The 64,038-nt window shown below is 43.1% G+C and overlaps 1 protein-coding gene across 1 annotated transcript; it reads left to right on the forward strand.

The window, feature by feature from the left end:
* Window positions 1–13,901: 13,901 nt before the first annotated feature.
* Window positions 13,902–46,826, forward strand: LOC311116118 (ETS domain-containing transcription factor ERF-like). Its single transcript, XM_084157380.1, has 5 exons — window positions 13,902–14,473; window positions 37,990–38,224; window positions 40,288–40,400; window positions 41,470–42,371; window positions 42,477–46,826. The coding sequence occupies exons 1-5, from the start codon at window positions 14,452–14,454 to the stop codon at window positions 43,047–43,049; spliced, it is 1,845 nt and encodes a 614-aa protein (XP_084013506.1). The 5' UTR covers window positions 13,902–14,451; the 3' UTR covers window positions 43,050–46,826.
* Window positions 46,827–64,038: the final 17,212 nt, after the last annotated feature.

A 64,038-nucleotide genomic window follows, 5' to 3' on the forward strand; every position in this document is an offset into this window, starting at 1 on the left:
AACTGGACAAGAACCTGACACTCTCAGCACACAGGGGGACAAACACCTACCTAGAGGTGACAGCATTCCCTCCCAAATATGCCCCCCTAGACACAACTATGACAAAACAACCAACAAAAATGGGTCACAACTCCTGCAGCTCTGTCGCACGCTGGGTCTGTACATAGTCAATGGTAGGCTTTGAGGGGACTCTTACGGTAGGTACTGTACACCTACAGCTCATCCCTTGGCAGTAGTACTGTAGATTACTTTATCAATGAGTCTCTCAGAGCGTTCATAGACAGCGCACTGACACCCCTATCAGATCACAGCAAAATCACTGTCTACTTGAAAAGAGCAATACTCAATCATGAGGCATCAAAGCCAAAGGAACTGCATAATATTAAGAAATGCTATAGATGGAAGGAAAGTAGTGTAGAAACCTACCAAAAAACTATTAGGCAACAACAAATTCAACAAATGTAATGCATGGGGAGGGGTCACACTTGGACAATCAGAGAGGGGGCAAATTATTGTGGCCCTGGTGGCACAAAATAATCAAAAGGTCTGACTGCACAGAGATGCTTGGGAAAATGGTCACAACGGGGGACCAGGGTGTGTGTGTTTCAGGGTAGGGGGGTGTATCTGAGCACCATCAGCTAGGACTTGACACTGGTTAATCAAATCTCCTCATTCTTGCTAACTTTTGCATGCCTTCTCAAACAGCTACAACTGTATATGCATTCGCACATCAAGTCTTCTCTTGAGTTGGGCTCGGGGATAGAAAAACTGTTGAACATCTGAGCTTGTGGTTGTTTGTGGGGGAAGGGTGGGGAGCGTGTGTGTGTGTGTGTGTGTGTGTATGTATCCCACATCAGTTGCTATGGGGTAATGATGTTAGGGACAATACAGGATGAATCACAAATTGTTTGCCAAAATAATAATTGCTTGCAAAAAAATTACTTTTTGTAATACCCATTCTGGTTATAGGTAACAATCCTTCGTATGACCTGCCAACATTATTATGCATATGATTTGTTAATTGTGGAAGTAAATTAAGATATGTATGATTTTTGTAAACAATACAATCGTGGTGAGTGCATTGGAAATGCTTTTGGCAGTTAATCTGCTTCAGTTCTGTGGGTGGCACTGTGTGCTTTTTTAAAGGATGGGTCCCAATCTCGCAAAGGCCCTAGGACACAGGTGGACATGGGTGGTCTGCCAGTCACTGGGACGACAAACCCAACTTGGGATGGGGGAGGTTTTAGCGGGTGGAATAGTGGAGAACAATTGGAGGTATACTCAGCAGCAGTGCAAATACCATGATACAGCTATGTGGACACTCAATCATTATGGTACTTTTTAATGGTAAGTTTACAAACATACAGTGCATTTGGAAAGTATTCAGACCCCTTTACTTTATCCACATTTTGTTACGTTACAGCCTTATTCTAAAATGGATTAAATGAAAATGTTCCTAATTAATCTATACACAATAACCCATAATTAAAAGCGAAAACAGATTTTTATAAATCTTTGCAAATGTATAAAAAATAAAAAACGGAAATATCTTATTTACATAAGTATTCAGACCCATTGCTATGAGACTCGAAATTGAGCTCAGTTGCATCCTGTTTCCATTGATCATCCTTGAGATGTTTGTACTGTGGTGTATTAACATTATGACTGTTTTGGAGGAACAATGAATGTTGTTTATGTTAGTATCAAAAGGGAATGTTTTAGGGTGACGCCCCAGGGGAGACTGGTGATTGGCCAGAAGAGGGAGCATCATTGTTATAAATAGGGGGGAAAATGAAGGAGAGGGCAGAACGAGCAGCCATTCTGAGGCGTCACTCTCCGGGTGTCATGTCACCTGTCACTCATGCTGAAGCTTGTGGTCTGAATAAACCTTATGATCAACGTTCAGTATGAGCAGACTCCTTTTGTTCATCAGCAATAATTGCCACCACTCACTCGATACGACAGTACAACATGATTGGAGTCCACCTGTGGTAAATTCAATTGATTGGACATGATTTGGAAAGGCACACACCTGTCTATATAAGGTCCAACAGTTGACAGTGCATGTCAGAGCAAAAACCAAGCCATGATGTTGAAGGAATTGTCCGTAGAGCTCAGAGACAGGATTGTGTCGAGGCACAGATCTGGGGAAGGGTACCAAAACATTTCTGCAGCATTGAAGGTCCCCAAGAACACAGTGGTCTCCATCATTCTTAAATGGAAGAAGTTTGGAACCACCAAGACTCTTCCTAGAGCTGGCCGCCCGGCCAAACTGAGCAATCGGGGGAGAAGGGCCTTTGTCAGGGAGGTGACCAAGAACCCGATGGTCACTCTGACAGAGCTCCAGAGTTCCTCTGTGGAGATGGGAGAACCTTCCAGAAGGACAACCGTCTCTGCAGCACTCCACCAATCAGGCCTTTATGGTGGAGTGGCCAGACGGAAGCCACTCCTCAGTTAAAGGCACATGATAACCTGCTTGGAGTTTGCCAAAAGGCACCTAAAGACTCTATGACCATGAGAAACAAGATTCTCTGGTCTGATGAAACCAAGATTGAACTCTTTGGCCTGAATGCCAAGCATCAAGTCTGGAGGAAACCTGGCACCACCCCTAAGGTGAATCATGGTGGTGGCAGCATCATGCTGTGGGGATGTTTTTCAGTGGCAGGGACTGGGAAAGATGAACGGAGCAAAGTACAGAGAGATCCTTGATGAAAACCTGCTCCAGAGTGCTCTAGACCTCAGACTGGGGGCGAAGGTTCACCTTCCAACAGGACAACAACCCTAAGCACACAGTCAAGACATTGCAGGAGTGGCTTCGGGAAGTCTCTGAATGTCCTTGAGTGGCCCAGCCAGAGCCAGTACTTGAACCCAATCGAACGTCTCCAGAGAGACCTGAAAATAGCTGTGCAGCGACGGTCCCCATCCAACCTGACAGTTTGAGAGGATCTGCAGAGAAGAATGGGAGAAACTCCCCAAATACAGGTGTGCCAAGCTTGTAGCATCATACCCAAGAAGACTCGAGGCTGTAATCGCTGCCAAAGGTGCTTCAACAAAGTACTGAGTAAAGGGTCTGAATACTTATGTAAATGTATATTTCAGTTTTTTATTTTTAATAAAATAGTTTTTGCTTTGTCATTATGGGGTATTGTGTATAGATTGATTTTAGAGTAAGGCTGTAACGTAATAAAATGTGGAAAAAGTCACACTACAAACTATCACCCTTATGCACTTAAGGAAATCACGAATATCATGGATATATTGGATCTAGTGGATATATGGAGGCATATCCTGACCTAGTGAGATATACACTACCGTTCAAAAGTTTGGGGTCACTTAGAAATGTCATTTTTTTCCATGAAAACATACATGAAAGGAGTTTGAATAGGAAATATAGCAAAATGAATAGGAAATGTAGTCAATGACAAGGTTATAAATAATTATTTTTAATTGAAATAATAATTGTGTCCTTCAAACTTTGCTTTCATCAAAAAATTCTCCATTTGCAGCAATTACAGCCTTGCAGACCTTTGGCATTCTAGTTGTCAATTTGTTGAGGTAATCTGAGAGATTTCACCCCATGCTTCCTGAAGCACCTCCCACAAGTTGGATTGGCTTGATGGGCACTTCTTACGTACCATACGGTCAAGCTGCTCCCACAACAGCTCAATAGGGTTGAGATCCGGTGACTGTGCTGGCCACTTCATTAAAGACAGAATACCAGCTGACTGCTTCTTCCCTAAATAGTTATTGCATAGTTTGGAGCTGTGCTTTGGGTCATTGTCCTGTTGTAGGAGGAAATTGGCTCCAATCAAGCACCATCCACAGGGTATGGCATGGCGTTGCAAAATGGAGTGATAGCCTTCCTTCTTCAAGATCCCTTTTACCCTGTACAAATCTCCCACTTTACCACCACCAAAGCACCCCAGACCATCACATTGCCTCCACCATGCTTGACAGATGGCATCAAGCACTCCTCCAGCATCTTTTCATTTGATCTGCGTCTCACAAATGTTCTTCTTTGTGATCCGAACACCTCAAACTTCAATTCGTCTGTCCATAACACTTTTTTCCAATCTTCCTCTGTCCAGTGTCTGTGTTCTTTTGTCCATTTTAATCTTTTATTTTTATTGGCCAGTCTGAGATATGGCTTTTTCTTTGCAACTCTGCCTAGAAGGTCAGCATCCTGGAGTCACCTCTTCACTGTGGACGTTGAGACTGGTGTTTTGCGGGCACTATTTAATGAAGCTGCCAGTTGAGGACCTGTGAGGCGTCTGTTTCTCAAACTAGACACTCTAATGAATTTGTCCTCTTGCTCAGTTGTGCACCGGGGCCCCCCACTCCTCTTTCTATTCTGGTTAGAGCCAGTTTGTGCTGTTCTGTGAAGGGAGTAGTACACAGCGTTGTACGAGATCTTCAGTTTCTTGGCAATTTCTCGCATGGAATAGCCTTCATTTCTCAGAACAAGAATAGACTGACGAGTTTCAGAAGAAAGTTATTTGTTTCTGGCCATTTTGAGCCTGTAATCAAACCCACAATTGCTGATGCTCCAGATACTCAACTAGTCTCAAGAAGGTCAGTTTTATTGCTTCTTCAATCAGCACAACAGTTTTCAGCTGTGCTAACATAATTGCAAAATAGTTTTCTAATGATCAATTAGCCTTTTAAAATGATAAACTTGGATTAGCAAATACAACGTGCCATTGGAACACAGGACTGATGGTTGCTGATAATGGGCCTCTGTACGCCTATGTAGATATTCCATTAAAAATCAGCCGTTTCCAGCTACAATAGCCATTTACAACATTAACAATGTCTACACTGTATTTCTGATCAATTTGATGTTATTTTAATAGACAAAAAAATTGAATTTCTTAAAAAAATAAGGACATTTCTAAGTGACCCCAAACTTTTGAACGGTAGTGTATATAGCGGAGGCTCAATCACGCAAGTCAACTTGACTACTTTCTTACGTCATTCTCGCTGGCACCAAAAGTTTAAAATGTGTTGATAGGGGACAGAATGTGGTCAGACCATCAAATAATTGGCATATACATTACTCTTACAGAATTTCCACGTAGGCGAGGATATTGGAAATTTAATCAAGGCCTATTGGATGACAACTTGTTGTTAACCAGGACAGAACATTTATAACTTACTTTTTCCAACATAATATAGGAACAGCAGATCCCCTTATTGTGTGGGACACTTTTAAATGTGCCTTTAAAGGCCATGCAATTCAATAATCATCTTTAAAACAAAAGCAATTTAAGTCAAAATAATTCATATTAAGAAAGGAAATAGAGGGACTAATAGTACAGATAGATAGCAATAAAACTAGTACAATAGAGGCACATAATACATTAGAGGACAAAGAAAATGAAATGGAGGAACTTATTCAAAAAATATAAAGTGTAAGATATTATATAAATAAATCGAACTGGACGGAATATGGGGAAAAATGCACCAAATTATTTTTTAATCTTCAACATAGAAATACTACTAAAAATAATTTACTGAAACTTGATACACATGATGGTCACCCATGATTCACCAAACACTATTTTGAAAAGAGGACGCAAAGTACTTTAAGCATATGTTCTTGTTTCAGTCTCCACTAACCTAAGTTTATTGTAAGGATTTTTTTCCTATTAATAACGTAAAATTAACAGCTGTACAGAAAGACTCATGTGAAGGCCAAATTACAGAGGAGGAACATCTTGATGCAATTAAAGCCTTTAAGTCCGGGAAAACTCCAGTGCTGGATGACATACCAGTTGAGGTATACCAAACCTTTTTTGATGTACTCAGAGGACCGTTATTAGCATGTTTTAACCACTCCTATAAAAATGGTAGATTATCAGATACTCAACAAGCAGGTCTGATTTCATTATTACTGAAACAGGACCCAAATGATAAATATAAAGATCCAGTCCATTAAAAAAATAGGAAGCCCCTTACACTTCAGTGTTGTGATGCAAAAATTCTAGCAAAATGCATAGCGCATAGAATTGAAAAGGTATTGTTGGATATTATTCATACTAATCAGACAGGTTTTTTACATGGACGATACATTGGAGATAAAATAAGACAAGTGCTGGAAACAATAGAACATTATGACAAATCTGGAAAACCAGGCCTGGTATTCATAGCTGACTTTGAAAAGGATTTTGATAAAGTACGACTGGAATTTATATATAAATGCCTGTAATATTTCAATTTGCGAGAATCTCTTATACAATGGGTTAAAGTTATGTATAGTAACCCTAGGTGTAAAATAGTAAATAATGGCTACTTCTCAGAAAGGATTAAACTGTCAAGAGGAGTAAAACAAGGTTGTCCACTATCGGCATATCTATTTATTATGGTCATTGAAATGTTAGCTATTAAAATCAGATCCAACAATAATATCAAGGGTCTAGAAATCCAGGCTTAAAATCAAAGGTGTCATTGTAAGCTGATGATTCATGCTTTCTTTTAAATCCACAATTTCGATCCCTCCACAGCCTCATAGAGGATCTAAATATTTTTCTAACCTCTCTGGATTACAACCAAATGATGATAAGTGTACTATATTATGTATTGGATCACAAAAAAATCCAACTTTTACATTACCGTGTAGTTTACCAATAAAATGGTCTGACGGTGAAGTGGACATACTCGGTATTCATATCCAAAATAAATAAATGATCTCACTACAATCCATTTTAATAGAAAGTTAGAATTTTTTTTATAAGATTTACATTTACATCAATTAGCAGACACTCTTATCCAGAGCGACTTACAAATTGGTGCATTCAACTTATGATAGCCAGTGGGACAACCACAAGATCTTGCTACCGTGGAAAGGAAAATACCTGTCTAGTTGTGGAAAAATCACCCTTATTTACTCTTGATTCATATCCCAGTTTACCTATTTGCATACGACCTTGCCTACACCTAGCAACTTGTTTTTGAAATTATATATATATTTTTTGGAACGGCAATCCAGACTAAATTAAACAGGCCTATTTATATAATTAATATGAATTTGTAGGGCAGAAATTATTAAATATTAAAGCGTTAGACCTCTCACTAAAGGCTTCAGACATACAAAAGTTATACTTAAATCCGAACTGGTTCTCTAGCAGATTAGTAATAATGGCCTTTTTCCTTTTATTCAGATTACAACCTCTCACTTTTGGTGATTTGAAAATGAAATGATCTCCAAAATATTGCTATTTCTAAAACAAGCCATAGAAAGTTGGTTGCAATTTCCGTTTAATCCACCAGAAAATAAATGTGTCTGTCAGCCCTGCATTAAAGACCAATATTGGCTAAAGAAAAGTGTGATTAATAAAAAAGTTTCATTTAAGGACCAAAAAATTGCCAGCTGTGCCGTATAGATTGCAAAATAGTTAGGAAGAGATTTTCGATGTACTGATTCCATGACACATGGTTTATGAACTGATACACAAAACAATGCTGGATTCAAATATTTGAGTTTTTCAATTTAAATTATTATACAAAATTCTTGCAACCAATAAAACGTAATATATATGGGGGATACAACCATCCCAGCTCTGCAGATTTTGCTGCGAAGAGACAGAATCATTAGATCATTTGTTTTAGTACTGTCCATATATAACTCGTTTTTGGTCACAGGTTCAGGAATGGCTGAAGAATTGCAACATTTACCTGGAGCTAACTCTGCAAATAGCACTGCTGGGTGATTTAAAAAGTCATAGTCAATTGATCAATAATATAATAATGATCTTAGCAAAAATGTTTATCTTTAATTTACAATATGTAGAATCTATGAGAATAGAAAGGTTCAGAACTTTTGTGAAACATCACAACACAGTTAAAAAATATGTGGCAAATAGATTCTACATACTTTAAGAAAAGAAGGTCAGTCAATATGGAACATTTCAAGAACTTTGAAAGTTTCTTCAAGTGCAGTTGTAAAAACCATCAAGCGCTATGATGAAACTGGCTCTCATGAGGACCGCCAGAGGAAAGGAAGACCCAGAGTTACAGTGGGGAGAACAAGTATTTGATACACTGCCGATTTTGCAGGTTTTCCTACTTACAAAGCATGTAGAGGTCTGTAATTTGTATCATAGGTACACTTCAACTGTGAGAGACGGAATCTAAAACAGAAATCCAGAAAATCACATTGTATGATTTTAAGTAATTCATTTGCATTTTATTGCACCACATAAGTATTTGATACATCAGAAAAGCAGAACTTAATATTTGGTACAGAAACCTTTGTTTGCAATTACAGAGATCATACGTTTCCTGTAGGTCTTGACCAGGTTTGCACACACTGCAGCAGGGATTTTGGCCCACTCCTCCATACAGACCCTTCAGGTTTCGGGGCTGTCGCTGGGCAATACAGACTTTCAGCTCCCTCCAAAGATTTTCTATTGGGTTCAGGTCTGGAGACTGGCTAGGCCACTCCAGGACCTTGAGATGCTTCTTATGGAGCCACTCCTTAGTTGCCCTGGCTGTGTGTTTCGGGTCATTGTCATGCTGGAAGACCCAGCCACGACCCATCTTCAATGCTCTTACTGAGGGAAGGAGGTTGTTGGCCAAGATCTCGCGATACATGGCCCCATCCATCCTCCCCTCAATACGGTGCAGTCGTCCTGTCCTCTTTGCAGAAAAGCATCCCCAAAGAATGATGTTTCCACCTCCATGCTTCACGGTTGGGATGGTGTTCTTGGGGTTGTACTCATCCTTCTTCTTCCTCCAAACACGGCGAGTGGAGTTTAGACCAAAAAGCAAAAAGCTCTATTTCTGTCTCATCAGACCACATGACCTTCTCCCATTCCTCCTCTGGATCATCCAGATGGTCATTGGCAAACTTCAGACGGGCCTGGACATGCGCTGGCTTGAGCAGGGGGACCTTGCGTGCACTGCAGGATTTTAATCCATGACGGCGTAGTGTGTTACTAATGGTTTTCTTTGAGACTGTGGTCCCAGCTCTCTTCAGGTCATTGACCAGATCCTGCCGTGTAGTTCTGGGCTGATCCCTCACCTTCCTCATGAACATTGATGCCCCACGAGGTGAGATCTTGCATGGAGCCCCAGACCAAGGGTGATTGACCGTCATCTTGAACTTCTTCCATTTTCTAATAATTGCGCCAACAGTTGTTGTCTTCTCACCAAGCTGCTTGCCTATTGTCCTGTAGCCGATCCCAGCCTTGTGCAGGTCTACAATTTTATCCCTGATGTCCCTACACAGCTCTCTGGTCTTGGCCATTGTGGAGAGGTCGGAGTCTGTTTGATTGAGTGTGTGGACAGGTATCTTTTATACAGGTAACGAGTTCAAACAGGTGCAGTTAATACAGGTAATGAGTGGAGAACAGGAGGGCTTCTTAAAGAAAAACTAACAGGTCTGTGAGAGCCGGAATTCTTACTGGTTGGTAGGTGATCAAATACTTATGTCATGCAATAAAATGCAAATTAATTACTTAAAAATCATACAATGTGATTTTCTGGATTTTTGTTTTATATTCCGTCTCTCACAGTTGAAGTGTACATATGATAAAAATTACAGACCTCTACACGCTTTGTAAGTAGGAAAACCTGCAAAATCGGCAGTGTATCAAATACTTGTTCTCCCCACTGTACCTCTTCTGCAGAGGATAAGTTCATTAGAGTTATGAAAATGTATGCACTCACTAACTGTAAGTCGCTCTGGATAAGAGCGTCTGCTAAATGACTAAAATTTAAATGTAACTGCACCTCAGATTGCAGACCAAATAAATGCTTCACAGAGTTCAAGTAACAGACACATCTCAACATCAACTGTTCAGAGGAGACTGCATGAATCAGGCCTTCATGGTCAAATTGCTGCAAAGAAACCACTACTAATAATAAGAAGAGACTTGCGTGGGCCAAGAAACAAGAGCAATGGACATTAGACCGGTGGAAATCTGTCCTTTGGTCTGATGAGTACAAATGTGAGATTTTTGGTTCCAACCGCCGTGTCTTTGTGAGACGCAGAGTAGGTGAACGGATGATCTCCGCATGGGTGGTTCCCACCGTGAAGCATGGAGGAGGAGGTGTGATAGTGTGGGGGTGCTTTGCTGGTGTCACCAAGGACTGATCCCCCCAATCCACAAAAGTGGAGACAAATTTGACCCCAATAACTACCGTGGGATATGCATCAACAGCAACCTTGGGGAAATCCTCTGCATTATCATTAACAGCAGACTCATACATTTCCTCAGTGAAAAAATGGTACTGAGCAAATGTCAAATCGTCTTTTTACCAAATTACCGTACGACAGACCACCTATTCACCCTGCACACCCTAATTGACAAACAAACAAAACAAAACAAAGGCAAAGTCTTCTCATGCTTTGTTGATTTCAAAAAAGCTTTTGACTAAATTTGGCTTGAGGTTCTAGATTCCTAGATCTTCTGACAGATTCTGTCAGACCTGGGCCCTGACAATAAATCTCAGTAAGACAAAAATAATGGTGTTCCAAAAAAGGTCCAGTTGCCAGGACCACAAATACAAATTCCAACATTCACCTTCTGCTACAGTTGCCCTAGAGCATACAAAAAACTATACATACCTCGGCCTAAACATCAGCGCCACAGGTAACTTCCACAAAGCTGTGAATTATCTGAGAGACAAGGCAAGAAGGGCCTTCTGCGCCATGAAAAGGAACATAAAATTCGACATACCAATTAGGATATGGCAAAAAATACTTGAATCAGTTATAGAACCCATTGCCCTTTATGGTTGTAAGGTCTGGGGTCCGCTCACCAACCAAGAATTCATAAAATTGGACAAACACCAAATTGAGACTCTACATGCAGAATTCTGCAAACATATCCTCCATGTACAATGTAAAACACAAAATAATGCATGCAGAGCATAATTATGCGGATACCCGCTAATGATCAAAATCCAGAAAAGAGACGTTACATTTTACAACCACCTAAAAGGAAGCGATTCCCAAACCTTCCATAACAAAGCCATCACATACAGAGAGATGAACTTGGAGAAGAGTCCCCTAAGCAAGCTGGTCCTGGGGCTATGTTCACAAACAGACCCCACAGAGCCTCAGGACAGCAACACAATTAGACCCAACCAAATCATGAGAAAACAAAAAGATAATTACTTGACACAATGGAAATAATTAACAAAAAAACAGAGCAAACTAGAATGCTATTTGGCTCTAAACAGAGAGTACACAGTGGCAGAATACCTTACCACTGTGACCGACCCAAAATTAAGGAAAGCTTTGACTATGTACAGACTTTGTGAGCATAGCCTTGGTATTGACAGAGGCCACCAGAGGCAGACCTGGCTCTCAAGAGAAGACAGGCTATGTGCACACTGCCCACAAAATAAGGTGGAAACAGAGCTGCACTTCCTAACCTCCTGCCAAATGTATGACCAATTAGAGACACATATTTCCCTCAGATTACACAGACCCACAAAGAATTCGAAAAGAAATCAAATTTTTATAAACTCCCATATCTATTGGGTTAATTAACACAGTGTGCCATTACAGCAGCAATATTTGTGACATGTTGCCACAAGAAAAGGGCAACCAGTGAAGAACAAAACCTATTGTAAATACAACCCATATTTCTGTTGATTTATTTTCCCTTTTGTACTTTAACTATTTGCATATTGTTACAACACTGTATATAGCCATATGATATTTGAAATGTCTCTATTCCTTTGGAACTTTTGTGAGTGTAATGTTTACTGTTTATTTTAGATTGTTTATTTCACTTTTGTTTATTATCTATTTCACTTGCTTTGGCAATGTTAACATATGTTTCCCATGCCAATAAAGCCCTTCGAATTGAATTGAATTGAGTGAGTGAGTGGGGAGGGGGAGGGCCTGAGGGGGGTGTGTGTGTATGTTGAGACAGAGCGCTACAGCTGGCAGCTGAGCCTCGTGAGTGACGCCTTGATCACACCGATAGTTTTGCGCAAAATAGTACGCAGCATCATCTGGATGTGTGCAACACAAGTTCAACATTCACCTTCTGCTACCATTTCTATCAAACCGTCTACACATACAGTTTGACGCATACGTTCGATAAATCCAACGTATGCACCACACAGAACGCACTGCAACTGCCTATGCAACGCAATGTTGAAAGGCAAACGCAGCGTTCCATTGGAAATTAATGTACTTCTGGTGTCCGAAAATGTATTGCCCTGTCGGTGTAATCGAGGCGTGAGAGGAGACACCAGCACGCGCGCACATTGTGACAACATTTTACCAGTTGTTGGTAGGCTATTTAGATTGTCATTATGGAGACACCTATTTCCAACCCTTTTCCCATACAACATATTAACGCGCCAGAACTGATGGGCATCAACAAATAACGGCGACAAAGCACAGGAAAATGACTAGGCGCTCTTAGAGCGCATTAGAAAAATTCGCTCGGAGGTGGTTTAAACTGCATTCTAATGTCGACTTTGCTTATGGAAAACCATAGCAGTTCTTGGGTCTCGAGCGCTGCACGAGTGGACATTTTAAATGGAAGTTATGGAACTCCCTCTCGCTTCAGTTATATGGAAAAGTCCAAAATGAAACTGACATTAAATGTGGAGAATGATACATTTGCATCTGTTGGCCATCAATTAGCCTATTAATTTCTATACCTATGTAGGCTACTGTAGCCTACCATTTTATACAATAAATCTGTTGAAATGACGATTTCACTGGAGTCATTGCAAATCAATTTGTGCCACTTGTGTAGGCTATCTGGAGCTGGCAAACTGATTTAATAAATAGCCTATAGTTTCAGTTTATTGTTGTAGCCTTGTGTTATTATGCAATTATTAATGGCCATGTTTAGTTAATGAAATTGGAAGTTAGCTATTGTGATCATGGTCACAGTTCTATCGCAATTGCTGATCAACTGTTGTTAGAATGCATTAGATTGAAGGTAACAGTCAGTCAGATTAGGCTACAGGCAAAAAAAAAAAAAACATTGGCAAGCATAGGCCTATTCAATTCATATCCATATTTTAATATTTGATTCAGTGATTGAAATCACGACCACATCCTCAGTAGCCTATTCCAGCAGGCTGTTGGGCAACGGAAGCACTTCTTACCTCGAAATCGCCTCGCTGTTCATGTTGAATAAATTAGTCTGTCAATCATTTTACATCTTGCCTAGGCTACATTAGGCCTATCAGGGGCTATAGGCTACCTGCATCTAGTTAACCAAACCATGGCAAAGTTTACTAACAATCATAAACCTAGATTTGAGTCAGTAGGCCTAGCCTATTGAAATGACAAGTCAATCTCGCAAATAGGCCATTTATAACGGTTTGTATTCTTAACATCTGGCACATAATAATGACACAATTGCCAGAAAATATCCTAACCTTCGTTTATTTATTTATTTATAAGGGCGAATTATCTTTTCTCTTGCGACATATTCAAATTCCTTTATTAATTAGCTCGCAATAATTATTATTTCAATGGAAAACCGAATTTTGCTTCTTAGTTCGTTAGAAGTTAAATCGAGATTCCTTCATAATTCGCTCGATAACGTTATGGAAAAAGGGTTTATTGGCTAAATGTGCAGCTCCTCTCTTTTTGCGAAACATTTTGACTAGTTTTCATGGCTTGTGGGCGGATTTTGAGTGGTAACTACCCATTTTAGCTAAACCTGGCAACCCTGCAGTAGGCTAAGTGGGAAGACTATCAAATAATCACTGATTATGATTAGATGCGGTTACATATTTGCGGCAAAACAGGATACAGCAACATTACAGGCGGCGGCGGGTCTCCACAACAACGTCGTGTGGTGTAGTGACGCCAATCGGGCGAATGGCAAGTAGGCGTAATCTCCTTCCCTCCCTCCCAGGTCCGCGTGGGCGGCCCCGTGTGGTAGGGAGAGCGAAACACGACACCCCTAGAGAAGAAGGGGGGCTGGGGGTTGAGAATACGGAGTGAGTGGAAAAATAAAAGTCTGTAGAAAGAGAAAAAAAACGTGGTTCCATACTCAGATTGAGAGTTTTTCTTGCAATGTTTTGACTGCTGGAATGATGATGTGGAAGATTCGACCATGCAACATTGTAACGCGGCTAAACTGATTAGCTAAATAATTAGAACCGAGTGTTACAAGGCATTCCCCCACTATCGGCACGACGGACTCAAAGTTCAACGCCATTCAGAGCTGACGAGTGGGTTTATACAAAGCTAGAGCAACATTCGTCTCAACGGTTTGTGAAAAAGAAAAGAACAAATAAAGTTAGGAGCTCAAAAGTAACTAGGGAACAGTAGGGGGCCTGGGGGTTAGAGCGCGTGAGAACCGAGGGGTTTAGGCTAAGCTTAGAAACGGACAAGTTTTCAAGCCAGCGAGGAATTTTGTGATTTTAATTTGTCAAGAAGAACAACGAAGGCTGGGTGTCCAATACCAAGCTAACTAACAATCCAACGGGGAACTTTCTCAATTGACCAGAGTCACCATGAAAACCCCGGGGGACACGGGTAAGTTACGATAATGCTCGCGGACCAACTATTGTCCGAATGGAACTCTGTGTTCCTGTTGTTGTCCACTGGAAGTGCTTGATACTTTATGGCGCTCGACTGGCACTTGTTATTGTTTCACATAACACAATCACAACTGGATACATTAGTAATGGCAAAATGATCAACTTGTAATGATGTGCCTTTGTGTGATAACAATGACCAATGGTTATCGTAAATAACTACTACCTTAAGAACTCTGTGTACTGAAAACCCAAACAAACTAGTGCGCTAGGCTAGCTAGTTAGCTAATTGCCGCAATTTCCTACGCGAGTCCAAGCAGAGTTAGCTAGCTAACTCGTCGTGGAAAGTTGGTAAAATAACCACGGAAAACCCTTTGCTCACACCACTGTCTATTGGTTAACAAACAGCTTACTATATCGGTGTCTGATAGTTATGTTTACTTGGCTATTAGTCCAACTAGTTAGCTAACCAACCTTCAAACTTCCACACTTGACTAGCTAGCTAACCAATTCGCCCAAAATGGACATTCCTGGCGAGTAACATTTAGCGTTAGCTAACGTTACCTTGCTTACGCTATCAAACGGGCACAGACCTGTTTGTTTATTTGCTTCGTTTTTTTCTCCATTAACCAGCTAGTTACTAGGGTTGCTAGTTGTGCAGGCCAGGACACTCATTCGACATTTAACCACCGCTTTTCAACGTCATTTAATTATTTACAGTACAAAACCAGTGTCTACATATGTGAAAACGGCACATTTCTACGTTTTGTATAAACAAATATTAAGGAAAAAAAAGTTAGAGCCGATGACATCATCAGAAGTTAAACATTTCAAACACAGATTCGCGATGACTTGGGGAGCAAGAAAATACCCGCCCTCTGACTAGAAACTTGTTGCAGGTTTTGAAAATCACTGTTTTTCTTAACTTTTAATCCTACAGTGTGATGTCACAGAGAAGCATTGTTTTTAAAAACCCACAGATCATATAAACACGCAATTTTCACATATGTAGTAGACACTGGCACAACTTTTTATAGGGGGGGGGGCACTATCTACTGGTGTCCTAGCTAGCTAGTTACCGGTGTCCTTAATAAAGTTAGTACTAACTAGCCCCTGCCTGCCGAGCACCTGCCCTCGCTGTAATGTTAACAGAACTGTGGGAAAGCATTGCTTGGCAGGCGGGGGCGAAGGACACTGTCTACCGGTGTCCTAGCTACTGGTGTCGCCCCCGCCTGTGTCGTCTCTTCTTCTGTGGAGTTTATCGACGGTTGGCATCCGACATTATGGTGCATTACCGCCACCTACTGTACTGGTGTCACCACCTGTTTTCTGGAGTCCTAGCTTACAAATGGACCAATAGAAGTATAAACTCCTACAACTTATCCAGAACGCTGCAGCCCGTCTGGTGTTCAACCTTCCCAAGTTCTCTCATGTCACCCCGCTCCTCCGCACACTCCACTGGCTTCCAGTTGAGGCATGCATCTACTACAAAACCATGGTGCTTGCCTACGGAGCTGTGAGGGGAACGGCACCTCCTTACCTTCAGGCTCTGATCAGACCCTACACCCAAACAAGGGCACTACGTTCATCCACCTCTGGCCTGCTAGCCCCCCTACCTCTACGGAAGCATAGTTCCCGCTCAGCCCAGGCAAAGCTATTCACTGCTCTGGCACCCCAATGGTGGAACAAGCTTCCCCACGATGCCAGGACAGTGGAGTCACTGACCACCTTCCGGAGACACTTGAAACCCTACCTCTTTAAGGAATACCTGGAATAGTATAACAGTAATCCTTCTACACCCCCCCACCCCCACCCCACAAAAAAAAAAGGGTAGTTGTCCCATTGGCTATCCTATGTTGAATGCACCAATTTGTAAGTCGCTCTGGATAAGAGCGTCTGCTAAATGACTTAAATGTAAATGTAAATAAAGAACGGCCCGAATTGCGGGCCGCAATCACACCCTGAGTAGGTGTAGTTGGCAAGATCGATTCCCTCTGGTTTAATAAAAATAAGTGCATCGCTAGTGAAATCATGTTCACATGCATTAAACCATTAGCTGATTATTCCACCCTCCCCCCCAGTCTCGGGTACACCCACACATGAAATAACTTATTAAGAATATGGGAATGTTTTCCTTACGAGTTGGCTGGCTAGAAATATGTGCTCTAGCTATGTAGGTGTACTTTTTCCCCCACCTCACTTGAGCTACACCTCTCACTTGGGACATGGCTTACACTCACAAAAACCAGCTATGCTTGATCACACACTATTTTCCCATAAATAGAACACCTTTCTGAGTTGTCCCGTAATGTCTAATGAACCTGAACATGGTGGGATTTAAATTAGGCCTATTTGGAATTCTAGGAGATATTGCTTTATGTTTGCCACAACACAAACATGCATCCTGTCACACTGAAAATATAACACTATATTTTGAGGATTATGGAAACAGGGTGCGAGGTAGTCTACATACGGGATGTGGGAACTGGGAAGCTGAATGGTCAATGTAAAATGAGGATTTTGTTTTCATACACCAAATGGTATTGTGGCCTTGGGCCTTCAGTTAGCACCCCACCCAGGTTCCTCTAACATGCAGGAATCCAGGTATCTCTTACTCCTCTGAAAAGAGAGATTGTGGGAGTAGCAGTTGTACATCCCCAGGGCAGACTTTGTGTTCCTAAGTAGTTTCATGGTGTGCACTCATCTGCACTCCACTCATTGGTTCAATTTGTTCCTGAATGCTTCACATCTCTGGAATCCATATTGTAGGCTAAGCCGCTGTCCTCCCGCGTCTTTGTGTCCCAACTCCGCTGTCTAATAACTGGATCATTATGCTGTACGGGAGTTACTTTATGCTACTCTTCATTAATATTGTAATGAAGACTGATGCTGACAGTCCAGGAAAATATCGTTAGCATGATTTTTTTCTCTCTCAATAGGCCATGGTATTCAGGCACATTTATGTTGTAGATTATAGAATGTCATGTAGGCCTACATAGTTCTCAAATCCACATTATAGAGACTGAAGTCCAATGTATAGGCCTATAGTACATCTGTCTGTTCCATTCTGAACATTGCACACTCCCAGCTGACTCTAGCCCAGGTGAAACAGCTCAAAGGTGCCTTTGCATCTGTCAACTGCACTGGGAGTCCAGTTATATGGGTCACACTCCACTCGCATCCTACCAGGATGTGAGCAGTCTGGGCTGCTAGCTAATTTTCCACTTGTTACTCATTATATCAACAACCCACCACATGTGAGATGTCACAGCTGTAGCCGGGCACTTTTTGTTGTCTTCTCCAGTGTACGAAGTGAAAGGACCCATACATGAGCAATTAGCCTGCACAGGCCACTGCTGGGGGTGCTCATGTTTATTAGTGGGAATATTCAACATTGTTCCTGTCTGCATTTAAACAACATGACTGTCAGATAAGCAAATTAGTAAGCATAGTGGATTGAATTTGGCCTAGGCTATAAAAGAGAGGCTTCTTAACAGCATATCCCCAACATGTTGGCTAGGCCTAGCTGACCAAGTAATGGATGATTGTTGTGGAAAACCCTTAATATGCAGGTTATGATGGTGTCGTCAGATTGGCAACCTGCACCATCGCAAGTGAACTCCGTACTCTGACCCATGATGACGGGAAGAGATTTTTTCCTGGAAATGTGCTTTGGTTATTACCCCTACCATGAGGAAAATAAACACACCAGGCTAGGTAATGCTTGTAAAACAAAGGCACGCGCCATAGTTCATTACCCACTGAATACAGTAGACTATTTGTACTACTACAGTAGGTTTGCTCCCCCACCCAGTTCCATGGTTGAAAAGCTCCTGCAGTGTAGATGAAACGCCAGGGTAGATCAAGTGGAACCAAAAAATTGTCAGGCGGCTGAGCAGATATGTCAGGGCCTCGATCTGTGAACACCTGACAGGATACAGAGGTTCTGCCTTCTACACAAATTCACAAACTCAGGGAAAGAGCTTGATGTGACCAACCAATTTAAGTCAACTTAGGTCCATTTTACTTTCAGAGATAAGCATATCTTTCTAGAATGACATGAATACTTATGCTTACATGGTGCGCATTTCTCCCCCATTTGAAATCGGTTGAGCAGACAGTTTGTTTTTTGCTTTCAAATCTAGTCATTTGGTCTTCAACTGACATTCTGAAGGTTTAAGTCTAGCCTAAATGAAACTGGCCTTATCAGAGAAAGATCAACTTTGTCAAGTACTATGCCACAAGGTTTAAGGACAGGTTATGTATAAGGTTTTTAAAACCAAAACCCTAATCTAAAATACAGAATTGAATATTTAGCATAGATATGCTAACTTTTCTCTTATGAGCTGAAATGTTCCCATCAATGCCCCTGGGCTTCACTTAATCAGATGGTACATTTGTGTTAATCACTGTGTCAAAGGGACCAAAATGTCTGACAAATATCAGTTACAAAGTATATAATATTTGGTGTTTAACTGTGTAGACAGTTTTTCGAGTAAAATATTTGTTTTTAATGCAAAAGTACTGCATTTGGACACAAAATTAACACATCACGTCATTCACCCATGGCAATCTTTGTCCCAGTGTTTAGCCAAGCTGTCAAAAGTGCAGGTTGCTCTGTCCTGTGGCTTGTGGAAGGAGGGGAGCAGCCTGGGTGTTTTGTCTTCTCCAGCCCTGGGTTTGGTGGGAACCCTGAGGTTTTGTCTCGCCTGTATCTGTCAGAACTCGCTCTGGATCCCTGCGGCTTTGGCTTTTCACATGAGTGTGTGTGGTGGTGTGTTTTACTTCAAACTAATGTTTGTGTTAGTGGTGTACTCAGTGAGATTCTAAAGCGCATCTCCTTGAACATGAGCCTGTGTGAAGGCTGAACTGGTGAGAATGCGGTGGTGTGGACCCCTCCTTTCTCACGCTACTTCACACAAACGTGACAACTTGCATCCAATTCTTCACCAGAGCCAGATCAAACAGGTAAGGTGTGAAGAATGAGAAAGCAGAAGGGGAGTCCGTTCACTGGCCGTGACCGAACAGAAGGGAATCTCAGCCTTGTTCCTGTTAGTCATCAAATTGTTCCATCTTATCAGGGGAGGTTTAAAACTCCTTCAGTATGTCTGTTTTTTCTCCCTCAGTCTCCTCTCCAGTTGGTAAGCTTTACAGCCAGAGACCACAGCTCAGAGTTAAGTAAGCAGCACATTTGTTATTTTCCCTGACTCGACTGAGAACCCCCAGAACGTCACCAAGGCAAAACAAATTTTAAAATATATATTATATAACTTCTATCAGACCGAGTGTACTTACAAGATCTAGACTCAAGGTAATGAAGATTTACTCTGCATTTATGTGTTCTATGCTGAACACATACACACACACACACACACACACACTCTCTCTCACTCACAAAACAGTTTATTACGGGGGCCGGACCCCCCACATGCCAGTTAAATGGCTGATGTCTGTGTTGCATTACATACACAGACACACGCAACACAGACAAACGCAGCACACTCTTTCTCAATTCTCACGCTAGTGCTGATGCTGGTTGCCATCTTTGTGGTGACGCCACATTGACTCCCTCTTATATTTTTATGCACCCAATTTAGTCTGAGGAGGATCCAGTGTTAATGCAATAGGACTTTCATTTAACCGAATTAGGAAAAAGTGAACACTGAGATGGTTAAAATGGCCACCTCAGGCATATGCTGTATGCAAAAACACGATCATCAATCACAAACAAGTAGATGTGTTGTATGCCCCACTAAAATTAACAATGTAGCTTTCTTAAAGTTTATGATTCGCACATAGCCTGCATTTAGGGCTGGCACAATTACCATGTGGTTATAAATGAAGATGTCATTAAATTAAAATGTATTTTTTTGGTGGGGTGGAACAAACAGCTGACTGAAGACGGGATGCCTGGGCTTTCATGCCATTGAGTTGGTTTCTGCTGAAACATGGACTCTACAACGTGATGACATTACAGTTACCCCTATATGCAGGCTGCCTAAGACCGATTTGTGTAAACATAATTAATGACCCCGTGTAGCTCAGTTGGTAGAGCATGGCGTTTGCGTTTGCAACGCTAGGGTTGTGGGTTCGATTCCCAAGGGGGGCCAGTATAAAAAAAGTATGAAAAATGTATGCACTCATTAAATGTAAGTCACTCTGGATAAGAGCGTGCCCTGATATTGATCACGGCAAATAAATTACAGCAAAATGCCTCCATGTTGGGTATTAGTATCAAGTCAATTTGAAGCTAGTTCTAGATCATGACAGGTCTCAAGAGTAGAGGACTTTGAGTGGAAGCACATAGTAGAGTCATGGTGGCAGTACTCTATCACTAATGACTATGAAGACTTTTTGTCTATGGAAAGATGGAAAATGAAAGACGCATTAGCCGTCAGTGACGAGATCGGCAGCTTCAGCTCTGACTAATTCATCTTGTTCCCTTGGTTTGGTGGTTTATTCTGGGCTGTGGTGACAGCCGTCGGTTAGGGGAAGGAGCCCTGATGTCGACTGTGCGCTAATCTCACAGCTGGAGCCACCAAGTTGTTGTCAGCCGCTGTCTGTGTGTCTGTGGAGAGAAATGAAAGTAAAGACTGTCTGGAGACCTAACCACAACACAGAACTTTGTAAATGGGGCAATCTATCCGTTTCTCTGATTCTTCCTCCCATTTCCAGCCCCTTTTCCACTGCGTTAACCCACCCTGATCCACTTTTTTTTCATCCCTTGCATTTTCTTGATCTCCTGCTCTGTCTAGGCCTACGTCTTGATCTTTCTCTCACTGACTTTCTGAATGTCTCAGTGCCCATGTTAGCTCTCTGTCCTCTTTTCCATGTTGCCTTTCTCACTCCCCCTCACTTTCTCCTGCTCTGTTTGCTGTTACTTTTCCAGAATCTCTCCCATCATCCTGCAAGTCTTGGTGTTTTGCGAACTCACAAATCTGAGATTTCATACCTCGCTGAGTGAAGTTTGTAGAGTGTGCCGTCTGACGAATCGAAGAGACAGAATTGGCTTAGAAGAAGCCAGACACTGCTGCTGTCTACAAGGCCAAAGCCCTGTCTGCCTCCAACAGAGCACAGGCCAGACCTCTAATCTGTGCTGCCTGGATGCATAGCTGCGGGAAGATGTTTGGGGGTGGGGGTGCTGCAAATAAATTTATTTTCGCAGACTGAGGGGGGGGTGCAAGAAAAAAAACGTTGGCCGCGCTACAGACGGCTATATCGGTCCGCTCATACAGGACTAGGAAAGGCCCAGTGCACTACTTTTGTGAGAGAATTGTTTCTAAACAAAAACAACACTTTTTATTCCGATTTTTCAGGGGGTGCTGCGGCTATGCCTGGATGCCTCTGAGTTCAGAAGCAGACTTTAGTGCAACCCCCCCACCCCCCTTGCGTCTCCCTCCTTCGCAGAATGATACAGAAAAATATTCTGAAGACAGCCAGGAGATAAAACGTGTGCCTCAAATGATAGGACAAATAACAGAGGAGCAAGGGGGTAAGATATAACAGACTGAGATGGGTGAAGAGTTAGGACAGTGGAACTTACTTGCATTTCTCCCCATGGAGTGCTTGTGATCCCCAGTCTGCCACCAAATATCCTGCCCCAGAAGCCAGGCCCCTGTACCACCACCAGTAACTTGGGCCCAGATGACTGTCTCTGTCTGTCTGTCACCCACAGGGGTCTGAAAGGGCCAGCTGTGCGAACAGGCCAATCTGGGTCCACCCCACTGGGAGGCCGTCTGGACAGACCAGTCAGAACCCACTTTCAGACCACTGCCCTCTGGATAGACTCATTTCCAAGTCACAGCAAGGATGCTTGTCAATGAGAAACAGCCAATCAGAGCTGACTTCTTTCAACAGCATGTCCCACTCTCTGTGGGTAGAGTTACTCTCTGGAGTAGTGGGGATTTAGACAACACATGGTTGTCCTCTCACTTGGGTCTCACCTGATTTTGTCCAGGGGTCTTGCACATTACGCTCTTAGTACCAGCCCAGAGCATGGAGGGAAAATCCTGCGCTGAGCCTGGCTCACCCAGCCGACCCCTCCATGCCCCCTCTGATCACTTCTAGGTCTTCTCCAGGTCACTGGCTCTACTCTCTACTCAGTCACATGGTTCACAGCAGTCTTAACGGTCGATGGGATGATAAGGCTTAGATTAAGGATAGGCAAATACCTCAAGTGGATCTTTTGCTATTCTACCATCCTTTTAAGACTAGAACCGCTGGGCCTCGAGGGACCCCCCCCTTCAAACTAATGAGCAGTCATTCTGACAACATTCTAACAGTGTAATTAATACATTTCATACGGTTGACGTCGGGAGTTTACATACACTTAGGTTGGAGTCATTTAAAACTCGTTTTTCAACCACTCCACACATTTCTTGTGAACAAACTAATGTTTTGGCAAGTCGGTTAGGACATCTACTTTGTGCATGACAAGTAATTTTTCCAAAAATTGTTTACAGACAGATTATTTCACTTCTAATTCACTGTATCACAATTCCAGTGGGTCAGAAGTTTACATACACTAAGTTGACTGTGCCTTTAAACAGCTTGGAAAATTCCAGAAAATGATGTCATGGCTTTAGAAGCTTCTGATAGGCTAATTGACATCATTTGATTCAATTGGAGGTGTACCTGTGGATGTATTTCAAGGCCTACCTTCAAACTCAGTGCCTCTTTGCTTGACATCATGGGAAAATCAAAAGAAATCAGCAAAGACCAAATAATAAAAATGGTAGACCTCCACAAGTCTGATTCATCCTTGGGAGCACTTTCCAAACTCGTGAAGCTACCACATTCATCTGTACAAACAATAGTATGCAAGTATAAACACCATGGGACCACGCAGCCGTCATACCGCTCAGGAAGGAGACGCGTTCTGTCTCCTAGAGATGAACGTACTTTGGTGTGAAAAGTGCAAATCAATCCCAGAACAACAACAAATGACCTTGTGAAGATGCTGGAGGAAACAGGTACAAAAGTATCTATATCCACAGTAAAACGAGTCCTATATCGACATAACCTGAAAGGCTGCTCAGCAAGGAAGAAGCCACTGCTCCAAAACCGCCATTAAAAAAGCCAGACCACGGTTTGCAACTGCACATGGGGACAAAGATCGTACTTTTTGGAGAAATGTCCTCTGGTCTGATGAAACAAAAATAGAACTGTTTGGCTATAATGACCATCGTTATGTTTGGAGGAAAAAGGGGGTCGCTTGCAAGCCGAAGAACACCATCCCAACCGTGAAGCACTGGGGTGGCAGCATCATGCTGTGGGGGTGCTTTGCTGCAGGAGGGACTGGTGCACTTCACAAAATAGATGGCATCATGAGGAAGGAAAATTATGTGGATATATTGAAGCAACATCTCAAGACATCAGTCAGGAAGTTAAAGCTTGGTCGCAAATGGGTCTTCCAAATGGACAGGGACCCAAAGCATACTTCCAAAGTAGTGGCAAAATGGCTTAAGGACAACAAAGTCAAGGTATTGGAGTGGCCATCACAAAGCCCTCACCTCAATCCTATAGAACATTTGTTGGCAGAACTGAAAAAGCGTGTGCGAGCAAGGAGGCCTACAAACCTGACTCAGTTACACCAGCTCTGTCAGGAGGAATGGGCCAAAATTCACCCAACTTATTGTGGGAAGCTTGTGGAAGGCTACCCTAAACATTTGACCCAAGTTAAACGATTTAAAGGCAATGCTACCAAATACTAATTGAGTGTATGTAAACGTATGACCCACTGGGAATGTGATGAAAGAAATAAAAGCTGAAATAAATAATTCTCTCTACTATTATTCTGACATTTCACATTCTTAAAATAAAGTGGTGATCCTAACTGACCTAAGACAGGGAAGTTTTACTAGGATTAAATGTCAGGAATTGTGAAAAACAGAGTTTAAATGTATTTGGCTAAGTGGTATGTAAACCTCCGACTTCAACTGTATATGCTATCGCAAAAATAATAATTTGCTTGTTTATTAAGGTCTTTGGTAACATTGGAATAATTTTTTTTTTCTCTTCAAAAACACAATAGCATTTTCATTAGTATGTTACTGTACGCTGTATATGTGTGTGTGTGTGTATATATACAGTGGGGAGAACAAGTATTTGATACACTGCCGATTTTGCACGTTTTCCTACTTACAAAGCATGTAGAGGTCTGTAATTTTTATCATAGGTACACTTCAACTCTGAGAGACGGAATCTAAAACAAAAATCCAGAAAATCACATTGTATGATTTTTAAGTAATTAATTTGCATGTTATGGCATGACATAAGTATTTGATCACCTACCAACCAGTAAGAATTCCAGCTCTCACAGACCTGTTAGTTTTTCTTTAAGAAGCCCTCCTGTTCTCCACTCATTACCTGTATTAACTGCACCTGTTTGAAATTGTTACCTGTATAAAAGACACCTGTCCACACACTCAATCAAACAGACTCCAACCTCTCCACTATAGCCAAGACCAGAGAGCTGTGTAAGGACATCAGGGATAAAATTGTAGACCTGCACAAGGCTGGGATGGGCTACAGGACAATAGGCAAGCAGCTTGGTGAGAAGGCAACAACTGTTGGCGCAATTATTAGAAAATGGAAGAAGTTCAAGATGACGGTCAATCAACCTCGGTCTGGGGCTCCATGCAAGATCTCACCTCGTGGGGCATCAATGATCATGAGGAAGGTGAGGGATCAGCCCAGAACTACACGGCAGGACCTGGTCAATGACCTGAAGAGAGCTGGGACCACAGTCTCAAAGAAAACCATTAGTAACACACTACGCCGTCATGGATTAAAATCCTGCAGCGCACACAAGGTTCCCCTGCTCAAGCCAGCGCATGTCCAGGCCCATCTGAAGTTTGCCAATGACCATCTGGATGATCCAGAGGAGGAATGGGAGAAGGTCATGTGGTCTGATGAGACATAAATATAGCTTTTTGGTCTAAACTCCACTCGCCGTGTTTGGAGGAAGAAGAAGAATGAGTACAATCCCAAGAACACCATCCCAACCGTGAAGCATGGTGGTGGAAACATCATTCTTTGGGGATGCTTTTCTGCAAAGGGGACAGGACGACTGAACCGTATTGAGGGGAGGATGGATGGGGCTATGTATTGCGAGATCTTGGCCAACAACCTCCTTCCCTCAGTAAGAGCATTGAAGATGGGTCATGGCTGGGTCTTCCAGCATGACAACGACCCGAAACACACAGCCAGGGCAACTAAGGAGTGGCTCCGTAAGAAGCATCTCAAGGTCCTGGAGTGGCCTAGCCAGTCTCCAGACCTGAACCCAATAGAAAATCTTTGGAGGGAGCTGAAAGTCTGTATTGCCCAGCGACAGCCCCGAAACCTGAAGGATCTGGAGAAGGTCTGTATGGAGGAGTGGGCCAAAATCCCTGCTGCAGTGTGTGCAAACCTGGTCAAGACCTACAGGAAACATATGATCTCTGTAATTGCAAACAAAGGTTTCTGTACCAAATATTAAGTTCTGCTTTTCTGATGTATCAAATACTTATGTCATGCAATAAAATGCAAATTAATTACTTAAAAATCATACAATGTGATTTTCTGGATTTTTGTTTTAGATTCCGTCTCTCACAGTTGAAGTGTACCTATGATAAAAATTACAGACCTCTACATGCTTTGTAAGTAGGAAAACCTGCAAAATTGGCAGTGTATCAAATACTTGTTCTCCCCACTGTATATATATATATATATGTGTATATGTGTTTTTTGTGTATATATATTTTTTTGTATATATATATATATATACTAAAAACACAAATTAGTGTTCAACACATTTTACTCGTGGAGTGCCTTTGTTACAACTACGAAACAGAAAGCATATGGGTTGGAACGCGGTAAGAGCTTCTTGTTATAACGACAAAAAAAAGACCCCAACCACCAAGCTGTTCTATTTGACGTGCGGTCAAATGACAACCTCATAAGTGCCAAGTGTGCTTGATAAATACTGAAAATCAGCACAAAAGCAATAATGGCATTATAATGAATGTGTTGATTATGACAGCAGTCACAAAAAGTAAATTGTCAGCTTGTCAGCCAAGTAGGACATCTTCACGCAATAGCATCAGTTGGAGCGTGCCACATAAACAACGAATGCTGGTGGTAGCGGGGGAACCTGCTCAGCAGGCCTGGAATTTTGAGATTTTAGGGGCAAGGCCATTTGTCCTTCAAGAGGTGCCCAATCTGCCAGGGCACCAAGGCCATCTGCTAGGGCACCAAGGCCATCAACCAAAATAGCTGATTTTAAATATATTCGAAAACCGAAAAACACTAGCTATTCTGTTAAGAAAAAGTGTATGTAAATGTAGATAAATAATTTGCCTGTCAAAGTGTAGGTGATATATGCGTATTGGCTACAGCCTCCACACCGATGCTGACATGAGGGAGGCGCCAGAAAATGTTGCCAAAATACTTTTAATTATATATACTCTACCGTTCAAAAGTTTGGGGTCACTTAGAAATGTCCTTGTTTTCCATGAAAACATACATGAAATGAGTTTGAATAGGAAATATAGCAAATGAATAGGAAATGTAGTAATTGACAAGGTTAGAAATAATGATTTTTAATTGAAATAATAATTGTCCTTTCAAACTTTGCCTTCGTCAAATAATCCTCCATTTGCAGCAATTACAGCCTTGCAGACCTTTTGGCATTCTAGTTGTCAATTTGTTGAGGTAATCTGAAGAGATTTCACCCCATGCTTCCTGAAGCACCTCCCACAAGTTGAATTGGCTTGATGGGCACTTCTTATTTACCATACGGTCAAGCTGCTCCCACAACAGCTCAATAGGGTTGAGATCAGGTGACTGTGCAGGCCACTCCATTATAGACAGAATACCAGCTGACTGCTTCTTCCCTAAATAGTTATTGCATAGTTTGGAGCTGTGCTTTGGGTCATTGTTATGTTGTAGAAGGAAATTGGCTCCAATCAAGCGCCGTCCACAGGGTATGGCATGGCAAAATGGAGTGGTAGCCTTCCTTCTTCAAGATCCCTTTTACCCTGTACAAATCTCCCACTTTACCACCACCAAAGCACCCCCAGACCATCACAATGCCTCCACCATGCTTGACAGATGGCATCAAGCACGCCTCCAGCATCTTTTCATTTGATCTGCGTCTCACAAATGTTCTTCTTTGTGATCCGAACACCTCAAACTTAGATTCATCTGTCCATAAAAAAAATTCCAATCTTCCTCTGTCCAGTGTCTGTGTTATTTTGCCCATCTTAGTCTTTTCTTTTTATTGGCCAGTCTGAGATATGGCTTTTTCTTTGCAACTCTGCCTAGAAGGTCAGCATCCCGGAGTCGTCTCTTCACTGTTGACGTTGAGACTGGTGTTTTGCGGGTACTATTTAATGAAGCTGCCAGTTGAGGACCTGTGAGGCATCTGTTTCTCAAACTAGACACTCTAATGTATTTGTCCTCTTGCTCAGTTGTACACCGGGGCCTCCCACTCCTCTTTCTATTCTGGTTAGAGCCAGTTTGCGCTGTTCTGTAAAGGGAGTAGTACACAGCGTTGTACAAGATCTTCAGTTTCTTGGCAATTTCTCGCATGGAATAGCCTTCATTTCTCAGAACAAGAATAGACTGACGAGTTTCAGAAGAAAGTTATTTGTTTCTGGCCATTTTAAGCCTGTAATCGAACCCACAATTGCTGATGCTCCAGATACTCAACTAGTCTCAAGAAGGCCAGTTTTATTGCTTCTTTAATCAGCACAACAGTTTTCAGCTGTGCGAACATAATTGCAAAATAGTTTTCTAATGATCAATTAGCCTTTTTAAAATGATAAACTTGGATTAGCAAACACAATGTACCATTGGAACACAGGACTGATGGTTGCTGATAATGGGCCTCTGTACGCCTATGTAGATATTCCATAAAAAATCTGCCGTTTCCAGCTACAATAGCCATTTACAACATTAACAATGTCTACACTGTATTTCTGATCAATTTGATGTTATTTTAATGGACAAAATAATTGCTTTTCTTTCAAAAACAAGGACATTTCTAAGTGACCCCAAACTTTTGAACGGTAGTGTGTGTGTATGTGTGTATATATACAGTGAGGGGAAAAAAGTATTTGATCCCCTGCTGATTTTGTACGTTTGCCCACTGACAAAGAAATGATCAGTCTATCATTTTGATGGTAGGTTTATTTGAACAGTGAGAGACAGAATAACAACAAAAACATCCAGAAAAACGCATGTCAAAAATGTTTTAAATTGATTTGCATTTTAATGAGGGAAATAAGTATTTGACCCCCTCTCAATCAGAAACATTTCTGGCTCCCAGGTGTCTTTTATACAGGTAACGAGCTGAGATTAGGAGCACACTCTTAAAGAGAGTGCTCCTAATCTCAGCTTGTTACCTGTATAAAAGACACCTGTCCACAGAAGCAATCAATCAATCAGATACCAAACTCTCCACCATGGCCAAGACCAAAGAGCTCTCCAAGGATGTCAGGGATAAGATTGTAGACCTACACAAGGCTGGAATGGGCTACAAGACCATCGCCAAGCAGCTTGGTGAGAAGGTGACTCGTCTCCTGAGTGGCGCAGTGGTCTAAGGCGCCGCATCGCAGTGCTAACTGTGCCACTAGAGATCCTGGTTCGAATCCAGGCTCTGTCGCAGCCGGCCGCGACCGGGAGACTCATGGGCGGCGCACAATTGGCCCAGCGTCGTCCAGGGTAGGCGAGGGAATGGCCGGCAGGGATGTAACTCAGTTGATAGAGCATGGCGTTTGCAACGCCAGGGTTGTGGGTTCGATTCCCACAGGGGGCCAGTATAAAAAAAAATAAAAAAATGTATTCACTAACTGTAAGTCGCTCTGGATAAGAGCGTCTGCTAAATGACTAAAATGTAAATGTAAAATGTGACAACAGTTGGTGCGATTATTCGCAAAATCGAAGAAACACAAAATAACTGTCAATCTCCCTCGGCCTGGGGCTCCATGCAAGATCTCACCTCGTGGAGTTGCAATGATCATTAGAACGGTGAGGAATCAACCCAGAACTACATGGGAGGATCTTGTCCTCCCATGTAGAGGATCTTGATTTCAAGGCTGCTGGGACCATAGTCACCAAGAAAACAATTGGTAACACACTACGCCGTGAAGGACTGAAATCCTGCAGCGCCCGCAAGGTCCCCCTGCTCAAGAAAGCACATATACAGGCCCGTCTGAAGTTTGCCAATGAACATTTAAATGATTCAGAGGAGAACTGGGTGAAAGTGTTGTAGTCAGATGAGACCAAAATCGAGCTCTTTGGCATCAACTCAACTTGCCGTGTTTGGAAGAGGAGGAATGCTGCCTATGACCCCAAGAACACCATCCCCACCGTCAAACATGGAGGTGGAAACATTATGCTTTGGGAGTGTTTTTCTGCTAAGTGGACAGGACAACTTCACCGCATCAAAGGGACGATGGACGGGGCCATGTACCGTCAAATCTTGGGTGAGAACCTCCTTCCCTCAGCCAGGGCATTGAAAATGGGTCGTGGATGGGTATTCCAGCATGACAATGACCCAAAACACACGGCCAAGGCAACAAAGGAGTGGCTCAAGAAGAAGCACATTAAGGTCCTGGAGTGGCCTAGCCAGTCTCCAGACCTTAATCCCATAGAAAATCTGTGGAGGGAGCTGAAGGTTCGAGTTGCCAAACGTCAGCCTCGAAACCTTAATGACTTGGAGAAGATCTGCAAAGAGGAGTGGGACAAAATCCCTCCTGAGATGTGTGCAAACCTGGTGGCCAACTACAAGAAATGTCTGACCTCTGTGATTGCCAACCAAGTACTAAGTCAAAACCAAGGGTTTTGCCACCAAGTACTAAGTCATGTTTTGCAGAGGGGTCAAATACTTATTTCCCTCATTAAAATGCAAATAAATTTATAACATTTTTGACATGCGTTTTTCATTTTTGTTTTGTTATTCTGTCTCTCACTGTTCAAATAAACCTACCATTTAAAATTTATAGACTGATCATGTCTTTGTCAGTGGGCAAATGTACAAAATCAGCAGGGGATCAAATACTTTTTTCCCTCACTGTAATATATATATATATATATATATATATATATATATATATATATATATATATATATATATATATATATATATATATATATATATATATATATATATATATATATATATTTTACACACACAGTGGGGAGAACAAGTATTTGATACACTGCCGATTTTGCAGGTTTTCCTACTTACAAAGCATGTAGAGGTCTGTAATTCTTATCATATGTACACTTCAACTGTGAGAGACGGAATCTAAAACAAAAATCCAGAAAATCACATTGTATGATTTTTAAGTAATTAATTTGCATTTTATTGCATGACATAAGTATTTGATCACCTACCAACCAGTAAGAATTCCGGCTCTCACAGACCTATTAGTTTTTCTTTAAGAAGCCCTCCTGTTCTCCACTCATTACCTGTATTAACTGCACTTGTTTGAACTCATTACCTGTATAAAAGACACCTGTCCACACACTCAATCAAACAGACTCCAACCTCTCCACAATGGCCAAGACCAGAGAGCTGTGTAAGGACATCAGGGATAAAATTGTAGACCTGCACAAGGCTGGGATGGGCTACAGGACAATAGGCAAGCAGCTTGGTGAGAAGGCAACAACTGTTGGCGCAATTATTAGAAAATGGAAGAAGTTCAAGATGACGGTCAATCACCCTCGGTCTGGGGCTCCGTGCAAGATCTCACCTCGTGGGGCATCAATGATCATGAGGAAGGTGAGGGATCAGCCCAGAACTACAAGGCAGGACCTGGTCAATGACCTGAAGAGAACTGGGACTACAGTCTCAAAGAAAACCATTAGTAACACACTATGCCGTCATGGATTAAAATCCTGCAGCGCACGCAAGATCCCCCTGCTCAAGCCAGCGCATGTCCAGGCCCATCTGAAGTTTGCCAATGACCATCTGGATGATCCAGAGGAGGAATGGGAGAAGGTCATGTGGTCTGATGAGACAAAAATAGAGCTTTTTGGTCTAAACTCAACTCGCCGTGTTTGGAGGAAGAAGAAGGATGAGTACAACCCCAAGAACACCATCCCAACCGTGAAGCATGGAGGTGGAAACATCATTCTTTGGGGATGCTTTTCTGCAAAGGGGACAGGACGACTGCACCGTATTGAGGGGAGGATGGATGGGGCCATGTATCGCGAGATCTTGGCCAACAACCTCCTTCCCTCAGTAAGAGCATTGAAGTTGGGTCGTGGCTGGGTCTTCCAGCATGACAACGACCCGAAACACACAGCCAGGGCAACTAAGGAGTGGCTCCGTAAGAAGCATCTCAAGGTCCTGGAGTGGCCTAGCCAGTCTACAGACCTGAACCCAATAGAAAATCTTTGGAGGGAGCTGAAAGTCCGTATTGCCCAGCGACAGCCCCGAAACCTGAAGGATCTGGAGAAGGTCTGTATGGAGGAGTGGGCCAAAATACCTGCTGCAGTGTGTGCAAACCTGGTCAAGACCTACAGGAAACGTATGAGCTCTGTAATTGCAAACAAAGGTTTCTGTACCAAATATTAAGTTCTGCTTTTCTGATGTATCAAATACTTATGTCGTGCAATAAAATGCAAATTAATTACTTAAATTTTCTGGATTTTTGTTTTAGATTCCGTCTCTCACAGTTGAAGTGTACATATGATAAAAATTACAGACCTCTACATGCTTTGTAAGTAGGAAAACCTGCAAAATCGGCAGTGTATCAAATACTTGTTCTCCCCACTGTAATGTAATATATATATATATATATATATATATATATATATGCTTATCGCCAGTAAACTTCTAAAGGAAGGATTCTGTTGACATAGGCCCAGGGGAGTGGCCAGAAATTTGTTGGTGGGTGGGGTGCTGAGGAGTGTTTTTGTAATAATAATAATACATCATTATTTTGCTTTTGCTCAATCTGATTGTTTAAAACCTGGATGTCGTCTTCCTTTTCATGAGGCATGTTTTACCTTGTTTCAAATGAGATTAGCCAAATTCTGAACATAGGGAATAATTTTATAAATCATATGCCATTGAAACCAGTAGGCTATTTCTCATGTTTTATTGGTTTTCAAATAACTTTGTGTCGTTGTCCAGAAGCCATGAACACAATCCTAATCATATTAGCAACACGTTAGTTGTTACATCTTTAGATCAACCTTTTTTCTAAAAGGATATTTTCATCTGTCACATGAAACCGCTCGCATTTGCGGTGGGCTTTTGAGAACAATGTTTTCCCACCAATTGCATTTTGGAACATTTGCGCGTATAGCTTACTGTCGTGTGTGAATTGCTGTTCTTATAATGTGAAGAAGTAATCGTTTCTCAACATTGTAAGCTAAATGTTCTGATCTGTTACTCATTGCTTTTAAAAGTGTGTTTGATGTACAGGGGTTGTATGAATTTGGGATCTATCGTCCCACAATGGACCCAGAGTCTTTTTGGAATCTTTATTTCTGACGCAGAAAGACAAGCTGACCAATAGAATAGGTAGGCTAACTCAACTTTTGTGCTATGGGGGATAGTAGATTGACGTAGGCTAGTGCTTTTGCTGTTCGTTACTCATCTTGTTGGCTGAGGAAAAGTAAATGTGGACAGTTCTTCTAACATCTTCAATGTGCACCTCGGAATTCGATAAGAAGGACTCGCGCCGTTGCATCCCGATGTGTCTGTCTTCACTTGTACTTTGGAGCTGCGAGGCCTGAGAAGGACCCGATCACGTGACGGGCATTGGCTAATACGAATTGAGATATCTGAGAGAGCCATATGAGTGAGAGGTAGCTTCGGAGCACGGCGATTGGCAGCCAGGAGAAGGGAATTATAATTGTTATATTCAGCCCAAGGGTATAACGGCCAATTTGGCCACAAGGCATGCATTTTCTGGGGGCATTACGGCCACACGAGGGTGCATCCACGGCCATGACCATCGACGCTGCCGGGAAATTTGAGGCCTGCTGCTCTGTGCACCATTCTGGCTTTTTTTTTTGCACTTAGGCCTCAGCGGTGTAGGTTCAGGCTGAGGCTCAAAATCAGAAGAATAATCATCAGAGATGTCATGATTCATTTCTTCCCTCCCATCTGAGCATTTTCATTTAGATTTTGTAGAAACTAACGCAGCATCTGCATCCATTTGTAAATTACGCACGCTCTCACTGTGTACTCAGAGTATACTGATAAGACTTCTTTAGATTCGGTGGACTGATTGAGGGTACATAGCATTTTGAGATTATAATTAGAATAGGTCAATACAATAGAATGGCCCGCCCTGTTCTTAATTCACAATTAATGATTACATCATTATGCATCGTTCGCTTCATCTTACTCATCAACTCACCTATTCTCCCCCATCATACTTTACTTCATTTATTTCATCTGTTATGTGTGAAATTAGTTTTGGTTCAGTTTCGAGGCAATTATCTGGGTAAATATCAACTGGGTACGGCATCTTCAACTGTCAGGTGAAGGGGAGCAGGCCTTACTGTCGGGAGGAGGGGCAATGGGAAAACCATTCAAAAATGATATGCCCTCCTAAAACTGGTTGTAACTCCAGTTCTGTTTGTGATATTAAGATTCTAACAATGACAGTGTGTTTATATAGACTTATTTAGGAAAAGTCAAGGACGGAGGGGGGCATGACTTAAATGCCAGAGTAATACATAAAAAAAACTTCATCAGCAGTCCAAATGGTTCTAGTGTTAAGGGTCAAGCCTGGTCAAGCAATTCCTACTCAAGTCTTCTAATTGGTTAAGGTTTACCAAATATCATAAATACTTTATAGCGAATTATGAGTGCTGTATTAGTTGCTAATAATATATGCACAAATCAAGTTATTATGGAGATCAACACAACTCCATTTCCTAACCTCAGGTCTCCAAGACTAGTATTTAGGAAGTCTGTCCCAGGGATCTATTGCTGAGCTTGGAGCCTGATCAGGGCCTGCACAGGCATGCTCATAAACACTGGCTCTGTGTCTTCTCCGCACGGGACGAGGCCTGCACACATACTCAACAGTCCTCGCATAGCAAGACAATTGGCGCAAACACGCGCCCTGTCTAACCATCTAGGGCTGATTTTAATCACAGCTTGCACTGCGCGGAACTCCCCAAGACGCGTCTGGTTTCTGTCTGGGCAGAGTTGGCCGGCGCACCTCGGGATCCATTACACCGTCACAATCCAGCCCTACGACCGTCCAACCACCGTCGTATTCTAACTTGCTTTCATCTCGGTGGCGTTGACATTGACGATTGTTGATGTAAAGATGAAGATAACATATCGAGGGTCTGCCGTGTGGTGGAGCCACGTCTTTGTGATGGTACTGCCATGACAACCACAGCCCTGTCTTTTTTGGCCGCTACCTTGCCTGGGGTCTGGTGCACCTGCATGGTGGCTGCTGGATGCATAAACACCCCAGAGCTTAGAGTGGATAAGGGGCCAATCACACGCAGCACACACAACCAATGTATAGCCTATTCCCTTATATCTTAGGAAAGGCCAGTACTTAACAGTCAGAGTGAGAGCAATTTTCCGATCTCTCCTCTGGTCTCTTTCACTTTACTCTGTGCTGATTTAGTTTTTCATTCCACACTCCCTTTACCTCGCTCTCTCTTATGTAACAGTGCTTTCTAGAATCAGGAGAGGGGTGAAAGTTCATGTGGTGCACCTGCAGCTCTGACTGGCCTCTTTGATTTACATCTGGGTGTTTTACTTTCCTCTTATCATCTCCTTTTCTTCTGTCATCTTCCTGGGTTTTTAAGTTGCCCCCTTCTCTCAATATTAATACTTCTCCCTGTACTCTGACATTATCATGAGTTGGTGTTGATGGCCATGTCTTTAGGATAGGGAACTATTAGCCCTCAGGCTAGCATGAGTCAATGTTAGCATCCACCTTTTAGCATCAAGAAGTTTTAGGGCTTACCTTTTTTTTGGGGGTAGCAGAGTTAGTGTTCACACTTTCAATGCACCGTGGCATGTCCCCGTTGAAATTCAATGGAGGGTAGTCCAGTGGTGATGGACTACTCACTCAGAGAACAAGTCCGTGCCCCCTCCTACCTATTTCTGTGGCCAGGCAGCCATCACCAGCAGACGGAGGCTGACCTTTTCCTCCAGCTAAATATAGAGCCAGCAAAGAATAGGAGGAAGGGAGGGAAAAGGGGGGGGAATTGATGGAGGGAACAGGGTGAAAAAGAGGAGACGGAGCCCCTGGTCTCAGACCAGTAGGCGTTGAGGACAAGGCACACGATGACTATCTGTTATTAAAGCTACTATTATAAACACATGACGTCATGGGGCCGCTAACAAATGTAGCCGTATTGAAAGCCTCGTATGAAAATGGTTCTCGTTTAAAGATCCTGTATTTCTGTTGGAAGGGAAATTCAGGTGCCTCGAATAACGGTCGCACTCTGGTGGTAGCCCTAAAAATACAAACATGTTTTGTCACTACTCCTTCAGTTCTTTCCCTTAGAGACCCAGGGAAAATGGTTGGACAACTGTCTCTTCTTACTGACCTCATATACTTGATGTTCGTTGGATCATTATGGCCAACTACATGACTCTCCCAGGTATCGGCACACCCCACATGGGAAATGATATGTGTCATTATGGTGCTTCACTATGAGTGTGTTTATCTGTGTGTAATTCCTATCATAGTTACTGTCACCCGCAGGATCAGCAGCAGTCCCACCTGGACCACTGGTAGTTAGCGCAACAGAGCAGAAGACAGGCTTGTAATGGCTGTTATGCTGTGTGTTTTCGTGTGTGCGCACATCTGTCTAGAGAGGAGCAGCGTTGTGCGTGTCAGTGATTTGAGTTAGAGATTTGTTGTACGTGACGGACACTACAGTGAATGTCTGTCGTTTCATAAGGCAGCCCGCTAAGGGACATTGGAACCGTGAACTTTCATCAGTGAAACCACAGATGACAAGTTGTTCTCTTCCTTTGATGCCTCCTCCCTCCTCTCTTGCCCATTTTCTCTTTTACCCACACACACGTTCTGAACGTGTCTGAAAAAATATGATTTTAGATACCTGTAAATTGAATTACAGCTTAATGTTCGGTGTGTTTCTGGTGTTTATTTATAGAGCTAAAATGTCCTGTTGCTAGGCAATGGTGTCAGAGGGAGCGAGGGAAAGAAAGGGATGGCAGTGCGGAGGGGAAAGGCGTGCTCCATATGAAAGCTGAATGACAAACAAGAAGAGGCCATGAGTCAGCACTGACGCACGCTCAGTGGGCATTGCTGGTATTTGTATGTGTGAGCACTCTGCACCTACGCATGCACCCACTTTACCTTTTCGGAACGTGTGTGTGTTCAATTTGCTCACTCGCTCTCATGTTATCTGCTCCTGCCGGGCTTTACATGTGCGTTCACACCAGCTGCCCAGCATCTGCCCATGTGGCACAGATGCTAAAGTGGCGCCATTGATTTGGGCCCTCTTGTCGACGATGTGGGAATCATACGCTTATAGTTTATGAGCTGTGAAGCGTCAGATAGCTATCAGAACCATTCACTGTTTATTCAATTCAGACTAGAGACAATTGAAGTAGTTCAATGGTTTAGCCTATCCTATTACTTTGTATGAGTCACGTGTCATAGGCTTTTAACTGGGCCACTCGCAAAATCTAATCTTCCTTCCTTCATACAAAGCTTTTTTAGTGACAATGGGCATCACTCTGGTGCAGCAGCATTTGACCTGGAATGAAGATTTATAGTGACATGTGGACTTTGCCCAACAGGTGGTTCAATGGGGCAATAGGCTACCAGTTGTCGGTATTGCGGTCTGTGTTTGTGTTCTTATCTAAGTGTTTACTCTAGTATTCTAGATATATGTTTTGTATTATAATATAAATACCTCTGGTATGTACGCCGTAGTGTGTTATGTGTTGCATTGTGCCCATATGTTTCTCCGAGAGCGATTTCTCGGCCTGGTTGCTAGAGCACATCTGGTCCTAATGAGGTGTGTGTGTGGTTATGTCTCTGCTAGTCTGCCTGGCCTTGTGTTGAAGTGGTGTTGAGTCTTTAAGCACAACCTACATCTCTAAAACATATACTTGCGCTCACTGTTCTCACATGTTCTGTTTGTCTAATGCTTGTTATCTTTTATTTTGTCTTCAATACTCGAGGCTGTTTGATTTACAATGAACATTAAGCACCAGCCCTAATCCCTGTACAGCTTTGATTTCAAACTCAAACAAATTTACCCCAAAAAGCCAACCTTCTTTGCTTTTATACACTGATCCCAGTACAGCCCTGTAAGACTCCTTTATCCAAAGTGACTTAGTCAGTAATCTACTTGTGACCCGCCACATGGAGATCAAACACACAATTCACAAATGTTTTTTTGGACCCGTTCTTCAACCCTTTGTCAACTCTCCACTACCTGCCTTTCCCTGTTGCCTCTGATGTTCTCAGCCCCATGCTCCATCACTCCCAGCATTTGAACACTACACCGCCATCTAACCCCCTTTCTCTTCCTTCCCCTCCCCAGGGTTCGCCTTCCCCGACTGGGCCTACAAGCCCGAGTCGAGCCCCGGCTCGCGACAGATTCAGCTGTGGTGCTTCATCCTGGAGCTACTGCGGAAGGAGGAGTACCATGAAGTCATCGCCTGGCAGGGCGACTACGGAGAGTTTGTCATCAAGGACCCTGAAGAGGTGGCCCGACTGTGGGGTGCCCGCAAGTGCAAACCTCAGATGAACTACGACAAGCTGAGCAGAGCGCTTAGGTAAGAAAGGGGAACAACTATTGCTCGACTTAGGGATTCTGGGTATTTATGAAGAAATGAAGTGAACGGGTCTCTCTTGCAAAAGCGATTTAATCGATGTGACAAACCTGTATAAATACAGGTTCAATGACATTTGCCTTTAGACCAGAAGTGGGGGAGTCTGTAGTCATAGAGGGCTGCAGTGTGTTTTAAGCTTTTGCTCCAACCCAGCTCTAATACACCGGACTCAACTAATAGCTGTTATTAGAAGACCGTTTTTAGCTGATTTAAGACGGGCCAGAACAATGAGAGCTCTGGAGTGGCTCCCTCCTTGTTTGTTTTTCAAAGAGAGGGGGAGGAGAACGGAGGAGAATGTGGGGGCGCGGTTCATCACGACTTGTTCATCTCATAGTGACGTCAAGGTCCCTCGTTTCATGTGACAGCTCATTTAGATAACTTTTGTCTTTAAAAACACACACTGCAGAGCACGTGGGAAGCTGAGAGCTAGCTGAGAGCTTTTATTTAGTCCTCAGTCAGTTCTCACTCTCTTTCTTGCTCTCTTTCTCTCACTCAATCTCACACACCACACGCATATCTCTGGTTGTCACACATACTTAGCAGCCAGCGCTGGCCACACACTGGCTTGTCAGTGTCACCTTCATGTCGTAGGTTGGTGTGGGTCAGCTAGTGCTCATCCTACCAATGACTCGTCACAGCTGCTTTCGCTGTCAGTCCTCCTCCATCCCATCTGTGCCTTGTCGGTTTGTTTCTATGGTGTACTAGTCTCCTCGAACGGTCTGACCTAACCTCTATGGTACTATCTTCTGTCATAAAACTCTTTGATGAAAGAAGCTTTCAATTCTGAAGTAATTGAAATATGGCAATGTTCTTTCCTCATTAGGGTTTAGGATTCGATTAGGGGCTGCTTGGGCTATGAAGTGTGTGTTAGTGTTTAGAACGTCCTCCTTTACAGCTGTCATAGAGGCAGTAGAAACGTTAGGCCTTTGTGCTTTGTTTGAAGTGAGTTCAAATGTTCTTCAAAGCACCGTAGAGCAAGCTTGAGCCCTTGTGTGTCCCTGCATGTTTCTCCCAGCTCTCTTTGTGTGTGTGTGTGCTTGCGTGTGTCAACTCCAGTAAAGTCATTCACCATATCACGTTGGGTGTATGTGTGTTGGGGTGTGTGTGCATGTTTTGGTGTGTGTATGTGCGTGGCCTTTCCCCCACGTGTTCGAGTGCTCTCTTTCTGCGCCTGTGAACATTACGTTCCAGTCCAAACCTCCTGTCTCCACTTCACATCATCTATATCAAAGTAAGCACTAAGCAGTCCCCTACTATTACTGCCATTTAGCATGTGTGTAGGTGGGAGCCCACTCTAGTCATAGTGGTAGTCGCTGCAATCAGAAGAGGCCCTTCATTCATTGAGTCCTCACTGTGCCAGGGTGAGAGGTTCAGCAAAGAAAGAGCTAGAACTAGCTACCTTTGGTTCAGCAGCCACTGCAGCGCACTCAATGGCTGAGGACTTCCTTCCACTCGTAGTGCAACAGAAGTTCTTAGACTGAATCACAGTTTCCCTGTGTGTTTATTTGACCATTGTTTGTAAAGGGTTGTCTCATTGAGGTAAAACATATCCTGCAAGAGAGTCCTACTATTCTCCAGTGGGTACTCATTACATTTAATATTGTCATGGTTACTGCACATAATGATACCCTTAGATCAGGGCTCTCCAACCCTGTTCCTGGAGAGCTACCGTCCTGTAGGTTTTCACACCAACCCTAATCTAGCACACCTGATTCTAATAATTAGCTGGTTGATAAGGTGAACCAGGTTGGTTAGAACTGTGGTTGGAGGAGGGTAGTTCTCTAGGAACAGGGTTGGAAACCCCTGCCTTAGATAAATAGCTAAACAATTACATGGTAATAGATACTGCTTGTTTATTTTTTTTGTTTTTTGGGGGGGGGTTCTGTGTATCACACTCAGTAGGACCACATAATGCTGAAATGGATGTCATTTAATGTATTTAATCCTTATTTAACCATTTTAAATTGAACAAAGAGTGAGTAACCGTGTAAACCTTGCTCCCACAGATATTACTACAACAAGAGAATCCTCCACAAGACCAAAGGGAAGAGGTTCACCTACAAGTTCAACTTCAACAAGCTGGTGCTGGTCAACTACCCCTTCATCGACATGGGCTCTGGTCAGTACTCTGTCTAGTCTGGTTAGAAATACACCGGAGACCATCACTGGCACAGTTTTAAGCATACTAAAGATGGATAAGTTGTAAGTGTACATCATTTGGAAGTCTAACTATTCTTAAAGCATTTCCATAAAGTCCCCATACGTAATTACAGATGTCTGATTGTTGGGAGATTTGTTTTATGTATCTGTCCAATTATACATTTATTAAAGACTAGCTACGCTAATACAGATCCCTAATGTGCCTGAGAGCTAACTCATAGTAGCGCCATTCTGTAATGGAGACAGCTACAATGACTGACAGGTGGACTAAATGCTAAAAATACTAATCAGGTTTGTGTAGTGTAGCGATGTTTGCATATTGCATATTTGTTTATATGCTTCATACCAAGTGTTTCCCCTTTTTAAAAAGCCCTCGGGCAGTAATCACAGCCACACAGTGTAAATAGGGCACACTTGTTGAAGCCTGATACCATGTGACATAACTGTTGTGTGGAGTTTTTATTATACTCCACATGTGATGTGGCCTGGGTTTTGACATGTGTTTTGATATAATGGTCACACACCCATGCCTCTCCGACGTTAACTCACTTAGCGGTTTTAGGAAAATAGAGCAACCCGACCCATGTTTGTGATGGCAAAAAGAACGACTTTCCAATATTTTATTTTGGCACGGGCGAGGATGCCAAGAAGTTGTGTGCCACAATATGGTATCGCGGGGCAGAAAAGTGGAAAGTAACACGTGGCCATTGTGTGCAGTGATTTTCTCTCTCGCTCTGTCTCATCTGTGATTCTGTGTACAGAAACTTTTACTCTCACTCACATGCTTTTTGTTACTTAGTTTCACTTTCTGTCTCTCATTCTCCTTCTGTCACCTATTGCCTCACACTAACTTTTCTCTACTGTTTTCCTCTCTCTCTCTCTCTCTCTCTCTCTCTCTCTCTCTCTCTCTCTCTCTCTCTCTCTCTCTCTCTCTCTCTCTCTCTCTCTCTCTCTCTCTCTCTCTCTCTCACCTCACTGTTTCATTCCTACCCTCTCTAACTCACTCGTCCTCTCCTCTCTCTCTCCAGGTAGGGGAGTCCCCCAGAGCGCCCCTCCCGTGCCGACCGGGGGCAGCAACTTCCGCTTCCCCCCTTCCACCCCGTCCGAGGTGCTCTCCCCAAGTGAGGACCTGCGCAGCCCGGGTGTGTTCAGCAGCGTGGCCCGCCGCATGGGCCGTGGCTCTGTCTCCGACTGCAGCGACGGCACCTCCACCAACTCTGAGCTGGAGGAAGGCGTGGGGGGTGAAGATCGTGGCGGCGTGGGCCCTGAACGGGCCTTCCGCGGCCTCCTACACCCCCGCCTCTCCCATGACTCACTGTTTCGCGCCTACGGAGGCCCCGGCGGGTTAGGCCGCCCCCCGCCCGGCCACAGGGTCCATGGTGACCCCATGTCTCCATTCCCGGTGTCCCCCCTGCCGGGCCCTGGGGGCCTCCTGGGCCCCACCCTGTCCCCGGCCCTGTCCATGACCCCTGGCTCCCACCTGCCCTATACCCCGTCCCCCTCCCTCAGCCCCATGCTGGGCTCCCACTTCTCCTTCAACCCGGACGACATGAAGCGCTACCTGCAGGCCCACCACCAGAGCGTCTACAACTACCACCTCAGCCCCAGAGCCTTCTTCCACTACCCCAACATCGTGGTCCCCCAGCCCCACAGGCCCTCTGCTGCCCCTGACAAGCCCATGACAGGCCACCCCCCAGCTCACCACCATGCCCCGCCTATGCCCCACTCCCATTCGCTGCACCACCATCAAGGGGAGGAGCAGCACCCCTCGCCCTTCAAGTTCAAGCTGCAGCCGCCTCCGCTGGGGCGTAAACAGAGGGACGGCTCCGCCTCCTCTACCGGTGGGTCCTCCTCCAGCCTAGGCTCCTCCTACGCTGCCTCAGGGCTGCTCTCTAACTCCTCCTCCTCAGTGGGCCCTCCCAAAATCAAGGTGAGTCAATCACTAACCAGAATCAAGGTTAGCCTGACTAACCACCAGTTTAATGTAAAAGAGATGTTCTCAACAATGACTAATCTGTTGTCTCTTGTTGTCTAGGTGGAGCCCATCTCCGACATCGAGTCCGATGAGGAGGTGGAGGTGACCGACATCAGCGAGGAGGACGAGCTGCTCGACGACGACGAGGGCGACGTCTTCACCCCCCCTCATCCCACCAACGGAACCGCCCCTACTGCCATCACCAACGGCAACCTGGGCGCCATCGCCGAGGACGACGTGGAAGAGGACGTGTTCAAGACACCCGCCGCCCCTCCCATGGGCCCTCTAACCCCCTCCCTGCTGGGCCTGAAGAGCGAGCCAGGCCAGGGCCCTCCCATCAGCCCTGGCGGCACCCTCTGTATCCCCCTCAAGCTGCGCTTCAAACGCCGCTGGAGCGAGGACCAGAAGATGGAGGCCAATGGCGAGCGCGAGGAGGCCGAGGATAAGAAGGTGCGGCCGGAGAAAGAGGTGGTGGAGGAGCCGGCAAGGAGGGAGTCAGAGAATGGGGAGGGGCCAAGAAGAAGCCTGTCAATGAGTCAGGGTGCTCCTCCCCCTCCGGCCCAGCGCAGGGCCAGCTCTGAGCTGCAGAGAGCCACAGCCCAGCTGTCTCTGGAGAACCATGGAGCCTGCTGAGGCAGGGATACATACATACATGCATACATACATAGAGACACGATCACATGCCCGTACCTACATACACACTCACTCATATAACCAAGCATACACATAGACACAAGTGCCTGTGCGGAAGGCTTTTTTACTCTCATTTTGAACCACTTTTAATACAGAACATTAACACATAGCTCAACATGCTGTGACTGAGACACTAAGGATAGACATACATTAATACTGATATCCCCTCTAAACAAAAGCCCCTAGGGCCTAGATCCAGGATCCATCCCTAAGACCTGTACACTGCCTTAAGGTGCCTCCATCTCCCCTCAACATCTCATCCCAGTAACGCCCATAGCTCCTTAGCCTTTCAGAGATGCATCAAAACAGATGGGAAAGAATCCCTTTAGACCCACTCCACCAGACGGACCTTAATGTTGCTGACACTGGGTGGGATGACATCATGACAATGCCTTCTATCTTCAACAGACTTGAAAAGAGATTACAGAAGTGCTTGTCTTTACGTACAATGGTTTACAAAGCAGAGGAAATTGCTTTGTAAACCAACTCTTGTCAACTGTTCCATCACCTTCGATGACTGGGAAGGGATCTCAGGAGTCATAACAAAGAGACCTCCCTGTCTGTCTGTCTAATCATGACCTCTTCAACAGGGACTGACTTAAGACAGAATTTGTTTCTGAGTGAGCGCTCTCTTTCACAAGACGCTCTTTGATCATCGTCCCCCACCAACTTGAGCGTAGGGACAAAAAACAAAATGGCGTGCAGATCTATATGTCATGCAGTTCTATCTGGATCTATAGAGGATGTGGATGGACTGTCTGGAGACTCAGGGCAGCAGTAATACCCCCCCCCCCCCACCTCTTATGGCCTTCCTGTCACTCAAGTGTTGATTGACAGCTCCCATGGCAACAATGCAGTACCCATCCCAACCAGGCCTTAATGGACAGCTTGTGTAGTGTGCAGGGTCCAAATAGGGGAGCAGCGAAAACCCTTCAAGTTGGGACACTATAAGGTAGGGGCCATTAATGTAGGGACTCTACAAGACTTTTGCACAATCTTATAAGGAGAGTTGATCGAGGAGATTGGTAGTTTGTCCGCGCTTGGAATGGTGTCGAACGATTATCTTAAAGGTCTCCTCCTTTCACCTCGTTTAAGCCGCTCCTCTTTCTCCCATAGAGAGCGACCATATTTGGGGAGACGCGGTGGGGCATTTGCAGTGAACGGAGGGTTAGAAGTACCTCTGTATATACAATGTTCTTGAACTGAGACTGAAATGAATTGATTTTCCCCTCCCTCCCCAAAAAAGTATACCATGAAATGAATGCGAGTACCCAGGTGAAATCAGGCAAAACTTCACAAAGCCTTTTTAGTGACATTTTAACTTTGTAATTAGTTTTAAAGATCCGGAGCCCGTTTTAATGAACAAACAGGACAAATTGAGATTGTGCCTTTTTTAAACTGACAGGTGACTTAAAATGAATTACTCCGGCCAAATAATGTGCTCACACTCTCCCACACACAGACACACAATGTTGTTTCCCTGACGTTCACACTCATGTAAACAATTTTCTCATTGTTAACTCACATGGTACCTCCCCCACAAACACACACACACTCTAGAAGCCTCAAGAGCATAGCATACTGAAAGTGTGGCGTGGGAACAGACCTCATACACTGACTGCCACTTTGCCTTCTTTTTCTATACCATTTAAGAAACATGCTGAATAACTAAAACAAATACTACATGTATTTTATTTGAATATATTAAATACAAAAGTTATATTTCAAAAAGTATAATTTGATATGAATCAGGAATGTTATTTTTAATGGTAGCTATATGTTGGGCATATATATATATATATATGAGGGAGCCCTCTTCTCTCCTTGCCCCTCTTGACTGTGGAGCTGCATTGAAAATGGTCCTTGTGCAAGAGGAATCGGAACACTTCTATTTGTAATGTAAAAACAAGTATTCTGTTTGGGCGAGTTGAAGGGTGGTGGGTGAAAAGGGACAGTAAATGAACAAATAATGGAGAAATGTTGGATCATGGACACTTAAGATTTGAGATCACTGAGAAGAACAGACAACCTTGTCTTGTCCCCCGAACCTTAACTTTACGACCAGGCTCACCCCCTCTCGGGACCCCAAACGCTCCTGGGAACACAAGGACAAGAAGCCTTTGAGGTCCACTGAACCAACCTTTTGTCTTGGACCATGAACTATACTAGGAGAATGCATCAGCAACACTCCACCACCTGTGTGTGTACATGTGAGGTAGACCTGGTCTGCTGAGAGGGGTGTAATGCTTAAATGCAGTTAACCTAGAGTAAAAGGAAGGTGACATCACTAGCGACATGATTCCCCACCCCCGTACTAGTCTCTCTGGCTTGCAAGACTCTTAACCAGAGAAACCACCCTCGCCCACGCAGGATATGACATCACAAAACCTCTGAGGTACTTCCCGTAATCTGAGAAGACTCTCTGCAGGTGCCGTCTACTGCGTCTAGGCCCCTCCAGCTGGGTAACACAACAAGATCCTGGCCAAAATAAGACTTGCCCAGAGTTTGTTCATAGCGCTAGTGTGGCGTGAGTGGGTGTCTGTAAGCGGGTGTTGGTGTTGCCTTAAGGTGTCCGCATGCTTCCCAGCAGAAACGGTTCAGAAGTGTTTGTGCATATATTATGACAACATTTTGTTACCTTTTTTGTTAGTTTTGTACTCCGGTAAGGGGTTTTTCGGCTGTTTGGGCACATCACATTTTTTCTCGAGGCAAACCGACGTCAGTAGCCGAAGTCTATGCCCCTTCGTCTGTGATTGGTCAACAGTAGGGATTCTTCAATAAACTCTTAGTTGTCAATCAACGAGAGACGACTAAGATCTTCTCGGCAAAAACGTAAATTAATGACAGTTTTATTGAGTTATTCTGACTATTTTGAGGAATTTGGCTATGGCATCTCAAAATGGACAAACCGTACTAGTGCTGCTTTTTTCTTGTTTTTCAAGCGAAGGTCTTTTTAAGGGAGTATGCGAGCACAGTTGTTCGGCTAGCTGAGTTCGGCACCAGCCGAACTGAAGCATGCTGACGCCTTTAGCCACCCAGCTAGTCTTTTGTCCCGCCTTGCATTATAACTGACAGCTGCCTTAATTGTTGCTTAGAAAGAAAAATGTAATCACCGTACATTTTTTCCTACTATGTTGATACTTTTCCCTCAATATCATCATTGCTGTTTATTATTTTTCAAAATGTATTATTACTGTCATTATTATTAACAATGATTTACTATTTGATTATTTTGTACTCCCCCTCTGGGCCTACCTCTTTTCCATGGCTATTTGAATCTCTCATGAGTTTAGTATTTTATTTTTCAGTATATATTTTCCAGACAATGAAAACTCCTCCATCTTACTATTATCTGAACTAAAATAGTAGTTATAACTTCAACTGAGCTGGTTGTATTTGTAATTGTGGACCCATGGAAAAGAGGGGCTCACATAATCCTATCACATTACCTTTGTTTTTTAAATATATTTTTTGGTCTTGTGTGTGTGTGTATATATATATATATATATATAATTATTTTTCACTTTTGGGGGACTCTGAGAAAAATACATTCTATTATTTTGACATTGTATTATTTGAAAGGTGACCATCTCTCTCCCTCCATCCTCCCTCTCTTCTTTCACTCTTCTCAGCGGTTATTTAACACTCAAACTGAGAGATGAGACTCCATGCCTTGAGGAAACATACCTTATGTTTCTCTTGTATTCCCCCCCCCCCCCCCCCCCTTATTTGTAATTAAATTGTAATCAGGGTTCATTAAAACAGGTAAAAATGGACAAGTGTCTGTGTTTTTTAATAGAGGACTTACACATGAGTTTATTACATTAGTCACTTCAGGGCAAGGCCTTTCTACCTCATCCTCCTTAGCTGTACTGTTTGTGCAAGTTTCCTGTCGCCTTGACACGTTTACTGCCGCACTGCTGTGAATGTGTTAGTCATAGATATACACTGAACTAAAATATAAAGTGTTGGTCCCATGTTTCATGAGCTGAAATAAAAGATCCCAGAAATAGCCATGCACACAAAAAGCTTATTTCTCTCAAGTTTCGTGTACTAATTTGTTTAAATCCCTGTTAGTGAGCATTTCTCCAAGATATTCCACACCTGTCAGGTGGATGGATTATCAAGAAGCTGATTAAACAGCATGATCATTACACAGCTGCACATTGTGCTAGGGACAATAAAAGGCCACTCTAAAATGTGCAGTTTTGTCACACAACACAGTGCCACAGATGTCTCAAATTTTGAGGGATTATGCAATTGGCATGCAGATTGCAGGAATGTCTACCAGAGCTGTTGCCAGAGAATGTAATGTTAATTTCTCTACCATAAGCCTACCAACGTCGTTTTAGAGAATTTGGCAGTACGTCCAACCGGCCTCACAACCGGAGACCACATGTACCCACATCAGCCCAGGACCTCCACATCTAGCTTCTTCGCCTGCGGTATAGTCTGAGACCAGCCACCCGGACAGCTGATGAAACTGTGGGTTTACACAACTGAAGAATTTCTGCACAAACTGTCAGACACCGTCTCAGGAAAGCTCATCTGCATGCTCGTCGTCCTCACCAGGGTATTGACCTGTTGTCAACCGACTTCAGCGTTGTAACCGACTTCAGTGGGCAAATGCTCACCTTCGATGGCCACTGGCACGCTGGAAAAGTGTGCTCTTCACGGATGATGAATCCCGGTTTCAACTGTACCAGGCAGATGGCAGACAGCGTGTATGGCATAGTGTGGGCGAGCGGTTTGCTGATGTCAACGTTGTGAACAGAGTGCCCCATGGTGGCAATGGGGTTATTGTATGGACAGGCATAAGCTACGGACAATGAACACAATTGCATTTTATCGATGGAAATTTGAATGCACAGAGATACCGTGACGAGATCCTGAGGCCCATTGTCGTGTCATTCATCCGCCGCCATCACCTCCTGTTTTAGCATGATAATGCACGGCCCCATGTCGCAAGGATCTGTACACAATTCCTGGAAGCTGAAAATGTCCCAGTTCTTCCATGGCCTGCATACTCACAAGACATATCATTCATTGAGGACATTTGGGATGCTCTGGATCGACGTGTACGACAGCGTGTTCCAGTTCCCGCCAATGCCATTCTATCCAGAGCGACTTACAGTAGTGAGTGCATACATTTTCAATATCCAGCAATTTCGCACAGCCGTTGAAGAGGAGTGGGACATCATTCCACAGGCCACAATCAGTAGCCTGATCATCTCTATGCGAAGGAGATGTGTGGCGCTGCATGAGGCAAATAGTGGTCACACCAGATACTGACTGCTTTTCTGATCCACGCCTCTATATATTTTTTTTGGGTGTCTGTGACCAACATGACTATTCCCAGTCATTGGAAATCCATAGATGACGGCCTAATTTATTTATTTCAATTGACTGATTTCCTTATAGGAACTGTAACTCAGTAAAATAGTAGAAATTGTTGCGTTTTTGTTTTGTACAGTGGCTTGCGAAAGTATTCACCCCCCTTGGCATTTTTCCTATTTTGTTGCCTTACAACCTGGAATTAAAATGGATTTTTTGGGGGGTTTATATCATTTGATTTACACAACATGCCTACCACTTTTTGAAGATGATAAAAAAAAAATTGTGTGTGAAACAAACAAGAAATAAGACAAAAAAACAGAACTTGAGCGTGCATAACTATTCACCCCCCACCCCCCAAAGTCAATACTTTGTATAGCCACCTTTTGCAGCAATTACAGCTGCAAGTCTCTTGGAGTATGTCTCTATAAGCTTGGCACATCTAGCCACTGGGATTTTTGCCCATTCTTCAATTCTGCTCCAGCTCCTTCAAGTAGGATGGGTTCCACTGGTGTACAGCAATCTTTAAGTCATACCACAGATTCTCAATTGGATTGAGGTCAGGGCTTTGACTAGGCCATTCCAAGACATGTAAATGTTTCCCCTTAAACCACTTGAGTGTTGCTTTAGGAGTATGCTTAGGGTCATTGTCCTGCTGGAAGGTGAACCTCCGTCCCAGTCTCAAATCTCTGGAAGACTGAAACAGGTTTCCCTCAAGAATTTCCCTTTATTTAGTGCCATCCATCATTCCTTCAATTCTGACCAGTTTCTCAGTCCCTGCTGATGGGGAAAAACATCCCCACAGCATGATGCTGCCACCACCATGCTTCACTGTGGGAATGGTGTTCTCGTGTGATGAGAGGTGTTGGGTTTGCGCCAGACATAGCGTTTTCCTTGATGGCCAAAAAGCTAAATTTTAGTCTCATCTGACCAGAGTACCTTCTTCCATATGTTTGGGCAGTCTCCCACATGCCTTTTGGCGAACACCAAACATGTTTGCTTATTTTTTTCTTTAAGCAATGGCTTTTTTCTGGACACTCTTCCGTAAAGCCCAGCTCTGTGGAGTGTACGGCTTAAAGTGGTCCTATGGACAGATACTCCAATCTCCGCTGTGGAGCTTTGCAGCTCCTTCAGGGTTATCTTTGGTCTCTTTGTTGCCTCTCTGATTAATGCCCTCCTTGCCTGGTCCATGAGTTTTGGTGGGTGGCCCTCTCTTGGCAGGTTTGTTGTGGTGGCATAATCTTTCCATTTTTTAAATAATGGATTTAATGGTGCTCTGTGGGATGTTCAAAGTTTCAGATATTTTTTTATAACCCCTTGGTCTTCATGGTCTGTACTTCTCCTTGGTCTTCATGGTGCCACTTGCTTGGTGTTGCCCCTTGCTTAGTGGTGTTGCAGACTCTGGGGCCTTTCAGAACAGGTGTGATATATATATATATATATATATATATATATACTGAGATCATGTGACAGATCATGTGCACACAGACGGACATTATTTAACTAATTATGTGACTTCTGAAGGTAATTGGTTGCACCAGATCTTATTTAGGGGCTTCATAGCAAAGGGGGTGAATACATAGGCACGCACCACTTTTCCGTTATTTATGTTTTAGAATTTTTTTTAATAAGTTATTTTTTTTCATTTCACTTCACCAATTTGTACTATTTTGTGTACAGTGGGGAAAAAAAGTATTTAGTCAGCCATCAATTGTGCAAGTTCTCCCACTTAAAATGATGAGAGAGTCCTGTAAAAAAATCCAGAAAATCACATTGTAGGATTTTTTATGAATTTATTTGCAAATTATGGTGGAAAATAAGTATTTGGTCAATAACAAAAGTTTCTCAATACTTTGTTATATACCCTTTGTTGGCAATGACACAGGTCAAACGTTTTCTGTAAGTCTTCACAAGGTTTTCACACACTGTTGCTGGTATTTTGGCCCATTCCTCCATGCAGATCTCCTCTAGAGCAGTGATGTTTTGGGGCTGTCGCTGGGCAACACGGACTTTCAACTCCCTCCAAAGATTTTCTATGGGGTTGAGATCTGGAGACTGGCTAGGCCACTCCAGGACCTTGAAATGCTTCTTACGAAGCCACTCCTTCGTTGCCCGGGCGGTGTGTTTGGGATCATTGTCATGCTGAAAGACCCAGCCATGTATCATCTTCAATGCCCTTGCTGATGGAAGGAGGTTTTCACCCAAAATCTCACGATACATGGCCCCATTCATTCTTTCCTTTACACGGATCAGTCGTCCTGGTCCCTTTGCAGAAAAACAGCCCCAAAGCATGATGTTTCCACCCCCATGCTTCACAGTAGGTATGGTGTTCTTTGGATGCAACTCAGCATTCTTTGTCCTCCAAACACGACGAGTTGAGTTTTTACCAAAAAGTTATATTTTGGTGTCATCTGACCATATGACATTCTCCCAATCCTCTTCTGGATCATCCAAATGCACTCTAGCAAACTTCAGACGGGCCTGGACATGTACTGGCTTAAGCAGGGGGACACGTCTGGCACTGCAGGATTTGAGTCCCTGGCGGCGTAGTGTGTTACTGATGGTAGGCTTTGTTACTTTGGTCCCAGCTCTCTGCAGGTCATTCACTAGGTCCCCCCGTGTGGTTCTGGGATTTTTGCTCACCGTTCTTGTGATCATTTTGACCCCACGGGTGAGATCTTGCGTGGAGGCCCAGATCGAGGGAGATTATGAGTGGTCTTGTATGTCTTCCATTTCCTAATAATTGCTCCCACAGTTGATTTCTTCAAACCAAGCTGCTTACCTATTGCAGATTCAGTCTTCCCAGCCTGGTGCACGTCTACAATTTTGTTTCTGGTGTCCTTTGACAGCTCTTTGGTCTTGGCCATAGTGGAGTTCGGAGTGTGACTGTTTGAGGTTGTGGACAGGTGTCTTTTATACTGATAACAAGTTCAAACAGGTGCCATTAATACAGGTAATGAGTGGAGGACAGAGGAGCCTCTTAAAGAAGAAGTTACAGGTCTGTGAGAGGCAGAAATCTTGCTTGTTTGTAGTTGACCAAATACTTATTTTCCACCATAATTTGCAAATAAATTCATTAAAAATCCTACAATGTGATTTTCTGGATTTTTTTTCCTCAATTTCTCTGTCATAGTTGACGTGTACCTATGATGAAAATTACAGGCCTCTCTCATCTTTTTAAGTGGGAGAACTTGCACAATTGGTGGCTGACTAAATACTTTATTCCCCCACTGTATGTCCATTACATGCAATCCAAATAAAAATCAATTTAAATTACATGTTGTAATGCAACAAAATAGGAAAAACGCCAAGGTGGATGAATACTTTTGCAAGGCACTGTATATGAATATATTTGATTCTATGGTGTTAGCTAGCTTCACAACTCCGTTAACAATAACTTTGTGTCCTCATGACGAGGTCTGTGCAGATGTAACTTTGCTTAAATTTTTCTCCTGAACAACCTACAAAGGCCATCTCACAAATGACTCTTGTGACAGCCAATGCGAAGTATGACTGGAACAAGTAATTTACAGTGCCTTCAGAAAGTATTCAACCCCCTTGACTTATTCCACATTTTGTGTTACAGCCTGAATTCTACACACAATACCCCATAATGACAAAGTGAAAACATATTTTTTAGAAATGTTTGCACATTTATTGAAAATGAAATATCTAATTTACATAAGTATTCACACCCCTAAGTCAATACTTTGTAAAGCACGTTTGGCAGTGATTACAGCTGAGTTGTCTTTGGTACGTCTGTATCTGGATTTGGGGATTTTATCCCATTCTCCTAAATTCGATGGGGAGCGGCGGTGAACAGCAATCTACAAGTCTTTGCACAGATTTTCAATGGCAATCAAGTCTGGGCTTTGGCTGGGCCACTCAAGGACTTTCACATTCTTGTTCTGAAGCCATTCAAGCGTTGCTTGGATGTATGCTTGGGGTCATTGTCCTGTTGGAACGTAAATCCTCGCCCCCAGTCTAAGGTCGTTTGCACTCTGAAGCAGGTTCTCATCAAGGATTTTCCTGTATTTGGCTACATTCATTGTTCGCTTTATCCTTACCAGTCTCCCAGTCCCTGCCACTGAAAAGCATTTCCATAGCATGATGCTGCCACTACCATGCTTCACATTAGGGACGGTGTTAGACAGGTGATTATTTGTGCTTGGTTTTTTCCAGACATAGCACTTTGCAATCAGGCCAAAGAGTTCAATTGGTCTCGTCAGACCACAGGTTTCTTTGCATTATGATCCAAGTCTTTCCTGTGCTTTTTTACTCCAGGCGTGCCGTCGTGCCTTTTTCTCAGCAGTGGCTTCTGTCTGGCCACTCTCCCATAAAGCCCAGATCGGTGAAGTGCTGTAGAGAATGTTGTCCTTTTGGCAGCTTCTCCCATCTCAGCCAAGGAACTCTGTAGTTCTGTCATTGGGTTCTTGGTCACCTCCCTGACCAAAGTCCTTCTTGTCCGGTTGCTCAGTTTGGTCGGACATCCAGCTCTAGGCAGAGTCTGGGTATTTCCATATTTTTTCAATTTCCAATGATGGAGACCACTGTGCTCTTGGAAACTTTCAACACTCTAGAAAGTTTTATACCCTTCCCCAGATATATGCCTCATCACAATTCTATCTCGGCGATCTACGGACAGTTCCTTGGAGTTCATGGTATAGTTTCTGCTCTGACATGCACTGTCAACTGTGGGACCGACAGGTGTGTTTCTTTCTAAATCATGTTCCAACAATTGAATTGGCCACAGGTGGACGCCAATCAAGTTGTAGCGACATCTCAAGGATGCACCTGAGCTCAATTCGAAGTTTCATAGCAAAGGGGTGTGAATACTTAGATATTTATGTATTTCATTTTCACTCAATTTGCTAAACTTTTAAAAACATGTTTTCACTGCCATTATGGGGTATTGTGTGTAGATGGGTGATAAATATTTAGTCCATTTTGAATTCAGGCTGTAACACAACATAATGTAGAATAAGTCAAGGGGTATGAATACTTTCTAAAGGCACTGAAGCTATTGTAATGGAAATACTCAGACAGTAGGAATTGAGTGTGTATGCATGTTTCTTTGAAGAGTTGAAATCCTTTTGTATGATGTTATTCCATATTCTATCTGTCTTGGGTGTCATTGTAAGTCCTCCTCTATTCAGAATCCACCCCCTTGATTCTGTGACATTTCCAAACCCATCCGTAACAACTAGACTCTTATTGCTGTGCTAAGATAGCTCTCGTACTCGAAAGCTAGTAAATATCACAACCAACTAGCTATTGTTGTTGAAGGCCAGTGAACATCATGACCAACCAAACTTTATAACAGACGTAGGCTGCACTGAAAGACGCAGTAACTGACCTAGGATTTTCCCATGGCCTTCCTTAACTTGGAGACTGTCCCCCTCTGCTGGTCATTTATGGTCCTGCTTTGAGATTAGTTCAGTAGTGTACTTTGTCTGTGTCTCTAACCAGTAATGTCCACGGGAGACAGATAAGATAGGAAATATATTGTATAGAATATTTTACCTCCCTAGTAAATGGCATTGTTTAAAAATATGATGGTTATGTAATTATAGCTCTGTAGTATATCGTACTATAGTAAATACCAGCTGAAATAGGACTGCAAAATAAATTGTTAGGGCTAAATGATGTGTGCACGTACAGGTTTCGCATACAGATATGCTGTCCTCAAAATGGGGAGAAAAGGGCTGTTTGAGTCCAGAAATGTCCAAAATGTGTCCTTTAAAATGTAGATATGTCCTAATAAAAGGAAAAAATGTCCTCAATTAGGATAATAAAGCCTGGTTTAGTTGTCCTAGAGAGAGGTCAGGTGGCCACTCTCCATGTTCATTGAGGCAGATGGTGAGAGGGGACTTTCTGGACTTTAAAACATCCAGTTTTTGCGTTCCTTATTTGTGATATTTATCCTTTTATCTGAGAGACATGTCAGAGCATAAAATTATATAAAAAGCTACAATGCATTGCTTGTTACTTTAACTTGACTAAATATAAACAATTTTGCCACTCAAAACACATACCAAGGGGCATTTAGGGACAGACATACAGTTGAAGTCAGAAGTTTACACACTTAGGTTGGAGTCATTAAAACTCATTTTTCAACCACTCCACACATTTCTTGTTAACAAACTATAGTTTTGGCAAGTCGGTTAGGACATCTACTTTGTGCACGACACAAGTAATTTTTCCAACAATTGTTTACATACAGATTATTTCACTTATAATTAATTGTATCACAATTCCAGTGGGTCAGAAGTTTACATACACTAAGTTGACTGTGCCTTTAAACAGCTTGGAAAATTCCAGAAAATGATGTCATGGCTTTAGAAGCTTCTGATAGGCTAATTGACATAATTTGAGTCAATTGGAGGTGTACCTGTGGATGTATTTCAAGGCCTACCTTCAAACTCAGTGCCTCTTTGCTTGACATCATGGGAAAATGAAAAGAAATCAGCCAAGACCTGAGATTTTTTTTTTTTGACCTCCACAAGTCTGGTTCATCCTTGGGAGCAATTTCCAAACGCCTGAGGGTACCACGTTCATCTGAACAAACAACAGTACGCAAGTATAAACACCATGGGACCACACAGCCGTCATACCGCTCAGGAAGGAGACACGTTCTGTCTCCTAGAGATGAACGTACTTTGGTGCGAAAAGTGCAAATCAATCCCAGAACAACAGCAAAGGACCTTGTGAAGATGCTGGAGGGAACAGGTACAAAAGTATCTATATCCACAGTAAAACGAGACCTATATCGACATAACCTTAAAGGCCGCTCAGCAAGGAATAAGCCACTGCTCCAAAACCGGCATAAAAAAGCCAGACTACGGTTTGCAACTGCACATGGGGACAAAGATCGTACTTTTTGGAGAAATGTCCTCTTGTCTGATGAAACAAAAATAGAACTGTTTGGCCGTAATGACCATCGTTATGTTTGGAGGAAAAGGGGGGTAGCTTGCAAGCCGAAGAACACCATCCCAACCGTGAAGCACGGGGGAGGCAGCATCATGCTGTGGGGCTGATTTGCTGCAGGAGGGACTGGTGCACTTCACAAAGTAGATGGCATCATGAGGAAGGAAAATTATGTGGATATATTGAAGCAACATCTCAAGACATCAGTCAGGAAGTTAAAGCTTGGGTCTTCCAAATGGACAATGACCCCAAGTATACTTCCAAAGTTGTGGCAAAATGGCTTAAGGACAACAAATTCAAGGTATTGGAGTGGCCATCACAAAGCCCTGACAAAGCCCTGACCATCCTATAGAACAGTTGTGGGCAGAACTGAAAAAGCGTGTGCGAGCAAAGAGGCCTACAAACCTGACTCAGTTACACCAGCTCTGTCAGGAGGAATGGGCCAAAATTCACCCAACTTATTATGGGAAGCTTGTGGATGGCTACCCGAAACATTTGACCCAAGTTAAACAATTTAAAGGCAATGCTAACAAATACTAATTGAGTGTATGTAAACTTCTGACCCACTGGGAATGTGATTAAATAAATAAAAGCTGAAATAAATCATTCTCTCTACTATTATTCTGACATTTCACATTCTTAAAATAAAGTGGTAATCCTAACTGACCTAAGACAGGGAAGTTTTACTAGGATTAAATGTCAGGAATTGTGAAAAACAATTCATGTCCACAGTGAAAGTTGCTCCCCTGCGTAAATGTATCTCTTCTCTTTGCTTTTATCTCTCTGTCAGACTCCTCCTTCATCATCGTCTCTCATTGGAGCGAATGTCATCAGGTGATCTCTCCCTGCTCTACATTTGCCTATCTAACTTGCAGCAAATCATATGCAGAGCAGCTCACCGGGGGGCTGCGTCCCACAAAGGTTGATTGACAGGACGCTTTGAGCTGCCCGCTGGGAGGGTTTGTTGCCTGGCCGTAGGCAGAGGTCAACGTCTTGAGAAGAGATGGAGGCCGGCCCCGAAGAACAAGATCACAAAGACTGCTAATTATCTTCAGTTGTGTTGCCGTAGTATCCATTCTTTTATACTGTCACTAACTCAACACAGACAGAGAATGTTGTGTGTCAGCTAGTGGGTATAGCAAATACATTGTTGCTTTTGTGCAAAAATAATAGAATTATGCAAACATTTTATTTATTTGACAGAACATTTCTGTGATTGAGGAAACTTGTTGATAGATTGGTAGCACTTTTATTTATTTATTTACAGTAGTTGTATTTAAACTTCTACACAATTGGTAACTACATAATGTTAACATAATTTATTGACAAGTTGTGGAAACAAATAAGATATTCAAAGGTTATTAAAGTGTAATTAACATTTTGTAGTCAATATGCAACTATGTGCTGTAAAAGAAAGTGCCATCAATAGAACGTTGGGCATTGTCTGCTTTATACGGGTCTATAGGCTTCAGATGGTACGCATCTATAGAACTCCAGCCTATTGCATTATGGGTTACATAGTGTACATTTGTCCTTGCCTTCGTTTACATTGGTTTACATCACATATTGTTCTCTGCTATTTTCGAAGCTACCTCCATTGTAATCATTTTCTGAACATAGAGGGCTGGTTACATGGACCCAAGGTAAGCCTAATCTTGGAGTACTAAGCATGTTCAATGTACAGTTTACAGTGAAAGTACTTTTATTCCAGGGTCCTTGCAACCAATTGAAGACAGACTGCATCAGACCCCTTTTGTAACAGACACTCAAAGCCCAAGATCTACTGTGTGTGTGTGTGCATGCATGCGTGCGTGAGCACATGCTTGTGTGGTGTGTGTGTGTGTGCAGGAGTATGCTTGTTTGTGTATTTAGGGAGAGAGATTGGCCTGGACAGCCTGTAATTGGGATTCATTACCAGTGTGTCATGTGAATGGGAGAGCTACTTTTCTAACCTGGCCAGACTCCTCATTTGAACTCTGCCCACAGTAGCAGCGTTGCATGTTTACTGTATGCTATCTTTCCTCTATGTCTGTGCAGATATCCTCAGTGAGTCAGTGTAACAGAGGGATTGAGCTTTCCCACATAGCTATGCGTTTCTGTAATGTGGATATAGGATTTCTGCTTTCCTACATGTAGTATTTATCATGCTCCTAAAAGGGCTCTGAGAAAAGAACAGGATTGGGTGTAATGGGTTATGATGCAGTCATAATGCATTGTAAGACTTGTCATGAGCACATATAGCCTCCTTGTAATGCCTTATAATCATCACATAATGATTTGGACTAAATAATAGCCATTTGGAATTAGTTGACAGATACATGAAATAATATAAGCCTTATTATTATTAATAAGCCCCGTGTAGCTCAGTTGGTAGAGCATGGCACTTGCAACGCCAGGGTTGTGGGTTCGATTCCCATGGGGGGCCAGTATGAAAATGTATGCATTCACTAACTGTAAGTCGCTCTGGATAAGAGCGTCTGCTAAATGACTAAAATGTAAAAAGAAATGTAATTATAAGTCATTAGGTGACTGGGATTATGGTTGAATACAAACTGTGTAGTTATTCCCTCCATTAGGCAATCAAACAGGCAAAATGTCAGTACAGAGACAAAGTGGATTTGCAATTCAACAGCTCAGACACGAGATGTATGTGGCAGGGTCTACAGACAATCACAGATTACAAAGGGAAAACCAGCCACGTCGTGGACACCGACGTCTTGCTCCCGGACAAGCTAAACACCTTCTTCGCCCGCTTTGAGGATAACACAGTGCCACGGACGCGGCCCGCTCCCAAGGACTGTGGGCTCTCGTTCTCCATGGCTGACATGAGTAAGACATTTAAGCGTGTTTATCCTTGCAAGGCTGCCGGCCCAGACGGCATCCCTAGCCGCGTCCTCAGAGCATGCGCAGACCAGCTGGCTGGAGTGTTTACGGACAATCAATCTCTCCCTATCCCAGTCTGCTGTCCCTCAATAGTTCAAGATGTCCACCATTGTTCCTGTACCCAAGAAAGCAAAGGTAACTGAACTAAATGACTATCGACCTGTCGCACTGCTTTGAGAGGCTAGTTAAGGATCATATCACCTCCAATTTACCTGACACCCTAGACCCACTTAAATTTGCATACCGCGCCAATAGATCCACAGACGATGCAATTGCCATCACGCTGCACACTGCCCTATCCCATCTGGACAAGAGGAATACCTATGTAAGAATGCTGTTCATTGACTATAGCTCAGCATTCAACACCATAGTACCCTCCAAGCTCATCATTAAGCTCGGGGCCCTGGGTCTGAACCTGCCCTGTGCAACTGGGTCCTGGACTTCCTGACGGGCCGCCCCCAGGTGGTGACTGTAGGAAACAACACCTCCACTTCACTGATCCTCAACACAGGGGCCCACAAGGTGCGTGCTCAGCCCCCTCCTGTACCCATGACTGCGTGGCCATGCACGCCTCCAACTCAATCATCAAGTTTGCAGACGACACAACAGTAGTAGGCCTGATTACCAACAATGACGAGACAGCCTACAGGGAGGAGGTGAGGGCCCTGGCGGAGTGGTGCCAGTAAAATAACCTCTCCCTCAACATCAACAAAACGAAGGAGCTGATCGTGGACTTCAGGAAACAGCAGAGGGAGCACACCCCTATCCACATCGACGGGACCGCAGTGGAGAAGGTGAAAAGATTCAAGTACCTCGGCATACATATCACTGACAAACTGAAATGGTCCACCCACACAGACAGTGTGGTGAAGACAGTGCAACAGCACCTCTTCAACCTCAGGAGGCTGAAGAAATTCGGTTTGGCCCCTAAGACCCTCACATACTTTTACAGATGCACAATTGAGAGCATCCTGTCGGGCTGTATCACCGCCTGGTACGGCAACTGCACCGCCCGCAACCGCAGGGCTCTCCAGAGGGTGGTGCGGTCTGCCCAACGCATCACCGGGGGCACAGTGCCTGCCCTCCAGGACACCTACAGCACCCGATGTCACAGGAAGGCCAAAAAGATCATCAAGGACATCAACCACCCGAGCCACAGCCTGTTCATCCCGCTACCATCCAGAAGGCAAGGTCAGTACAGCTGCATCAAAGCTGGGACCGAGACTAAATAACAGCTTCTATCTCAAGGCCATCAGACTGTTAAATAGCCATCACTAGCCGGCTACACCCGTTACTCAACCCTGCACCTTAGAGGCTGCTGCCTTATACATAGCCATGGAATCACTGGTCACTTTAGTAATGGAACTCTAGTCACTTTAATAATGTTTACATACTGTTTTACCCATTTCATATGTATATACTGTATTCTATTCTACTGTATTTTAGTCAATTTCATCCACCACTTATTGTATATAGGAGAGGTCGCAATTTACGCGATAAATTAGTCCATGCCAACTACCAGCCACAAAAGAAAATGAGCCAGGCTCTTTTACGCCCTCTTCCGAATGGTAGCTATAAACGCAGAGGTTGCGCACAGTGCAACAATATGATGAAGTGTGAATATTTCTGCCACCCACATACAGGAAACGGTTCCACATAAATGACATTATTACATACTCCACCACCCATGTTATCTACATGATTAAATGTCCATGTGGGCTGTGTTATGTAGGTAAAACCTCTCGTTCTCTCAAATAGAGTGTTATGAATTAGTGAACATAAAAGTTAAATCAGGAGAAACGACAGGGATTATCCAGTGGCAGTACATTTTAATGAACAAAAACATGACATTTCTACCTTTAGATTTTGTGGCATAGAGAAAGTTAAGATATCAGACAGGGGAGGTGATATAAATAATACTCTGAGCAAAATATAATGTTTTTGGATTTTCACCCTCCAGACATTCTTTCCTAAAGGTCTTAATGATGAAATGTATGTTATGTTGTAAATGTGAACATGAATTAATGCCACCACTTCAGATTACTCTGACGGTTTCATCCACCTCTGGCCTGCTAGCCCCCCTACCTCTACGGAAGCACAGTTCCCGCTCAGCCCAGTCAAAGCTATTCACTGCTCTGGCACCCCAATGGTGGAACAAGCTCCCCCATGACGCCAGGACAGCGGATTCACTGACCACCTTCCGGAGACACTTGAAACCCTACCTCTTTAAGGAATACCTGGAATAGTATAATAGTAATCCTTCTACCCCCCCTTTACTACCACTGTCTTTTGTCTAAACTAACACCTGACTTATTTCACCTGCTAGCACTGACTTGTTTAAAGAAATGTACTTATTGTGATCGAGATGTAGTTGTCCCTGATTGCACTGACTTTGCTCACAGCTGCTTGTTTGAAGAAGTGTACTTACTGTGATTAAGATGTGGTTGTCCCACTGGCTATCCTAAGTTGAATGCACCAATTTGTAAGTCACTCTGGATAAGAGTGTCTGCTAAATGACTTAAATGTAAATAAATGTAAATGGTTTCTTGCGCTGTACCCAATGATTTATGAAAACTTGCTTAATCGGTCGATGTCCTCATTGTGGTTTTACAGATGTGTTTAATACGTTTTATGTACACACTTTATTAGAATATTTATGAAATGCATATTGTTATATTTGGTAACTTACTTATTTTCCCTGCACTCCAACCCCATTCGATGCATTGAACGGTTGTGGGTGGGGCTATGTCTACATAAGGGTGCTAATTTAAAAATACTCACAAAGCTCTGATGAAGGCCTTGAGGCTGATACGTAAAGCTTATTAAAGAGCAGTGATACTAGCAAGAGCAGTGTACGGGTTCTTATTTTTTCTCATCTTATTCAACGGTTAACATGCACCTGCAACAAAGATGGCTCAGATGTGCGATTGCCTTTTGAATTTTGAGTCAATGCTACTCCGACATTGCTCATCCTAATATTTATATATTTCTTAATTCCATTCTTTTACTTTTAGATTTGTGTGTATTGTTGTGAATTGTTAAATACTACTGCACTGTTGGAGCTAGGAACACAAGCATTTCGCTACACCCGTAATAACATCTGCTAAATATGTGTATGTGGCCAATAAAATTTGATTTGATTTATAAAGTCTTTATACGGAGTTATAAACCATTATACCTGCAGGCTTTAAGTAATATGTTACCGGATTACTCAACGAGCCCATTAAAAACGAGAGATCCTGTATGGTGTTTGCATCGTTCAAACTTTCTGTCTATATCACTGGTTTACGAAATTATTTCTCAAAGCTACTTCTCTCCACGTGAGGTTGGTGGCAGCTTAATTGGGGAGAACGGGCTCGTGGTAATGACTGGAGCGGAATCAGTGGAATGGTATCAAACACATGGTTTCCAGGTGTTTGATGTCATTCCATTTGCTCAGTTCCGGCCATTATTATGAGCCGTTCTCCCCTCAGCAGCCTCTCTTCTCTTGTATTCTGTTGTCCTACATTTCTGATGATGCGTAGACATAGTGAATGAACGCAGACTGCTGAGAGACTGCAGTGCTCTACCCATCAAGGCGTGGAACAGGCTTGCATATCCCTGTGTGTGTGTGTGTGTGTGTGTGTGTGTGCGTGTGCGTACAGCTCGTGTATGAGCCTGGTGTGTAGGCCTATGCATGCGCGTATATGTGTACGAGCTTGGTGTGTGTGTATGAACCTGCTGTGTGTGTGCACTTCCACGCACAAAGGTTACGTAACGCCCTAGCATGTTATAACTACATGGTACGTGCGTGGCAAACACACTACATTGCCGCAGTAAACATAACTATACTGTTGACCAAGACCAGTCCGCTCACCATCTGTACATGCAGGGAACAGTGCAGTGTGTTGCACTGCTACAAACCAATCCATACAAACAGGATACCTATCATCATTATGAAATGTTTAACTGAGGACTGCCTACTGAGGAGTATATATGGCTAATTTCCTTAGGAACAGTAATGCTAGGTTTAGCTTAATTTACTCTGGACCCTTCCTGTTCGGCTCAGCTGATGGCAACAAGCATCATGACCTCATCACAGTACCTGGTCATTGGCCTAGAGACCCTCTATCATTTGGCCAATCGTAGATCGATTTGGTGACGTTAGCTTTAAAGTCTATCAGGTTGGATGGGGAGGCGGGACAAAGCGCGCCCTGAAGTCAACGATAGTCTATAGAGCGCTGTGATTGGCTAGACTGGCTAATGTAAAGGAGAAGAATGAAAATATCGAATGGGATACAATAGAAAAAAACGATTGATAAAAAAACGGTTATTCGAAATGAATAACAGACATGGAAATTCATAATGTCTAGGTTTTCTATGTCACTTGCTTGAGCGCATTGATCAGCGCAAATAAACCGCTCTAAACTTTTTCTATCCCATTCCCCTCCCCATGTACTTGCTGGTTGAACGTCACTTGCCTCCTCTTCTATACTGGTCATGTAAGCTACAGGTTATATGTCGTTTTTTTTTTTTTTTTTTTACAACAGATGTCCTTACATTACCACAACTGCAAAACCGAGAGTTAAAGAACATCAGGTCCGAAATGACAATATTTATAGGACTGTTAACTCCGCTGTATGCGTTTGTAGATTGGTGAGGAGAGTTATTTTTCTTCCATTCGCCCGCCTACTCCCTGTCAGCAGACCTCCCCTAAAGCACTATTGGATGCCGCAGCCCTGTCCTAAACAGCTGTTTGGTGTTTTTCCACAGCACGATTCGACTAAACACGGTGTCAATCAAATATACATTGCCGTGTAGCTCCTTGGATTCATGAAATCTACTGGCTACTGTAGTGAAATCTGTCCTCTGATTGGCTACATGGACTGGTTGTCAAGGCTTTGGGCTTCATTCACCATTTTGAGCTTGTAGAGTAGAATAGAATGTACAGAGCAGTAGTTTTTCCTCCTTTAAGTTGCTTTACAGAAGAAAGATAATGTGACAGTCCGTTAAATGTCAACCCTGGATTTCCGACTATAGGCCTACTATCGATTTTGCTACTGACTCAATAAATATCTGCATTGAAAATAATTCTGTGGTGAGTAAAACCTGCGAATCTTTCTTCTGCAGCACTGCAGTAGCCAGTTTTGCTTTGTCGAGCTGCTACGTTGTAGACGTTGCCAATAATAAGCACCCTTTGTAACTACTAATACAATTATATTTTCCTTTTTTATAATACTCTACGGAGAGAAGTAAAGAGAGGATTGGATGCCACACTTCATAAAAAGGGAGCGGTGCGGGAGGATTGTCAGCCTAAAACTTTTCCCCCAGAAAATATCCATCGCCATAACTGCCATTATAAGAGTGAGACTTCCTATAAGTGTTTTTCTTCGGTTGCGCTTGAAGGCAAAACCTTGAAGCCATCTGCATCACCTACATAGTTATTAGCTTTATTATCTCGCCATAGGCTACTATTCGTGATACAAAATGTCTATTTGAATCTGTCCTTCGCCTGGGCTTGTGGGCCGCGTTTCTACGTTGTGTCCACAATTTGTACTTTTTATTGTAACTTAATGTACATTGTTGCGTTTGCACTCGCTGGTAAATTAGTTACTAAGTTGCATCCAGTAATGTCAACATTTTACAACGGTTGTCACGAATGAATTCGTAGCATAATTACTTGGGCTGCTGTCGTACGAGGTAATTACATATTGTTAGATTTAAGTAAGCCTAAGTCTGTTTGTAATACATTTTTATGAGTTGTTCCACAGCACCATATTTTGGAATACTAGGCCTTTAAATGTTT

This window comes from Coregonus lavaretus (assembly GCF_964263955.1).
Source record: "Coregonus lavaretus genome assembly, chromosome: 3".
Taxonomy (NCBI): Eukaryota; Metazoa; Chordata; class Actinopteri; order Salmoniformes; family Salmonidae; genus Coregonus; species Coregonus lavaretus.

What these genes read in the sequence shown, in the direction of transcription:
- LOC311116118 (XM_084157380.1), top strand. Translation starts at nt 14,452, where the DNA reads ATGAAAACCCCGGGGGACACGG. An exon ending in GAAAACCCCGGGGGACACGG is followed by an intron (nt 14,474 to 37,989) that starts GTAAGTTACGAT and finishes TCCCCTCCCCAG; the next exon opens with GGTTCGCCTTCCCCGACTGG. An exon ending in AAGCTGAGCAGAGCGCTTAG is followed by an intron (nt 38,225 to 40,287) that starts GTAAGAAAGGGG and finishes TTGCTCCCACAG; the next exon opens with ATATTACTACAACAAGAGAA.